Source organism: Schistocerca gregaria, chromosome 3, assembly GCF_023897955.1.
Source record: "Schistocerca gregaria isolate iqSchGreg1 chromosome 3, iqSchGreg1.2, whole genome shotgun sequence".
In the NCBI taxonomy this organism is placed as follows: Eukaryota; Metazoa; Arthropoda; class Insecta; order Orthoptera; family Acrididae; genus Schistocerca; species Schistocerca gregaria.
In genome coordinates, this window is record NC_064922.1 from 9,216,807 (window position 1) to 9,288,895 (window position 72,089).

General features: G+C 45.3%; 1 protein-coding gene and 3 non-coding genes across 4 annotated transcripts; all 4 read right to left on the reverse strand.

Annotated features, from left to right (window-relative positions):
• Window positions 1-20,720: 20,720 nt before the first annotated feature.
• On the reverse strand, window positions 20,721-20,793 carry Trnak-cuu (transfer RNA lysine (anticodon CUU)). The gene has a single exon. It is a non-coding gene; the product is annotated as a tRNA-Lys (tRNA).
• Window positions 20,794-30,088: 9,295 nt separating this feature from the next.
• On the reverse strand, window positions 30,089-30,161 carry Trnak-cuu (transfer RNA lysine (anticodon CUU)). The gene has a single exon. It is a non-coding gene; the product is annotated as a tRNA-Lys (tRNA).
• Window positions 30,162-32,210: 2,049 nt separating this feature from the next.
• On the reverse strand, window positions 32,211-39,248 carry LOC126354107 (MAP kinase-activated protein kinase 2-like). Its single transcript, XM_050003500.1, has 2 exons — window positions 39,158-39,248; window positions 32,211-34,368 (listed from the first exon to the last, which is right to left on the reverse strand). The coding sequence occupies exons 1-2, from the start codon at window positions 39,246-39,248 to the stop codon at window positions 33,347-33,349; spliced, it is 1,113 nt and encodes a 370-aa protein (XP_049859457.1). The 3' UTR covers window positions 32,211-33,346.
• A 12,717-nt stretch (window positions 39,249-51,965) lies between these two features.
• On the reverse strand, window positions 51,966-52,038 carry Trnak-cuu (transfer RNA lysine (anticodon CUU)). The gene has a single exon. It is a non-coding gene; the product is annotated as a tRNA-Lys (tRNA).
• Window positions 52,039-72,089: the final 20,051 nt, after the last annotated feature.

Below are 72,089 nucleotides of genomic sequence, written 5' to 3' on the forward strand. Positions count from 1 at the left end.
TGACGCGATCGAACGCTTTTTGGAAATCAAGAAAAAGCAAAGCCCCTGGGATATTAGCGGCAGCCGCCACCGAGATTACATCGCGACATTCGAGAACGGAAGTCAGTATCGTGCGTCCAGGCACACAGCTTTGGTGGGCGGCAATAATGGTATCGAGCAGCTTAGAGAGACGAATATTAATTGCTCGAGCGACAAGTTTATAATCAAAGTTAAGGAGAGTAATAGGACGGAGGGAATCAATTGCAGGTCGACCTGTGGATTTCGGGAGGAGGACCATTCTGCCTTCCTGAAAAGGAGCAGGAAGTGAGACTCCCCGCATCACTTCATTTACCATTGACGTTAAGGTGTCACCAATGAGCGGCCAAAATTGAACATAGACCTCGTTAGGAATACCATCTAATCCAGGCGACTTTCGGGACTGCGATTCTGCAACAACATCATATATGTCATCCTTCTGAAAGGGACGCAGAAAGGCGTCGTTTAACTGAGGAGTGACGACGCGAGGCAGCAAGGAGGTAAAGTCGTCAAGAGAGGTTTCCGCCGGGACATGAGTATCGTACAGATCAGTAAAATAGGTGTAAACGAGGTCAGAAATGTCACGGTGAGAGGTGAACACGCGGCCGTCAGCGGTTGTGAGGGAGGCAAGGCACCCACATTTCCGGCGGAGTAGATGGTAGAGTGACGTCAGTTCCTCTTGTAGAAGGGAACGTGGTTGAGACCTCGTCCGCAGGCCCTCCATTTGAATGCGTTTGAGCTGCAGCAATTTGGCTTTGATGCGCTGTATATCAGTAACCCGTAGGGGAGCATGCGTAGCACTATCGTACAGTTGACGTAAGACAGAATAGTAAAATTCTTGCGTTCGTCGATCTTCTGCCACCTTCGCAGCCCCAAAACGCATGAGAGCCCTACGGATGTGTGGTTTTGCATACAGCGTCCACCATGCCACGATAGACGGGTACCGGTCCATAGTACGAGAACAACGAGTCCAAATGTCCTCCAGGACGATACCAAGGGAGGTATCTTGCAAATACGCGATATTGAGCATCCAAGGACGACGAAACAATTTTACCGGTTGTCGCTCGTAATTAAACGTAACGGCTACAGCGCAATGATCAGTAAAACAGGCTGGTATCACATCAACAGCCAGAAGTTGCCCACACAAGGAATCGGAAAGGTAAAAGCGATCGAGGCGACTGCTAGACGTGGGAGTAAAGTAGGTATGTCGCACAAGTGTAGGATAGCGAGAAACCCACACGTCACGCAGGTGCAAGGAGCGCACAAGGTCGTTGAGTTCTTTACTGAAATTAAAATTAGGAGACTGATCTACCGGCCGTTGAACACAATTGAAGTCCCCACCTAAAATTATCTTTGTCGGTGATTTACGAAGCAGGTAAATGACTTCTTCTTTATAGAAACTCGAACGTGCGGTAGTACAACCCGAACCAGAAGGGGCATAAAGAAGGAGTAAACTGAGATCATAAAACGTGCACCCGATCCCCCTTCCACTGTCGAGTACTTCGAAATTTATCAACGGAATGCCTTCTCTATAAAACAAGGCAGTGCCCGTAGAAAGTTCGGAAGCGACATTAAAAAACGTCGAGAACCCAGGAATGGAAAACTGGTCGAATAGGACTTCCTGTAAAAAAACAACATCTGCCCCAGACTGATAGATAAACTGTCGCAAAGCGGCGAGCCGAAGCTCAGAACATATTCTGTTAATATTCAGAGTAAGAAATGTATATGCTTGCATGGAACTTCAACCCAGAAAGAAGAACAAAGATCGGTAGAGAGCCGTCAGCTGACGGAGCAGCATACAAGTAATCATACCAGAAACAAGCGCTGAACCACAGAGAGAAAAACTACGAAACAGAACCCTCATCTTCCCACTGCTTTTTCTTCGGCCGTGACGCGGCTCTCTGTGGCTGTTTACGGATTCGACTGCGGCTCCGCGGTGCCGACGCTGTAGCGTTCGGCTGCGTGGGAGCATCATGTAGACATTCCGTGTCAGATTGCGGGAGAGAGGCCTCTACATCCCACTCGTCCGCAGACATGGGTTCACGGTGGGACAGTTGGTGAATAACAACGGGATCCACTGGCTCTGGAGAATCAATCAGTTGTTTTATGGGAGGAGGCTGTGACCCAGAGGGGGCGACAGAAATTCCAGAAGGGGGATGCGAAACAGAGTCAATAGGAGAAGTGTCAGAGAGAACCGGAGAAGACACGTGGCAACCAGAAGCAGATTCCGTCACAGGCGTCTCCGAAGAGGCTGCCGCGGCAGCAGGAACAACGTCAGATAAGGTGTCAGGGAGCTTCTGCAAAGGCGTGATATCACCTGTGGCGTCCTCATCCATGATTTCCGACTGAGAAAGAGAGTCCTTTACCGGAGGCCCATCGGAAGGGCGAGCCAATAAGGAAGATTCATCAGCCGCATCATCCTGTGTTCGCCGACGCTTGTTGTGAGAAATCTGCGCGGGCACATCGGAATTAAGGGCAGCAACATCCCTACTCAAGGACAACGGGGGAAAATCACGGCCGTTGTCGGGTAACGGATCACTGCGTCCCTCAGTAACAGTGAGCGATTCAGTCCGAGATCTTTGCGGGAGAAGATCAGCTAAAGTCAATTTTTTACGCTGTTCGTATGTAGGTTTTAATACCACCACACGCCGTGGACAATTAGTACGGAAATGACCAGTTTCATTACAATAATAACATGTTCCTTCCTGGCCACTGTACGTGATATGGACCCTATAACCACATACCTGTAGGTGAGAAGGAATAGGTTTTTTGACCACCTTTTCCACCGACCGAATACCACTATTTACCTGTAAGCGGTGCTGAGCAGACCAGCGTTCCTTTCGAATATGGCGTACGTCCCCATAAGGAAGCAAAACGGACTTCAGAAAACAGTCGTCAACCTCGGGCGGAAGGTTAAATACCCGAACATTCGTATATATCACTTCTGCATTTGCCAAGAGAACCATACTAGTGGAACCATCACGGTGCGTAAAGGGTACCTGAGAACCATGACGAGAAAGTAGCCTATCAACCTGGAGCGGGTCAAGAAACTTAACAAAAAACACATATTATTCGCTGTCGAAATATGCGGTATGCACCTGATCAGTAGTGACCTTAACTGTATCGACTAACCAGTCATGTATCTCCAAAGAACCGGGCTGGACGTGACGCGTGGATTTGTCAAAGGTAAAACTGACTGTACCTGTACGCGGAACATTCGTGGAAACCATGGTGGACATCACGGCGAGAGACGACGCCGCGACAGGAAGGGCTGCACGAACACCAAACACCAGCCGACAACCAGCGATGCGACGCGCACGGAGGCCAACACGGCACTAAACTGACAGGACGAAAACACGCTGCGCTACGGTAGAGGCGGAACTAAGAGCACAACCTAGTCGCCCGACGCGCGAAGCGAGAATTACCACTGAGCTAAAGAGGCGCGGCCTAGCGGTACTTTTGCGTACTTCGTCCTTACAGTCGTCTACATCATCAGACTTCAGCTGACAACACTTCATATTACCGGCTAATATTTGCACCTATGGCGACCCATTACTGCTTGGCTACACATCTGACACGTAACCGATGTGCGCTCCAAACAACTACACTTGCATTTCAGAACATGTCTTTCACGCATGTCTACAAAATCACCTTCACCTTGAAATACAGTTTCCTTGCGACTGACAGACGTAGGCAAAGTTTAAAGTTGCTATTTCCATTACATCACGTTAATCAGAAAAACGGTAATTTACATCTGCAGCGGAACAAAATTCCGTTCCGCCCAGCGTGGGGCTCGAACCCACGATCCTGGGATTAAGAGTCTCACGCTGTACTGACTGAGCTATCCGGCTGCCTCAGTGAACACCTGCCGGGTAGCACGTCACACAGTACTCGTTTGGGTTGGGTGGTCCCATACAGAATCTCTCCATGCTGCCTAATGTTTTCCTAACGTCACACTCGTCACGTACTTCACTTTTATTTCATAATCATTTCTGAGAGGTAAAGGAATTGCATGACAACATGCAGAGCTAGTGGCGTCAAAATTAACACACATACTTGATGTGACTCAAAAGCCGAACGAGTTACTTTCCGACGCTGTTTCAGATGTGCAAGTGCCAGTCAAAACTCGCCGTGACGCCACTCTGTGACCATTTCGCTAGTTGTTGTGTGTGTTTCAAGCTCAAGGGCATCTCCAAGCAAAAAATGGTCGACAGCAACATTCAGACGGTTTCGTACTGCTCAATTTCTACATTCAAACGGTATGATTCTTTTTCAGAACTGGAAAAACACGAGCGTGACAGCATTCGAACCTGTAATCTTCAGATCCGAAGTCCGATGCCTGATCCATTAGGCCACACGGTCACTGACGACCAACTATAACTTGTATACGACTCATCTCGAAACGCTCACACCCCTGAGGAATTGTGTTTTCGTTCTACAGGGCCGCTGATCCTGGCTCTTTCCCACCCATTCGTTACATTGAACCTTTTACGAGACCGACCAAATATAGACTGGGAAACAAGACCACACACTTTGTGCATTCTGAATCGAAGGCAGGGCGTCCCTCGCCGCATTTGCTACGATGGCCATTTGCTACTTCTGCAGAAGAGGCGGCGGCAACGGCGACGACCGCGAGAGGCTCTGAGATATGTCAGAAACACATCTATAAAATGTAATTCAGACTGCCTCGTCCCACCTTATGCTCTACCTTTTTTTTTCTTTATTGTTATTTTAAACCTATACATAGGTAGGCCAGCTGCGGCGTAACTAAGCCGCTCTTCGGCCACAGACATGAACATAGCACAAGCAGTAATGGACACACAGAGACATGGAGGTTAGATAACAGTAGACAAAACAGAGTAAAATAACAGAAGCCGTTCACTGTGGAGCAGTCAAGTTAAAAGTGATTCACACAGCACATAACGGAGAGATACAAAGTAGCACACGTGAACGATGGAGCACGGAACAAGAGACACGGATGCACTAACGGGACGACAAAACACATAAGCACTGCGGTGACAATCTCCGGCGCTTGGTGATGTACTTGTCACACGAGTAAGGCAGGGGACCTGCCAAAGGGAAGGGGCGAGGGTAGGAGGGAATGGGGGAGGGGTTGATGCCAATGGGGAGAGGATGGGAGAGGGAGGGGTGGTGTGCGGAAGCCCAGGGAGAGGGGGAGGGGAGGGAAGGAGGGAGGGAGAGAAGGGAGAGAGGGTGCCCACAGGATAAGGAGAGGAGAGGGAAGGCAAAGCTCAAAGTTGGTAGGAGGGGTAGATGGAGGGGAGGAGGGCATCATCCGGGTGGGGGGGTTGGCGGAAGCCACCTTGGGAGAGGGTGTGGAGAGTGTGAAGATGGAGAGCAGGTGGGATACAGGAGTACAGGCGCGGCAGCGGGTTGGGGTGGGAGAGGTTGGGAGAGACAAGCGGGTTGGGAGGATCAAGCTTGCGGGAGGTGTAGAGGATCCGTATCCGTTTGAGGAAAAGGAGGAGGTGTGGGAAGGGGATGAGGTCATAGAGGATCCGCGTGGGGGATGGGAGGCGGATGCGATAGGCGAGGCGAAGTGCATGGCGTTCAAGGATTTGAAGGGATTGCTAAAAGGTAGGAGGGGCGGAGATCCAGGCGGGATGGGCATAACAAAGGATAGGACGGATGAGGGATTTATAGGTGTGGAGGACGGTGGACGGGTCCAGACCCCATGTGCGGCCAGAGAGGAGCTTGAGGAGGCGGAGTCGGGAGCGTGCCTTGGCTTGGATTGTCCGGAGATGAGGGGTCCAGGAGAGGCGACGATCAAGGGTGACGCCAAGGTACTTGAGGGTTGGGGTGAGGTTAATAGGACGGCCATAAATGGTAAGATAGAAATCAAGGAGACGGAAGGAAGGGGTGGTTTTGCCTACGATGATTGCCTGGGTCTTGGAAGGATTGACCTTGAGCAACCACTGGTTACACCAAGAGGTGAACCGGTCAAGATGGGATTGGAGAAGGTGCTGGGAGCGTTGCAGGGTGGGGGCGAGGGCTAGGAAGGCGGTGTCATCGGCGTATTGCAGAAGGTGTAGGGGGGGTGCAGGCGGAGGCATGTCCGCAGTATAAAGAAGGTAAAGAAGAGGGGAAAGGACGGAGCCTTGGGGCACACCGGCGGAGGGGTAGAAGGTGTAGGAATCCGTGTTGTGGATGGTAACATAGGAAGGACGGTGGGAAATGAAGGAGGCGACCAGACGGACGTAGTTTATGGGAAGGGCAAAGGTTTGGAGCTTGAAGAGGAGACCAGAATGCCATACTCGGTCATATGCGCGTTCAAGGTCGAGGGAGAGGAAGATGGCAGAGCGACGGGAGTTGTTCTGAGAGGAGGTGAGTGAGGTGAAGAAGAAGGTCATCGGCAGAGAAGGATGGCCGAAAGCCACATTGGGTGGAGGGAAGGAAGCGGTGCTGGTGGAGGTGCTGGTGGATGCGGCGGGTAAGAATGGATTCCAGGACCTTGCTGAAGACCGAGGTAAGGCTTATAGGACGGCAGGAGGAGACAGCGGAAGGTGGTTTATCAGGTTTGCGGAACATTAGGATCTGGGAGGTTTTCCACAGGTCGGGGTAGAAGCCGGTGGACAAGACCACATTGTACAGTCTGGCCAGGGTGGAGAGGAAGGAGGCGGGAGCTTCATGGAGGTGACGGTAAGTAACACGGTCGTGACCAGGAGCGGTGTTGCGTTTGGTGCGGAGTATAGCTAGGATGTCTTGAGTAGTGATAGGGGTATTGAGTTCGGTGTGTGTAATGTTGTCCAAGTATTGGAAGCCAGGAGCGAGTGGAGGGACAGAGGTGTCAGTTCGATCGTGGACATCGGGGAAGAGGGAATAATCGAACTGGGGATCGTCAGGGACGGTAAAGATATCCGTGAGGTAGGAGGCAAAATGGTTGGCCTTACTAAGGTTGTCAGGAAAGGGACGATCATTATGGAGGAGAGGATAGTAAGGGGGGGGGGGGGTTTAGATCCGGTAAGGCGGCGGAAGGCAGACCAGTACTTGGACGAGTTAAGAGGTAGGGTAGCACTAAGTCGGGTGCATGTCTGTCGCCTGTCCCGGCGTTTCTTAGCCGCGAGCAAGTTCCGGATGTGTCTCTGGAGTTGCCGGTGGCGTCGTAGCGTGTACCGGTCACGCGTGTGAAGGAAGGCACTGTAAAGACGACGGGATTCTCGAAGGAGGAGAACGGCCTGTGGGGGTAAAGTGGGACGGTGTGGGTGGATAGCGACGGTAGGGATGTGGGCCTCCACAGCCTCAGACAAGGTCTGCTGGAGAAAGGACGCGGCATGGGTGATGTCATCAGGTTGGTGGTAGGTGAGGTGGTGGCTATCGACTCGGGCAGTAAGGGTATCCCAGTAGGCATTTCAGTCGGCACGGGAGTAATCATGGACATACTTGGGGGGTGGGTGAAGGCGAGGGTCGGGACGGGGGCGGCGACCGTCAGATATGGTAAGGAGGACAGGGAGATGGTCACTGCCAATAGGATCAAGGACGTCCACCGCTATGCGGCCAAGGAGGTTGGGGGAGGCCAGGACAACATCGGGAGTGGTATTGGATTCAGGGCGGGTGTGTTGGGGAAGAGGAAGGACATCTCCAAGGAGGGTGGCGAGGAACCGATGCCACCGCCGTAGCTGGGCAGCGGAGCGACTATGGATGTTAAGGTCGGCGGCAATCACGTAGGAGGAGAAGGTACGGTCGATGTGGGAAAGGAAGTCGAAAGGAATAGGGACAGTGGATCGGACATAAATGGTGGCACAGGTAATGGTGAGGCCGGGGAAGAAGAGGCTGAGGATCAGATGTTCTGTGGGGTCAGGAAGGAGGGGTTGGAGCCGAACAGGGATCTGGCGGTGGTGGCCAATGGCGACTCCACCACTATGCTGTACCGCTTTGGCCAATGCTTTATCTGCGCCATTCGCCTTAATGACATCTGAGAGTAATTCTTAATAAAACGGCTGTCGCTAATTGTTCGTCATCACAGATACTGTTTGCTATACGGCCACGACGCGCAACTGATTTCCAGAATTCGTCTTCCTCCTGTGAGGATGGAACTTACGACACCTGGTTTACTAGACCAGTGCTCTACCACTGAGCTAAAGAGGCGCGGCCTAGCGGTACTCTTGCGTACTTCGTCCTTATGGTCGTCTGCATCATCAGACTTCAGCTGACAACACTTCATATTACCGGCTAATATTTGCAGCTATGGCGACCCATTACTGCTTGGCTACACATCTGACACGTAACCGATGTGCTCTCCAAACAACAACACTTGCATTTCAGAACATGTCTTTCACTCATGTCTACAAAATCACCTTCACCTTCAAATACAGTTTCATTGCGATTAACAGACGTAGACAAAGTTTAAAGTTGCTATTTCCATTACATCACGTTAATCAGAAAAACGGTAATTTACATCTGCAGCGGAACAAAATTCCGTTCCGCCCAGCGTGGGGCTCGAACCCACGATCCTGGGATTAAGAGTCTCACGCTCTACCGACTTTTTTTTAGGTTTTTCTTTATTCATATTTTTTTAAAACACTGTTTTTTTCGTTTTTCCTTTGTAATGACCCAGGGCAGGTAGGTGGAGGCGCGTTGGGCAGGGGTCGTATCCCGAGGCCTGGCCATGACGTCTCCTCCTCCCTGCACCGAAGCACAGTGTCACCAATACGTTGTAATTGTCTTTGGTTCGGAGTCTTATGATACTTATATGTGAACACGGGACTTATGAAGCGTTGTCTATCCAAACAGTTATTTTGCCTTCCTCCCAAGTTTGTACCTAAGATCTAGCGAGAATGTCTTCCTTGTCATGAAGTTAGCTCAATATGCCCCTATACCGGTTCCATTAATGATTCAGGCACAGGAGCGATCAATAGAAATCAAAACTTAACCAACTCCCTGCTTTTCGAAAACAATAGTAAGCATATTCGCAAAGTCCCTCTTAAGGTGTGGGAAAGACTTTTGCGTCCAGTACTCATGAAGCATGTAACCAGTAAACGAAATAAAATCGGTAATACCATGATGATCAACCACTGCAAAAATGTAACGGCCAAGAAGCCACATAACGGTGTTGTTCTTGGTCCGGGGATAAAAAACCGTGTCCGGCCAGCAGAGAATATCAGTCTTTAATGCCGATTCGGAGCTCCTGGTGAGTAAAGCCAATTGTCGGCGCAGCCAGTGCCACATGCGATGACGGTCAGCGCCGGTAAATCGGTGTTGAAGTGTATCAACACAACCACACGTTTGACAAAGCGGTGAGACACATAAACCTATACAATGAAGGCGCTCGTTCGTAGGAATCAGTTGATTAACTACCTTATACCATAGGGAGGCAACAGTTGCTGAATGAACGGGTAAGCTAATATTCGTCCATATGTTACGCCAATTAAAACTGGGATAATGCAAAACAATCGGGTTGGAAGAAGAAGACCGGTGCCATTTGTCAAGCAGGGTTAGCGTAGTAATAACAGGACGACGTTGTAAGTGGAGATCTAGGTAACTAATCTCAATGTAGAAGTCCCGAACATGCCGTAGCTTCGCATTTAGAGGCCCAACGTTAATGGGCGGTGACAAGCTCGCAGGACGAATGGCATGGAATAATCGCGAAGTAACAGTCGGGGACTCAGATAATAAAAGATGGAGGGTTCGCTTAACATAAAGGGCAGCAGCCTTGACACGGACATCGGTGAACGACAAGCCTCCCTCAAGACGCGGCTTCGTAAGAACATCACAACGTAATTTAAAAATATGCCCCCGCCAAATATATCCGTTAATAAGCTGGACCATTTTTGCACCCTGCATTCGGGGAAGCGGAAACAACTGAGCAACGTAATATACTTTACATAAAACATAAGTGTCTAATACACGCTTTTTTTGCAGTAGCGGTATCGAACGCCATGAGTGTTCTAATAAAACACCTTTCAGCTTGGAAATGGCCACTTGCCAATTTTTTGCAGCCATCCGAAGAGGACAACGTTCAAGATAGATACCTAAATGTGTATGGTGTTCAACAGCTGTAACCCACGGAACAACCACACGTTCAAAGCCCCGCAAATTCAGGAGCTTGCTTTTACGGGGATTGATACGAGAACCTGAGGCCGCAGAAAATTTATCGAGTTCCATTTTCAACTGCGGCACTTCTGCGGTGGAACGAAGCAAAACAACCAAATCATCAGCATAAGCTGTTGCCGTCTCGGTAACCCCAGAGATCGTAAGACCACGAAGTGTCGAGTTGAGACGTGTGAGGAGTGGTTGAAGGGAGAGAGCATAAAGGGTCATGGATAAAGGACTACCTTGCGGCAAGCCACGTTGAATATCAATGACCTTTGTTAGCTGGCCATTAATGTCAATCTTAGCAGAAATGCCAGTCGTCATATTCTTAAGTACCAGCAGCGCCTGTTCATTAAAACCGAGCCGGCGCAGCAGAAGCTCTAAAAACGAATGGGACACACGATCAAAGGTCTTACTAAAATCAACAAATAAAAGCGCACAGGAAATATTGGTGACAGCGACAATCGACACGACATCACGATACCCCGCCAGAGACGTCAATATGGGGCGCCCTGGAAAGCAGCTTTGACAAGGAGGTATCACAGGTGTAAGCAAAAGGGATAGACGTGCATTAACAGCACTAGCGGCCGTCTTATAGTCAAAATTTAAAAGGGTTAAAGGACGAAAGTCACTAGCTGTCTTCAAACCAGCAGATTTAGGTATCAGGACAACCGTACCTCTCTTGAAATCGGCTGGAATTGTGCCACCATTCAAGATTTCACTCACAATATCTGTAAAAACAGGCCCTATAATAGGCCAAAAGCGAACAAAAAACTCCTTAGGTAGGCCATCAGGACCAGGAGATTTGTGAGATGCTGAACAAGCAATGAAAGCTGAAATTTCGTCTGCAGTAAAAGGAGCTAAAAATTTCGCATTATGGTCCTCTGTTAAAACTGATGGGATAGCAGTTAAAATCTCGTCAACATCAATCGGATCAGAATCAGCCGCAGTATATGAGGTCTCATAGTAACAGGTAATTTCATGGGTTATTTGATTCTGTAAGGTAAGCCGGCGACCATCAGCTGCCATAAGGCCGTCAATCAATACACGTCGACGGTTCTTGTGGTGACGAAACAGATGGTACATAGAAGTCATTTCATGTGCTAACGTGGACGGTGGTTTAGATTTAATCTTCAATCCTTCCATCTGAAGCCGCTTAATACTAAGAAGCTTGGCCTTAATTTTCCGAATCTCAGAAAGGTGGGCACATGTCATTGTAGAATTATCATAAAGTTCGCGAAGCACCGAATAGTAATACTCAAAAGTCAGTTTCAGATCTCGCGCTCTATTATAACTGTAGGACATTAAAGTGCGACGTAGTTTTGGCTTCAGACAGTGGATCCACCAGTGAAGCTTAGACGGATAGTATCGCAGAGAACGTAAACAAATGTCCCACGCCGTCTGTATTAGAGGTTCGATGTCAGGGTCATCGAGCAAGGAGACATTTAATTCCCACAGCGGCCTATAAAGTTTAAGAGGTTGACGCTCCAAATTAATTATAACAGCAAGGGCACAATGATCCGTAAAACTGGCTGGAATAACATCTACATCTAAAACAGAAACACTAAGGGTATCAGAAATATACAATCGGTCAAGTCGACTACTTGAGGTGGCAGTAAAAAATGTAAATTTAACTAAAGTGGGGTGTTTAACCTCCCACGCATCGCGTAGTTGTAATTGACGTACAAGAGAATGTAGCTCGAAACAATAATTAAAATGAGGGGATTGGTCTTTAGCTTGTAATACACAATTAAAATCGCCCCCCAATATCAAGGTCGCAGGATTTTTTCGTAAAAGGTAAATCAGATCCTCTTTATAAAAACGAGACCTTCCCTGCCGCTTGCTAGAACCAGAGGGGGCGTAAATGTTAACCAAGGTAGTGTCAAATAACCGACAACCAATGCCCCGTCCCGAGTCTAAAAGCTCAATTTCGGTAACGGGGATACCGTCACGAATTAGGAAAGCAGTACCTGCAGAAAACTCAGGTGCAAAATTTATAATAGTGCGAAAACCAGGAACAAACAGGTGTGCAACGGAGACTTCCTGCAGGAAAACAATATCAGCTGCAGAGTCATAAATAAACTGCTGCAGAGACGCTAACTTCAGAGCAGATTGAATGCCATTTATATTTAAGGTAATAAACGTGTACGCCTGCAACATCAACCAAAAAATGGGAAATGAACCCAAATTACACCATACTAGAAGCAACTACATCCATATCATCAACATCAGACATGGCAGAGGGTGATTGTCCAGAATCAACGGAATCAGAGTCGTCCTTCGCATGCTTATGTTTCTTCCGCACCGCGTGGAGATTGGGGGGCACTTTCACCCTACGACGTATCTGATGCACACCAGATTCAAGAGCAGGCGGAGTGGGGGGTTCGAGATCAGGCACGTCAACCAAAGCGTCCGAAAGATTAGCAGGGCGAGAGGAGTCAGAAGGAGGAGCCATCAAGGGGAAAACTGCATCAGGAACATCAGCACCGGTTTCAGAATGTGTAGGTATTGGAAGTGTAGGAGGTGGTAAGATAGGTTTGGAGTCTGCTGATGCGGAGCGCGCAGTTCTAGGAGCGGTTTTCCGACAAACAGCCGTCTCCACCGAAGTGTCGTCAACATGTTGTGATGCCTGTGGCGGTGGGGATGTCAACAACACCTCGACCGAATGTTGTGGCTCTTGCGCCGACGGCATGGCAGCAAGTTTGACGTCATCAGGCAAAGCAGGAGACACAGTGGGAACAGAATCCGAAACAGGCATGGGAGATTCTGGAATTCTCTCATAAGATTCGCAAACCGGCTGCGAAACAGCAGCTTCGTTATCAGTGCTACCGGTATCACTAGCACGACGGCGTTTGTTGTTGTAAACAGACGGAATCGGTATAGGAGCAGCCGATACGTCTGGGCGAGTGGGTAGCGGAGGAAAACCTGCATCAGGGGAGGGTGACACCTGTTGTGAAGAAGCTACTGCAGGAGGCAGATAGGAAACAGTGGAGGAAGCTGCTGGCAAAAGATCGGCAACCGTTAATTTGCGGCGTTGTGCTAGGCCATTTTTAAGCACAAATACCCGCTTAGGGCAATTAGCTCGAACATGACCATGTTCATTACATAGGAAACATGTACCAAGCTGCCCCTCGTAAGTAAGATGTACACGATAACCACATACAACCAGATGGGACCGTATATTAGACTTAATATGCATTTCAACTGATCTGACACCATTATAACATTGCAGCTTATGTTGTGCAGACCAACGTTCATTTCGAATTGACCGAACAGTACCATAACCAAGCAAAGCTTCCTTAAGACAGCTGTTGTCAACTTCAGGGGGTAAATTATAAACCCGAACTGTGGTATACGTAATTTCAGCATTTGAGACAGTAACACTGCTAACGGAACCGTCCCTATGACGGAACGACACTTGCTCACCATGTTTAAGTAATATCTTATCCAGCAAAACCGGGTTCAACAATTTCACAAAAAAGCAGTATAATTCTGTATCAAAGTACGCCGTATGTACCTGGTCCGATGTAATGCCAATCGTGTCCACAATCCATTCGTGAATTTCCAACGATGTCGGTTGGACATTCCTGGTAGACTTGTTAAACTGAAAACTGAGAGTACATTTCCGCGGAAACAACCGGGAAGCCATAATAGTTAATTAATGCGGCAAAACCCGCAATACAACGCAAGACACAAAACAAACACTAAGGCAAAGAAACAACTAAAAACAGAAGACAAAGAAACGTCACACACAGAAGGTAAATATTCACAACCCGAGGGTAGCGGCGGATCGAATACACAGCACGTCCGATCGCTGTCGCGTCTCAAGCGGAACTCCTCTGAGCAAGCCGGCTGCCTTGGTGAATAACTGCCGGCTAGCACGTCACACAGTACTCGTTTGGGTTGGGTGGTCCCATACAGAATCTCTCCATGCTGCCTAATGTTTTCCTAACGTCACACACGTCACGTACTTCACTTTTATTTCATAATCATTTCTGAGAGGTAAAGGAATTGCATGACAACATGCAGAGCTAGTGGCGTCAAAATTAACACACATACTTGATGTGACTCAAAAGCCGAACGAGTTACTTTCCGACGTTGTTTTAGATGTGCAAGTGCCAGTCAAAACTCGCGGTGACGGCACTCTGCCGACCATTTCGCTAGTTAACACCGGTCTTGTTGTGTGTGTTTCAAGCTCAAGAGCATCTCCAAGCAAAAAATGGTCGACAGCAACATTCAGACGGTTTCGTACTGCTCAATTGCTACATTAAAACGGGATGTTTCTTTTTCAGAACTGGAAAAACACGAGCGTGACAGCATTCGAACCTGTAATCTTCAGATCCGAAGTCCGATGCCTGATCCATTTTTTTTTTTTTTTTTTACATGTGATTATACTGCAATATACACCGAGCATTTATGAGACACTTATTGGGGGGCAAACGGAACATGAATGGATAAAAGAAGAGGCATTTCCTTCATCTTGCACGTAGATTCATACTTCACTTCTTCATTACCCCTAAAATAGTACATTTAGTGTTAGACTGTGCGCTTTAACCAACACCTATTCGTTCGAATAAAATGATCAACATGTTTCCCTACATTTTCCTGTGGTCTGCATATTGCTGAATGTTGCTGTACTCCATTTGCATAAAAAGCTTGAATTTTGTTTCGTCGTCACCACCTATTTTATTGATAATGTAATCTACAAACTGTCCCATTAACCAGTGTATTGCATTATTTTTGGTTTTCGGGTAATATTTAGTTTCAGGTCTGAAAAGCACCATAGGAGTAATGGAATTGGGTGACGTTCGTTGCAGTAGTGCAAGACTTTTCCTGAGCCAATGCCAATTGTTGAGATTTCCAGCACACGTAAATCTATGAATCACAGTGTCAACTAGTTTACATTTCTGACATAAGTGGGTTTCAGCTTTCCCAATTTTATAAAGCCGCTCGTTGGTGCTGACAATATTATTGACGGCTTTGTACCATGCCGTTACCACATCTGAATTGAGCCCGTTAAAACTAATATTCTCCCAAATTGCATCCCAGTTGTAACTCATATATTTCGATGCAATTTTATTTTGTCCTTCATATTGTTGTCTTTGTCTCATGATATCTCTGGCTGTAATGTGCAGTGAAGTTCTGAGTTTCTCGTTAACATAGCTCAATTCTGTGTACAAGATCCTAACGTATCGCAGTAGGGGGTTAATTTTTTGTACGTCTGCCGGTGGTTGAAGGCTTTCTGGTTGGACCCATTTAAACAATTGTGTAGTAATACTGCCGGGGTTGGCGTGAAATATGTTTAAAGACCTTTTTATGAAAAGCGCAGAAGCTTTATTGCGTATGTCCACCAGTCCGAGGCCTCCATTTCTAGGATGTAAAGTCGCAGGTTAACCCTGAAGATTTCCCCCTTCCATAAGAAATTTGCAACCCTCGACATTATTTTCTGAGCTATCAACTTCGGCAAGGGAAAAACTTGTGCCATATAGAATGCCTTTGAGAGAATGCATAAGTTAATGAACCTGACCCTCTGAACCTGGTTCATAAGTCGTTGTGAGTTCTCAATAAGTCCCCCTTGAATCTTTGTTAAAACCTCTTTCCAATTGAGGGCTGTCATCCTCATTGGACATGCCGTCAGGATTGTCCCCAGGGTTTTATGTGTGGTAACTGACTTCGCCCAATCGATTTGTATTCGTTCAAGACCCCGCATTCCCAGGATTGTACTTTTATTTTCGTTTGTTGTCGCACCCGATGCGTGGCAGTAGTTTTGAAGAATGGCCCCTAGTCGAATTGCATCATCTTGCCCTCTTATGACGACACCATCATCGTCAGCATAGGCTCTCACTACAGTTTTCCTGCCAGTTATAGTTATGCCCTTTAACCTTTCATGAACACTTCTTAAAAAGGGCTCTAACGACACAACAAACAAAAACATAGATAATGGACTTCCCTGTGGGATGCCGCGGTTTATTTGAATTTGCCGCGTCAGCTGACAGTTGACAGCTAATTTAGCGTTCAGACCAGTAGCAACGTTTTTTATAACATTAACTGTTTTGTGGACGAGTCCCATTTTTGTCAGTACCTCAAATAGGAAGCGGTGATTCACCGAGTCGAAAGGCTTAGTAAAATCTATAAAAAGTAAAGCACATTTGATATTGGAAACCGACGCTAAGGCGATGATGTCTCTATATTCAGAAATCGTATTAAAAATACTTCTATTTGCTGCACGTGACCGCTGTTGACTAATTAATTTGTCGGTCAGAGGGGAAAGTCTCTTTTTTAAAATCCTGCATACTATTTTGTAGTCAGAGTTTAAAAGTGAAATAGGGCGGTAATTGTTTAAACTTTTCGTCCCTTTGTTTTTCGGTAGAAGTACAATTTTGCTGTCTTTAAAATCTGCAGGTACCGTCTGCTCGTTAAAAATCTCATTGACAATGCATGTAAACGTGTCACCAATTAAAAACCAGAACTTTCTGTAAAATTCTACAGGGAGTCCGTCCGGTCCAGCAGATTTATTCACCGGGGACTTGGTTATTGTCTCACGAACCTCTTCGTTACTGACTTCAGAAAGGATTTCGTCGTTTTCAGAACTTGTCAATTGTGGGGATAAAACACTGAGAAACTCTTGCAGAGACCCCTCGTGAGGTGGGCTGGAGGAATATAATGCATAGTAGTACTGGTATACTGCATTTAGAATCTCCTTCTGAGACGTCAGTGTCGTCCCATTGGGGGTTTTAAGTTCACTAATAACAGTGCGTCGCCTATTCTTTGCATGCCGAAGCAGATGATATAAGGATGTTGTTTCATCATCTACCACCGACTTCGCCTTTGACTTCAGTTTTAAACCTTCCATCTGTTGTCTTTTAATGGCGAGTAATTTCGCTTTGGTGTGTCTGATGTCTTGTAATCTAATGGTTGACACGTTTGCCTGTTCATAGAGGCCTCGCAACAAACTGTAATAAAATTCCATACTGTTGTTTAACTCCCACGCTCTTTCTCTGCTGTATCTGATACACACTTTTCTCAGCCTCGGCTTTGCAACCTTAATCCACCAGTCTAATACTGTGGGGTGCCTCTCGATCGATCGCACACATAAGGTCCACGCATCCGATACCGCGTCTGCCAAATCTTGCTCTTTTAAGAGAGAGACATTTAGATGCCACTGGTTCCTAAAAATCTGAATCGGCTGTGGAGCTAAATCAATGCACGCCTTCATACTGCAGTGTTCACTAAAATATACAGGTACGATTTCTGAATTTAGTAGACATCTTTCCAAGTTTTGGGACACATAGATTCTGTCTATTCTACTGCGCGAAGTCTGTGTTATATACGTATATTCAACCTTCGTTGGATATTTTAGTTCCCATGCGTCCTTTAGTTTTAGGTCGGTTACTAGGCGTTTAAGTTCTAAAGAACCGTTAAAATGTGGTTGTTGATCTTTACGATTTAAAACACAGTTAAAATCACCGCCCATTATAAAACTGTTTGGGTTTCGACGTAATAAATATATAAGTTCCTCTTTATAAAATGCTGCCCTGTCCTGTCTATTACTATTTCCTGAAGGCGCGTATAAGTTAATCAATGTGGTACCTAAAACGTTAATACTAATTGCCCTTCCAGATTCCAACCGCTCCACTTGAGATACGGGAATCCCTTCCCTGAGCAGAACCGCTGTTCCTGTATGTGTGTCACAAGATACGTTAACAATTGCGGTGTATCCTGGTATTACAAATTCCGTCGTTACAACCTCCTGTAGCAAAGCGATATCGGTTCCAGAGTCATACAAAAATTCCTTGAGAGCAGCTAGCTTTAATGAGGTTCGAATTTTATTTATATTGATCGTTGTGATAGAGTATGCTCGCATCTCTAACTTGCTATTGGCCACGGACAAAGTTGGTCAAAAAAAAAAAAAAAAAAATTGTTGTACTTTTGGTATGCTGAAATCCGGTTTAGAACTACAGTCATTCAGAACTTGGTAGCAGTCCTAGTAACACGGTCGCTAAACGTTAGTTTGTCTGCCATTGTCATCCCGCACCTTAGTACTGAGGGGCTGTTCGACATTGAGTGTGTCAGGAGGCTCATCTGGAGCACCTTCTCTGACAATTTCATATCGTATATTTTTCTGTGATTTTACGTCCGACTTGTCCGCTTTTTGTTTGGCTTGGGTGCGAGAAACAGTAAGATTCGGTTGTGGTTTTAGCGTACGGCGGTGGACGCCCTGAAAACCCTGACCTGATTTTGTTGTGGCAACACTCGACGCGGCCGCTTCAGCAGCAGTGTCTAGAGAGACCTGCTGTTTACATGCTACCTTCGGTTGTTGTGACGCTTGCGACGGTGTTTGCTTATTTTCCGGTTCAGGAGTAAACACTTTCACTTGTTTACACTCTGGTGCCGGTTGCTGTGGTGTTGCGGTGTCGCGGTGTTGTTGTTCTACCGCTTCCGCGAACTTCCCGTCGGTAAACAGCTGATTATCGCTGTTTACAGCTGGGCAAGTTGTCACTGCTTGGGGGACTTCTACTTTCTCGCTGTCGGCAGCTGCCGCATTTTCTGGCAGTGAGCGAGATGTATCAGAAACTGCAATTAAATCTACTTGCATTCCGTCTTGGGGCACATGCAGATTTTCATCGCCAGCTTTCTGTTTACGTACAGCAGTAGATTGTCGGGAGGTGTCATCATCAGAATGATCATCTGTATGTTCAAGTGGTCGTTTCTTGGTTAGTACGTCTAACTCACGGGCAGAGGAATCACAATTGAAGCGTGTTACCAGGGGTGGAAAATCACTGCCATCAACAGCAATAGTTCCAGTACTAGGTACAGGATCCGAACCCTCACCCTGATTGGCTGTGTTATCGGTTGCCAAAACTTCGCTCAAGGTCATCTTGCGGCGTTGGACTAAATTTGTTTTTAGTACAAAGACACGACGGGGACAGTCCTGCCTTAAATGACCCGATTCATTGCATATATGGCACGTAGGGGTTTGACCAGTATAAATCACGTGTGCTTTATGCCCGTCAACAGTTATATGAGATGGGATATTCGTCTTTACTTCCATCTCTACCGAACGAATACCATTGAAGCTCTGAATTTTAAATTGCTTCGACCAACGTTCGTTAACTATATCCTTTACCTCACGATATTGAGACAGGGCAACCTTGATTTTCTCATTATCTATCTCGATAGGTAAATTTAACACCCGCACAGATCTATAAAGAGCATCAGCTCTCCTGATAGCCACTTTACTTGTAGTGCCGTCTCTATGCAAAAATTCGACATGATACCCAAATTTTCCAATAATTTTATCGACCGAAACGGGATCCAAAAACTTTACGAAAACACAGTAGTTGTCAGTATCTAGCTGAGTGGTATGCACCATATCAGAATTTATGCCAAGTACCTGATCAAGCCAATCATGAATTTCCAGAGCAGTCGGCTGAACACGTCATGTTTCCTTAGCGAAGGCAAAAACCAGCGTATTCTTCCTCACAGTCGTAGCCATGGTATGCAGTAAACAAGGGGAGATCCCGGTAATTACCGAAAACTCCACAAACGACAAATAATCGTCGGTAGAAAACACAAAAACAGAACACAGGAGGCAGAAAAAATACGAGTTACACACGAAGAAAATCACAAAACTCAAAAACACCGAAAAGCAAAGGTAAACACTGGCGAAACACTGACTACACGCAGCAACCGTGACACGTCCGTACGCGTCGGCAGCTAGAGCCAGAATGCGAGGCCACACGGTCACTGACGACCAACTATAACTTGTATACGACTCATCTCGAAACGCTCACATCCCTGAGGAATTGTGTTTTCGTTCTACACAGCCGCAGTTCCTTGCTCTTTCCCACACATTCGTTACATTCAACCTTTTACGAGACCGGCCAAATATAGACTGGGAAACAAGACAACACACTTTGTGCATTCGGAATCGAAGGCAGGGCGTCCCTCGCCACATTTGCTACGATGGCCATTTGCTACTTTTGCAGAAGAGGCGGCGACGACGACGACGACGACGACGACCGATCGAGAGGCTCTGAGATATGTGAGAAACACAGCTATAAAAAGTAATTCAGACTGCCTCGTCCCACCTTATGCTGTACCGCTTTGGCAAATGCTTTATCTGGCCATTCACCTTAATCACATCTGAGAGTAATTCTTAATAAAACGCCTGTCGCTAATTGTTCGTCATCACAGATACTGTTTGCTATACGGCCACGACGCGCAACTGATTTCCAAAATTCGTCTTCGTCCTGTGAGGATGGAACTTACGACTCTTGGTTTACTAGACCAGTGATCTGCCACTGAGCTAAAGAGTCGCGTCCTAGCGGTACTCTTGCGTATTCCGTCCTTATGGTCGTCTGCATCATCAGACTTCAGCTGACAACACTTCATATTACCGGCTAATATTTGCAGCTATGGCGACCCATTACTGCTTGGCTACACATTTGGCAGGCAACCGATGTGCTCTCCAAACAACAACACTTGCTTTTCAGAACATGTATTTCACTCATGTCTACAAAATCACCTTCACCTTCAAATACAGTTTCCTTGCGACTGACAGAAGTAGGCAAAGTTTAAAGTTGCTATTTCCATTACATCACGTTAATCAGAAAAACGGTAATTTACATCTGTAGCGGAACAAAATTCCGTTTCGCCCAGCGTGGGGCTCGAACCCACGATCCTGGGATTAAGAATCTGACGCTCTACCGACTGAGCTAGCCGGCTGCCTCGGTGAATACGTGCCGGGTGCAAGTCACACAGTACTCGTTTGGGTTGGTTGGTCCCATACAGAAACTCTCCATGCTGCCTAATGTTTTCCTAACGTCACACTCGTCACGTACTTCACTTTTATTTCATAATAATTTCTGAGAGGTAAAGGAATTGCATGACAACATGCAGAGCTAGTGGCGTCAAAATTAACACACATACTTGATGTGACTCAAAAGCCGAACGAGTTACTTTCCGACGTTGTTGTAGATGTGCAAGTGTCAGTCAAAACTCGCGGTGACGGCACTCTGCCGACCATTTCGCTAGTTAACACCGGTCTTGTTGTGTGTGTTTCAAGCTCAAGAGCATCTCCAAGCAAAAAATGGTCGACAGTGACATTCAGACGGTTTCGTACTGCTCAATTGCTACATTAACACGGTATGTTTCTTTTTCAGAACTGGAAAAACACGAGCGTGACAGCATTCGAACCTGTAATCTTCAGATCGGAAATCCGATGCCTGATCCATTAGGCCACACGGTCACTGACGACCAACTAAAACTAGTATACGAGTCATCTCGAAACGCTCACACCCCTGAGGAATTGTGTTTTCGTTCTACAGAGCCGCTGATCCTGGCTCTTTCACACCCATTCGTTACATTCAACCTTTTACGAGACCGACCAAATATAGACTGGGAAACAAGACCACATACTTTGTGCATTCGGAATCGAAGGCAGGGCGTCCCTCGCCGCATTTGCTGCGATGGCCATTTGCTGCTTCTGCAGAAGAGGAAGCGGCGACGACGACGACGACGACGACGACGACGACGACGACGACAGGCTCTGAGATATGTGAGAAATACATCTATAAAATGTAATTCAGACTGCCTCGTCCCACCTTATGCTGTACCGCTTTGGCAAATGCTTTATTTGCGCCATTCGCCTTAATCACATCTGAGAGTAAATCTTAATAAAACGCCTGTCGCTAATTGTTCGTCATCACACATACTGTTTTTCTATACGGCCACGACGCGCAACTGATTTCCAAAATACGTCTTCCTCAAGTGAGGATGGATCTTACGACCCCTGGATTACTAGACCAGTGCTCTACCACCTTTTTTTTTTTTTCCGCCGAGACTCGAAGTCGGGACGTTTGCCTTTCGCGGGCAAGTGCTCTACCAACTTTTTTTTTTTTTTTTTTTTTTTTTACTTTGGCATACATTCTTTCAAGTGGAGAAGAGGAGAAGATAACTGTATTGTAGTCGATATACATTACTTACGCATCCCACAGAGTGCCTCAACCCTTCCGCCTGTCAGGGAATAACCAATAATAAAAACACGCCTAGGGTCACTGGGAAGTGTCAGCAGACATTTTTTCTCCAACAAACGTTGTTCCCCTACATATAAGGGACACGAAGATATAAAGGAAATAAGAATGATGGAAATCTGAAAGTGAGCAAAGAAAATAACAAAATTCGGGTATATATGATGAAATGAGCATTTGGAGTCATTGGCTGGGAGGCCACTTACGGGGCAGGTCCGACCACCTTGGTGCAGGTCTTATTACATTCGACGCCACATTGGGTGACTTGCGCGCCGGATGGGGATGAAATGATGATGAAGACTTCACAACACCTAATCCCCGAGCGGAAAAAATCCCCAACCCAGTCGGAAATCGAACCCGGGCCCCTAGGACGACAATCCGTCACGCAGAGCACTTTTTTTTTTCTTTCATCCCATCGTGCTGACCACTTTTTTTTTATCATACAGAAGGTTTTATTGAAGAGTGAAGCAAAAGTTAATTTTTTTCAGAAATTAATTTTAACGTTCATCATACTAAACACAAAATCTTTGCTATCAAATCATAGGAAAAAGAGAGACACCTGCAGTTATCACACTTAATGAAAACAAACCAAATAAGACAAAAACGATTTTGTTTCAGTTTTTCAAATATTTCTCACAAAGCAGAGAATGCATAAAAAAAACAAGGCAGCCATGCGCAAAAAGTTGCCAATAAAGTGAACTAAAAAGGGCCATCTTGCTCGCCGCGGTCACATTGCTAGGCGGGCGGCCAGGAACGGGCGGTCGTCATTACATTGGACATCACCAGCCACCAATCGTTGGAGCGCCCGGGGCCGCTGCACACAGTCAGAGACTGTTTCTGTTACCATAGGGGAATCGTGGAAAGATCACATCTACAAGTTAATGTCTTCTCACACCCGGCACACCCCAGCTGGGTGGTGGGTCCATGAATGACGAACCCAAATATTTCGCAAAAATGTTCCGGTAATCCTGTCTGTTCGTTAAGACCAGAAACTCGTCGATCATATAGTATCATAAATCGAGGACGTCTTTGTCTCCATCGCGGTATATGTAGTGTATCGCCATTCCTCGTACCCAATTAACCGCATTCATCCGGGCCATAGGGAAATAGACAGCGTCGGGATGAAAGAGTTCTTGGGGTAAAATCGAAACGTAGGGGCGGCGGAGCAGGAAAGCCAGGATCTGGCGGATCAGTTTCCAGCACTCACGCGCGGGGCCACAGTTCAGTCTATGTTCGTCCGTGTCTAACGTCGTGCAACGGGGGCACACAGGGTCGTCAATTAGGTGAATGGCATGCAGCCGTTGTCGGGTTGGAAGTTTCTCGTTAACGACCACATACCACGTCGACCGCACGAAAGTAGACAGGAACGGCGCGTGGATGGCTCGCCATACCCGTGGCCAGTCGACCGTAGGGTGGCGCCGTACAATGTCGTTATCCGGAGTCCAGTGCTGGAGAGCACTATAATAAGTCTTCGCTGTCGGATTCCGTGTCTCCGATATAACCCGCAACACATAGCTATGCTCTACGAAAAACGTTCTAATATGTGACAGCGAGGGCGATAAATGTCCAACTGGTACCGGTGGGTACAGCGTACGTGGGGCCACTTCTTCAATCAGTAGGCCGGGGAGACTGGCTGTTGGTGAAAGCCAGAGTCGCCTCATGGAACGGAGATACAGTGCCAGCGCTCTGTGCTTGACGTGAGTGAGTCCAACACCGCCTTTGTCGAAGGGTAAAGTAAGCGTAACAAAACGGATCTTGAAAACTGCACCATCGTTCACCACGTATCCAAACACTGCCTGTATCCTGGAAGCCATCGTGTCCGTTATCGGCAGTACATGGGCGTAATGGTTAAGGTGAGAAGCCATGTACACATTGACGTATTGGGCGCGTTGCAAAATGTTCAATGATCTGAATTTATTGAGACGAGCCTCTAAACGGAGTCGTCGTAAGACCATACGATACGTAAAGGCCGCCGTGCGTTGTATTTGTCGATGGAGTGATATCCCTAAACACTTGAGCATCGGGACCTCTGTCAGAGGTACGGTCAGACCTGCAGGCATTCCTCGTCCTACCTCCATGTAGCGTGATTTCCGAAGGTTGAGCACACTGCCTGCCACCGCCCCATACTGGTGGAGCCAGGAAAACGCCGTGTGTAATTCGTCACCAGACCGTGCTAAGAACATCACATCGTCGGCGTATGCACCACATCGAAAGGTTACGGAACGGAGGGTAAGTCCTTCTAAGCGTCGCCGTAGTCCGTGAAGAGCTGGTTCGAGGGCAACGGCGAAGAGCATGGCAGAAAGAGGACAACCCTGGCGGACGGACCTGTTGACACGGACGGGGGCGGACCGACAGCCGTTGATCATAATCCTCGTGACAGCCCCATGGATCAATCGAAGCACAACAGACGTCGTCAGACGCGGGACACCGATGTGTTCCATAACAGCACGCAGGAAACCATGGTTAACGCGGTCGAAAGCATGGTCGAAGTCCAGCGCAACAAGAGCGCCTTGGAGGCGGCAAGTTTGCATGAGCGCCACCACGTCTCTATAGGTGCTTAAAGTCGTAAACACATTAGTGTCGCCCCCGAGGCAGGTTTGATCAGTGTGAATGGCCGCCATTACCGTAGGTTTGAGCCTCTCACGGAGCAAGCGTGTCAACAGCTTATAGTCAGTGTTTAGCATTGTCAACGGGCGAAAATCAAGAGGGCGACGGCCTCAGCCGGGTTTGGGCACAGGGATCAAGAGACCCTCAGTAAAGTTAGATGGTACCTGAAAATCGGCGTCCAGGAGTTCACTGTACATCCTGACCCACATTGGGCCCATGAGATCAAAGAACCGCTTGTAAAATTCAAGAGGGAGGCCGTCAGTGCCAGGCGTTTTGTTGGGAGAGCCACGCAACAGAGCCTCTCGCAGTTCTTCCAAAATCACCGCCGACAAGAGCGTAGCATCATCTTGTAGGTTCCGAGAGACTGGTAGGTCAGATAGGACTTCCCTGGCCCCTACATTCATCTACATCTACATGTCTACATCTACATCTACATGACTACTCTGCAATTCACATTTAAGTGCTTGGCAGAGGGTTCATCGAACCACAATCATACTATCTCTCTACTATTCCACTCCCGAACAGCGAGCGGGAAAAACGAACACGTAAACCTTTCTGTTCGAGCTCTGATTTCTCTTATTTTATTTTGATGATCATTCCTACCTATGTAGGTTGGGCTCAACAAAATATTTTCGCATTCGGAAGAGAAAGTTGGTGACTGAAATTTCGTAAAAAGGTCTCGCCGCGACGAAAAACGTCTATGCTGTAATGACTTCCATCCCAACTCGTGTATCATATCTGCCACACTCTCTCCCCTATAACGCGATAATAAAAAACGAGCTGCCCTTCTTTGCACCCTCTCGATGTCCTCCGTCAATCCCACCTGGTAAGGATCCCACACCGCGCAGCAATATTCTAACAGAGGACGAACGAGTGTAGTGTAAGCTGTCTCTTTAGTGGACTTGTTGCATCTTCTAAGTGTCCTGCCAATGAAACGCAACCTTTGGCTCGCCTTCCCGACAATATTATCTATGTGGTCCTTCCAACTGAAGTTGTTTGTAATTTTAACACCCAGGTACTTAGTTGAATTGACAGCCTTGAGAATTGTACTATTTATCGAGTAATCGAATTCCAACGGATTTCTTTTGGAACTCATGTGGATCATCTCACACTTTTCGTTATTTAGCGTCAACTGCCACCTGACACACCATACAGCAATCTTTTCTAAATCGCTTTGCAGCTGATACTGGTCTTCGGATGACCTTACTAGACGGTAAATTACAGCATCATCTGCGAACAACCTAAGAGAACTGCTCAGATTGTCACCCAGGTCATTTATATAGATCAGGAACAGTAGAGGTCCCAGGACGCTTCCCTGGGGAACACCTGATATCACTTCAGTTTTACTCGATGATTTGCCGTCTATTACTACGAACTGCGACCTTCCTGACAGGAAATCACGAATCCAGTCGCACAACTGAGACGATACCCCATAGCTCCGCAGCTTGATTAGAAGTCGCTTGTGAGGAACGGTGTCAAAAGCTTTCCGGAAATCTAGAAATACGGAATCAACTTGAGATCCCCTGTCGATAGCGGCCATTACTTCGTGCGAATAAAGAGCTAGCTGCGTTGCACAAGAGCGATGTTTTCTGAAGCCATGCTGATTACGTGTCAATAGATCGTTCCCTTCGAGGTGATTCATAATGTTTGAATACAGTATATGCTCCAAAACCCTACTGCAAACCGACGTCAATGATATAGGTCTGTAGTTAAATGGATTACTCCTACTACTCTTCTTGAACACTGGTGCGACCTGCGCAATTTTCCAATCTGTAGGTACAGATCTATCGGTGAGCGAGCGGTTGTATATGAGTGCTAAGTAGGGAGCTATAGTATCAGCGTAATCTGAAAGGAACCTAATCGGTATACAATCTGGACCTGAAGACTTGCCCGTATCAAGCGATTTGAGTTGCTTCGCAACCCCTAAGGTATCTACTTCTAAGAAACTCATGCTAGCAGATGTTCCTGTTTCAAATTCTGGAATATTCCATTCGTCTTCCCTGGTGAAGGAATTTCGGAAAACTGCGTTCAATAACTCCGCTTTAGCGGCGCAGTCGTCGATAACAGTACCATCGGCACTGCGCAGCGAAGGTATTGACTGCGTCTTGCCGCTTGTGTACTTTACATACGACCAGAATTTCTTCGGATTTTCTACCAAATTTCGAGACAATGTTTCGTTGTGGAACCTATTAAAGGCATCTCGCATCGAAGTACGTGCCAAATTTCGCGCGTCTGTAAATTTTAGCCCATCTTCAGGATTTCGCGTTCTTCTGAACTTCGCATGCTTTTTCCGTTGCCTCTGCAACAACGTTCGGGACTCCCTCTCGTAAAGAAGTTTATATGACTGTGTGAACGCTCGGACGATATCCATTTGTGCGTCAACGCGTCGCCCATCCTCCGTCTCAACCTCGGTAATGAGCTGCCTCTTGCGTCTTCGGCGTTCTTGAATAATATGGTGGAGGGAAGGTCGTTCACCACGAACGTCATCAGTCGTCCTCGTTCGCACCCGCACACCCGCAAGACGTACGGCGTTGATACGAAGCAATTGTGCCTTGACGTGTTGTACTGCTGATTGTCGCTCTGGCGACGGCGGTTGTACAGCCAGTTCGCGGAGCGCAGTATAGTAAAAGCCAGTAGTCGCAGTATACCAGCGCGCTCGGTCGCGTCCATAGCTGACTAATGTTCGGCACAGTGCGGGTTTTGCACACCGTAACCACCATTGAAGTACAGAACGGTAGGCGGGTAAACGCCGGTGGCAATTGCTCCATGTGGACTCGACTGCGCGTCTGCAATTTATCTCATCAAGAAGGGCCACATTGAGGCGCCACGGACACCTACTTCGGCGGACGCGCTGGCGGGGAAGGGTGAGAGTACACACATATGCGAGGTGATCCGTGAACGCTGCCGGCCACATCTCAGCGTCGACAACGGCCGATCGTAGGCCGCGGGTGACGTAGACTCGATCCAAACGGCTCGCGGAGTGACCAGTAAAGTAGGTGTGTGCTCGACGGTCGCCGTGTTGGATGATCCAGGTGTCCAACAAGGCCAAGTCCTGTACAAGTGCCAGGAGTGCCGGGCAAGTGGTATAGTGTGGCTCCTGGTCGGATGGGCGGAGCACACAATTAAAATCGCCGCCTACTACCAAGTGGTCGGTATTGCCCTGGAAGAGCGGGGCTATATCTTCGGCAAAAAAGGTGCGCCGTTCTCTCCTTTTGCCGGTGCCTGAAGGAGCATATAAGTTCACCAGACGTACTGTACCAATCGTGAGTGCGACCCCCCGGGCCGACGGTAAATAGGAGACATCAGTGGCCATTATCCCTTTCCGCAGTAGAATCGCCGTACCTCCGCCGCCCACATCTGCAGGCATAGTGTAGGCGTCATATCCGTAGTCATCGAGACAGAGTCCTGATCGGACTTCTTGAAGGAAAACAACGTCCAGATCCGCAGCGCGTAACGTATCCTTCAGCATACGGGTCTTGACATCAGATGTAATGCCATTGACGTTGATCGTGGCGAGGCGGTATGCCTGGTCCATCAAGTCTCGGGAGGTGACCATGGTATGACAGGAGGGCAGTAGTCGTGACGTGGAGCGCCGGTCTTGCGAAGTGCTAGGCAGCAACGAGAGGTGCTCATGCCGCCCTAGGCGTCTGTCGCCGGCCGCGCAGACGCTGCCATCGGCATCGGTGCATCGTCTTGATCCTGAAACGCATCCTGCAACTCCATCTCCTGCGCCCAGTCGCCCAGGGACGTTGACACCACTGGATCTCGAGAGGCAGACGGAGGCAAGGGTGCATCCCCGGTGTCGGAGCTGCGGTGATCTGCCGCATCCCCATGTGGTCCAGACCCAGCGGTAGTGGGAGAAGACGTCGAACCGTGTGAGACGGTACGGTCGCCTGTGTCGGCGCGGTGGAGCGGTTGAGGCACCTCGTCATCCAGCGGTGTCGCCTCGGGCTGTTCTATGTCGTCGGTTGTCTTGCGCCGCTTCTTATGACGCTTGGGTGATTTCTGCTTACGCTGCCGCGCCTCTGTTTCCGACGTAGGGCAAGGGGAGGACGCTGCATCCTGTGCTTCAACTTCCATCGCACCGTCGGCGAGCCGTTGTGACGGTGCGCCGGGGTCCGACGAAAGGACATCAGTAGCATCGGCACTGAAAGACGCTTGGGGCTCCGTGGAAGCTACTGCAGGGTCCTCCAAAGCTCGCACCAATACAGTGGGGTCGTCATATACAGCTGGCGTCTCCCGTCTCGCCGCCGCAACATACGTAATCGGCAGAGAGGTCGGTGTCGACGGACGAATCTGGTCGGTCCAGGGTGTCTGCACGAGACGGCGTTGCAGGCATTCGGTACGCATGTGTCCCGTCTGGCCACAACCGGAGCAGGTTCTCGGCTGACCGTCGTAAATAATTATTGCCCTGCAACCAGCGATCGTGAGATACGAAGGAATATGGCGATGCAGGTCAATACGGACTTGTCGCATCCCGTTAAGGACAGGGTAGGTGTCGAAGGTCTTCCATTTTTCGGCCGTGTGGCCGAGAACTGTTCCATAGGGTCGAAGAGCAAGGGTGACCAAATCCGCTGGAACTTCAAAAGGGAGCTCAAACACGCGCACATTTTGGATTCCCAATCCAGCACGTTCAAGCGTCACCACACCCACGTTTCCGTCTGAGTGGCAGAACCGATAACCTGCCGTCGAGCGTCTGAGAAGTTTGTCACATGCTTCGTCGTCAGTGAACTTAAGATATACGACGCTGGAGACAATAGATAAGTGGATACCGATCAGCTCGTTAGGATCAACATGTACCACATCGCGTAAAAAACGCTCTACTTCGTGGGCCTTGGGTCGAGAGTACGTAGTGTCGAACTGCAGCTTGATCGTGGCTTTCCGATACGAAAGAGCCATCGTGTGTCAGGAACGTGACGGCAATACGTAACACTAGCGGGCCGGCGCGGTAAACAACAACACACCCGGAAACGCGACACGGAGCGGCCGGGACGTACCGCACCGCTCCACAGCCAAAGGCCGACTGTCCACTGAGCTAAAGAGGCGCGGCCTAGCGGTACCCTTGCGTACTTCGGCCTTACGGTCGTCTGCATCATCAAACTTCAGCTGACAACACTTCATGTTACCGGCTAATATTTGCAGCTATGGCGACCCATTACTGCTTGGCTACACATCTGACATGTAACCGATGAGCTCTCCAAACAACAACACTTGCATTTCAGAACATGTCTTTCATACATGTCTACAATATCACGTTTCTCCATCAAATACAGTTTCCTTGCGACTGACAGAGACGTAGGCAAAGTTTACAGTTGCTATTTCCACTACATCACGTTAATCAGAAAAACGGTAAATTACATCTGCAGCGGAACAAAATTCCGTTTCGCCCAGCGTGGGACTCGAACCCACGAACCTGGGATTAAGAGTCTCACGCTCTTCCGACTGAGCTAGCCGGCTGCCTCGGTGAAATACTGCCGGGTAGCACGTCACACAGTACTCGTTTGGGTTGGGTGGTCCCATATAGAATCTCTCCATGCTGCCTAATATTTTCCTGACGTCACTCTCGTCACGTACATCATTTTTATTTCATAATCATTTCTGAGAGGTAAAGGAATTGCATGACAACATGCAGAGCTAGTGGCGTTAAAATTAACACACATACTTGATGCGACTCAAAAGCCGAACGAGTTACTTTCCGACGTTGTTTTAGATGTGCAAGTGCCAGTCAAAACTCGCGGTGACGGCACTCTGCTGACCATTTCGCTAGTTAACACCGGTCTTGTTGTGTGTGTTTCAAGCTCAAGAGCATCTCCAAGCAAATAATGGTCAACAGCGACATTCAGACGGTTTCGTACTGCTCAAATGCTACATTAACACGGTATGTTTCTTTTTCAGAACTCGAAAAAAAAAAAACGAGCGTGACAGCATTCGAACCTGTAATCTTCAGATCCGAAGTCCGACGCCTGGTACATTAGGCCACACGGTCACTGACGACCAACTATAACTTGTATACGACTCATATTGAAACGCTCAAACCCCTGAGGAATTATGTTTTCGTTCTACACAGCCGCTGCCCTTTGGTGTTTTCCACCCATTCGTTGCATTCAACCTCTTACGAGACCGACCAAATATATACTGGGAAACAAGACCGCACACTTTGTGCATTCGAAATCAAAGGCAGGGCGTGCCTCGCCGCTTTTGCTACGATGGCCATTTGCTACTTCTGCAGAAGAGGCGGCGACGACGACGACGACAGCGAGAGGCTCTGAGATATGTGAGAAATACATCTATAAAATGTAATTCAGACTGCCTCGTCCCAACTTATGCTGTACCGCTTTGGCAAATGCTTTATCTGCGCCATTCGCCTTAATCACATCTGAGAGTAATTCTTAATAAAACGCCTGCCGGTAATTGTTCGTCATCACAGATACTGTTTGCTATACGGCCATGACGAGCAACTGATTTCCAAAATTCGTCTTCGTCTTCTGTGGATGGAACTTACGACCCCTGGTTTACTAGACCATTGCTCTAACACTGAGCTAAAGAGGCGCGGCCTAGCGCTACTCTCGCGTACTTCTGCCTTACGGTCGACTGCATCATCAGACTTCAGCTGACAACACTTCATATTACCGACTAATATTTGCAGCTATGGCGACCCATTACTGCTTGGCTACAATTCTGACACGTTACCGATGTGCTCTCCAAACAACAACACTTGCACTTCAGAACATGTCTTTCACACATGTCTACAAAATCACCGTCACCTTCAAATACAGATTCCTTGCGACTGAAAGAGACGTAGGCAAAGTTTAAAGTTGCTATTTCCATTACATCAAGTTAATCAGAAAAACGGTAAGTTACATCAGCAGTGGAACAAAATTCCTCTCCGCCCAGCGTAGGGCTAGAACCCACAACCCTGGGATTAAGATTCTCACGCTCTACCGACTAAGCTAGCCGGCTGCCTCGGTGAATTCATGCCGGGTACCACGTCACAGAGTACACGTTTTCGTTGGGAGGTCCCATACAGAATCTCTCCATGCTGCCTAATATTTTCCTAACGTCACACTCGTCACGTACTTCACTTTTATTTCATAATCATTTCTGAGAGGCAAAAGAATTGCATGACAACATGCGGAACTAGTGGCGTCAAAATTATCACACATACTTGATGTGACTCAAAAGCCGTCGAGTTTCTTTCCGACGTTGTTTTAGATGTGCAAGTGCCAGTCAAAACTCGCGGTGACGGACCATTTCGCTAGTTAACACCAGTCTTGTTGTGTGTGTTTCAAGCTCAAGAGCAACTCCAAGCAAAAAATGGTCAACAGCAACATTCAGACGGTTTCGTACTGCTCAATTGCTACATTAAAACGGTATGTTCCTTTTTCAGAACTGGAAAAACACGAGCGTGATAGCATTCGAAGCTGTAATCTTCAGATCCGAAGTCCGACGCCTGATCCATTTTTTTTTTCATAATACTAATTTCCGACAAAAATACAAAAATCAGCATTTATCATACACAAGTGGTGCATACAGGTTTTATTCATCTACACATTTTTGTCTACACAATGCAGCAGTAATATGTTGTCAGTTAACCGGTTGATGTCTTGTCTGCAATCTACTGAAAATTGTTTTTAACAACACAATCAACTCTCCAGTATCAATGGGAGAGAACCATGTTCTAAAGCACTTACAAATGAAAATAAACAAGTGAAATATTACTTTGAGCAGGACAAAATGCACTTTTAATTGTTTCTTCTATTTTCTGATACTACCTGTTTCATTTACAAATCTTCTGCACATATTTTTTCCTAAGAACTATCTGTATATAGCCATAGGTACGCAGCTCCATGGCATGAGCCTAAATTTTCTTTTAACTGGCTTTTTTAAGGCACGAAAGTGTTACAAAACACACACAGATTATACATCAAAATGCACAGCACTCAGTTTCCTAAGAATGATATCGCTACCACCCAAATGCGAACCTCATCACTTCATATTGCTTAAGTTATCTCCAATTCTGGTACAACAAATACTGATGATCAAGAACTCAAGTCAGTGTGTATTCATTTATGGGGTCATATTTACATAGCTAAGAATTGAAACATGTCAATCCAACCATAGAAATATTTGTCGATACAGGCAAACTCTTCCTTTGGCTGATGTGTTGATCTTAAGATCTGCATGGAAGTATACCGAGATTTTCTTACAAAACTAAAGTAAATGAAATTCACAGCTGAACGTAAGTGCATAAATACTGTTTTGAAAAATTAAGTAGCTAAAATATGCCAACAGTTCAAAGAGGAGATTAAGCACACTGTCAAAAAATTATCAATGATTTACTGTATAGAAACAGTATCATACAACCCATACAAAACTCTCGTTTTCACTGTATTTTTAGCTCAGATGTAAGAATTTGTACTACCAAACTCTGCACTTTCTGTTACTCAAAGTTAATACTCCCCTATGAAATTCCAAAAAACTTAACACACACAGACACACATACAGTTTCACAAATCACTTTACCACAAAACTAAGCCCAGTACAGAGTCTTATATAACCCCTCATCAATGTTCTATTGTGGCACACTTCACTTTGTTAACAGCACCATTCAATATAGCAAATATTTCAGACACTGTTCAAAATTATTGCTGGTGAATACCACCAGCATCTCCTGCAACACGTTTACGACGTTTATTGAGAAGAGGGTTGTTCGAATTATCTAAATTTTTTATGTGAACCTGGTCATAGTCAACTCTCATAGTTGCTAATGAGCGTGTCATTTCTTCTTGAACTTCTGGCCAGATACCTTCCCCTTCTCGCAGCATTCTACCAGTATGTAAAGGAGTCTGTGGTACTTCTGTATATTGAGCAATCCATTTATTCTGCATCACTTGATCTATTGTAAGGCGGTGGGTCGGTTCGATACACAGCATACCACGGATAAGATCTTTTGCGTCTTGTGAAACATTCTGCCACTCAGGGTTTGGAAAATCATACTGCCCTGTTCGTATACGTTTTTTCATACCTGGTGATATTGCCAGGCCATGGTTACTGTAAAAGGGTGGGAAACCACATAACAGAATATACATTATAACACCCAATGACCAGATGTCACAGCTCTTGTCATACTTTTCTGGTCCAAGTACCTCAGGTGCAACGTAATATGGTGTGTAGCATGGTGTTTGCAGGGTATCCTTCGAAAAGGTTTCTTTAGCAAACCCAAAGTCAGTCAGTTTTAATATACCTGTATGATCTGGCTTTGTATAAAGCAAATTTTCTGGCTTCAGATCTCTGTGAGCTATGTTCATATCATGAAGATGTTTGACAGCTAGGCAGATTTCTCGCATTATTTCTGCTGCTTCCCTTTCAGTGAAGGCTCCATCTTGCCTGTCTTGTATTCGCTGGAACAGTTCACCACCTTCCATGCACTCCATAACAACAAGAAGGCACTTGTTTCCACTGTAACTGTTCTCATAAACATCAATTATATGCACAATATGCCGGCAGTTGCTGGCCCTCCAATGCAAATCGACCTCCCGCCTTGCCTTCGTATTGTCATGCAGCACCTTCAAAGCATACTTTTCCCTCGTTCTCTTGTTGTAACACTGGACGACCTTCCCATTAATACCAAGACCTAACACAAATCCATTAGGCCACACGGCCACTGACGACCAACTACAACTTGTATACGACTCATCTCGAAACGCTCACACCCCTGAGGAATTGTGTTTTCGTTCTACACAGCCGCTGCCCCTTGCTCTTTCCCACCCATTCGTTACAGTCAACCTCTTACGAGACCGACCAAATGTATACTGGGAAACAAGACCACACACTTTGTGCATTCGGAATCGAAGGCAGGGCGTCCCTCGCCGCATTTGCTACTTCTGCAGAAGCGGCGACGACGACGAAGGCGACGACGACGACGACGATGCCCGCGAGAGGCTCTGAGATACGGGAGAAATACATCTATAAAATGTAATTTAGACTGCCTCGTCCCACCTTATGCTGTACCGCTTTGGCAAATGCTTTATCTGCGCCATTCGCCTTAATCACATGTGTTTGCTATACGGCCACGACGCGAAACTGATTTCCAAAATTCGTCTTCCTCCTCTGAGGATGGAACTTACGACCCCTGGTTTACTACACCAGTGCTCTACCACTGAGCTAAAGAGGCTCGGCCTAGCGGTACTCTTGCGTACTTCGGCCTTACGGTCGTCTGCATCATCAGACGTCAGCTGACAACACTCATATTACCGGCTAATATTTGCAGCTATGGCGACCCATTACTGCTTGGCTACACATCTGACACGTAACCGATGTGCTCTCCAAACAACAACACTTGCATTTCAGTACATGTCTTTCACACATGTCTACAAAGTCACCTTTACCTTCAAATACAGTTTTCTTGCGATTGACAGAGACGTAGGCAAAGTTTAAAGTTGCTATTTCCATTACATCACGTTAATCAGAAAAACGGTAATTTACATCTGCAGCGGAACAAAATTCCGTTACGCCCAGCGTGGGGCTCGAACCCGCGACCCTGAGATTAAGAATATCATGCTCTACCGACTGTTTGCTATATGGCCACGACGCGCAACCTATTTCCAAAATTAGTTCTTCCTCCTTTGATGATGGAACTGACGACCCTTGGTTTGCTAGACCAGTGCTCTACCACTTCCTTTTTTTTTTTTTTTTTTTTTTTTTTACTTTCGTTTTTGTGTGCCATTGTTTCAAGGTTAGGGGTGACAGTCAGATTCAGGCTGCGGAAACAAAGCGGGCAGGGGTCGAAACCCGAGGCCTGGCCACGATGATTCCACCGTCCTGTTTCCGAATGGCACCTGTACAACGGCGTCGTACTTTCCCCTACTGTCTCGGTTCTTGGTCTTACTTTTGTTTTTCTTGTTCGCCCTAAAGGTCCACGTAAACTTCAGTCCAGGTGTAGAGAATAATTTTACATAAAGGCGGCAAAACCAGCTACAGTATAAAAGAAATCGGCTCACACAGGCGACCTTAGCCAACACCCTCCCTTTCAAATGTCAGGCTAAGCATATTTGCAAAATCTTTACGGAGTCCTGGCAAGCGCAATCGGTTCCAGTAAGCAGTAAGGATGTACTGCCGAAACGTTAGGTGTTCATCCTCTTCATGACAACTATTGAGAAAATGTACCAAGTGTCCAAGCAACTACATAACGGTATTGAGCTTCGTTCGCGGATAAAAGGAAGAATCGGGCCGTACGATGATGAAAATGGTATAAACGGTTTCGGCAGTCCTAGTGACAAAAGCCAGTTGTTTCCTGAGCCAAAGCCAATTAGCAAGGTGCCCACTGCAGGTGAATCGATGCTCAAGTGTGTCCAGGAGACCACACCGAGTGCAGTTATCCGTGTCAGAAAGACCAATACGGTGCAGTCGTACGTTGGTGGGGACCAAACCATTAACTACCCTACACCACGTGGACGCCACAGCCATTGAGTGGATCGGCAGACTAACATTCTTCCAGATGTTCCTCCAGGACACTGATGGAGACGCCAGTTCGATTGGATTGGGACCAGCCAGCCCCTCACAACGGGCAATCAAGCTCTTGGTCGTTGGCACCGGTCGTCGCAAGAAGACGTCACCGAGGTAACTAACCGCAATATAAAATTCCCGGACGCGTTTCAACTTAAAATTGAGGCGACTGACGTCGACAGGTGGAGCACGGCTCTTCGGACGCACAACAGTAAAAAGTCTGGATGTAATTGAAGTCACTTCTTGCGTAACAATTATAGTCGTACGGCGGACGTACAAGGCAGATGCCTTGCGAGTAATGTCAGTGAGGCCCAAGCCTCCGGAGATACGCGGTTTCGTCATAACCTCGTAACGCAACTTGAATAGATGACCCTTCCATATAAACCTGCTAGACAATTGGCGCAACCTGTTCGCCACCATAATGGGAAGTGGGAACAGCTGAGCAACATAATAGGCTTTACATAACACGTACGTGTCTAAAATTCTGACTTTTTGCAAAATGGTAGCCGAGCGCTGCTCATGGACCATCAGAGCCCCCTGTATCTTCTCGGTGACAGATTTCCAATTATGAGCCGCCATTTTTATGGGACACCGATCAATGCTAATCGCCAATGACGTATGGCGATCGACAAAAGTGGCCCAAGGGACATCAGCATCGCGAAACCCTCGAATATCAGGGAACTTACATTTACCCTCATTGAGACGCGCTCCAGAGACACAACAGTATGCATCAACGACTCTTTTCAACAATGTGATATCATCACGTTGACGGAGGAGAACAACGACATCGTCCGCGTACGCCTTAACAGTGAGCTTCCCACCAGAGAGGGTCATACCCTGAAGCTTGAAAGCAAGAGTCCGAAGCAGCGGCTCCAGGGACAATATGAATAGAGACATAGAGAGCGGACTACCCTGAGGTACCCCTCGGCGGATAGCAATGGGCGGCGTCAGCTGCCCATTGACTGACACCAGAGCAGTTATTCCCCTATACAAATTACCAAGAACACCACGTGATGAAGCGTTAAAACCTATTGTATCTAAAACACGATTTAAAAACACATGACTGACGTGATCAAAAGCCTTGTAAAAATCGAGGAAAGCAAAGGCACAATGAACGTTTGTAACCGCCGCAACCGAGACAACATCCCGATATTCGGCTACTGGGGTCAGAATAGATCTACCAGGAAAACAACATTGATGTGCCCCAATCACAGACCGCAGCAGAGAAGATAATCGACTATTGAACGCTCTAGCAGCTGTCTTGTAATCAAAGTTCAGCAATGTGAGCGGACGAAGATTGGCAGCAGATAAACGACCAGTGGACTTCGGAATTAAAACAATTTTCCCTACTTTAAAATCGGCTGGCACATCCATCCCCCTGACAATCTCATTTAAAATCTGCGTAAAAGTGCAACCCAAAAGAGGCCAAAAACGTAGATAAAATTCTTTAGGCAGGCCGTCTGGACCCGGCGATTTACCGGACGGAGAGCGAGCAATAAAATCGAAAATATCATCTACCTGGAACTCCCGGAGAAAGTCGCCGTTCGCGTCAGGCGTGATGGTCGCAGGAAGATCCTCAAGGACATCATCAGAAAGTGACGCACCAGAATCATCGGCAGAATAGAGACTAGCGTAATACTGATGAAGAGCACGCGTCATATCCTCCTGTGCAATAAGCTGTCGTCCATCATCCACCATAAGAGAAGAGATGAAGGTGCGACGACGTCGAGTCTGATGCCGCAGCAGGTGGTACAAAGAAGTCAGTTCACCTTCAACAAGAGAGTGAGGTTTCGACTTTACTCGCAGACCATCCAACTGTCGTCGTTTGAGGGTCAAGAGCTTTGCTTTAATACGACGAACATCATGGATCCGCAGAGGAGAAGGACCCGCCGCGTCATACAGTTCACGCAGGACAGAGTAGTAAAATTCATACGTGTTCTTAAAATCACGCGCCCTTGCGGCACAGTAAAAAATCAAAGACTGACGAATCTTGGGCTTGGCAAACGCAGTCCACCAAACGAGCAAGGAGGGGTAACGCGGGACAGAGCGAAGACATCGCTCCCACACGGCACTTACAACGTCATCAATGGCACTGTCGGCAAGGTGGGAAACATTTAACATCCACTGGGAACGATAAAGTTTTGCTGGTTGGTGACTAAGATTTACAGTTGCAGTAAAAGCACAATGGTTAGAAAAACCAGTAGGAATAACATCGACAGAAAGAATGTTATCACATAAAAAATCAGAGAAGTAGAATCTGTCGAGTCTACTGCATGAGGACGCGGTTAAATACGTAAATTTCACCAGGGTTGGATATTTGTGTTCCCAAACATCACGCAGGTGCATCGTACGAACCAAGTCATGTAAATCTCGGCAATAATTAAAATTGGGAGACTGGTCTTCAGGGCGTAAAACACAATTAAAATCGCCTCCGAGCAGGAGACTCCGAGGACTCTTGCGCAAAAGATAAATAAGCTCTTCCTTATAAAAGCGCGATCGAGCCACAGTGCGACCCGAACCAGAGGGGGCATACAAAACAACTAGGCAGAGATCAAAAAGACGACAACCAATCCCACGGCCAGAGTCAAGGAATTCAATGTCAGTAACAGGAATACCTTCTCGAAAGAAAAGAGCAGTTCCTGTTGAATTTTCCGGTGCGACATTAAAAACAGTTTGAAATCCAGGTAGAGAGAGATCAGAAAACAATACTTCCTGCAAAAATACTACGTCCGCACAGGAGTCGTAGAGAAACTGCCGCAAAGAGGCAATGCGAACGTCGGACTCAATACGGTTAACATTTAAGGTAAGGAAGGTATATGCTTGAACCATGGAGAGAAAAGCGAGACAAGAAGTCACCTACACCGACGCATCAAACATCACAGTCCATAGCAGGGGGACGGAGGCATCCGAGGGAGGGGGACTGCTACCCCCTTCCGCGGATCCCTTACGTTTCGATCTTTTACGAACAGCATTGACGTTCGGCTGAACGCGCAACTTGCGTCGGCTGACGGGCAAGGAAGCGGCAGCCGCCGGTGACATAGGAGGGTCAAGTTCTGTATCCGACACCACCCGCGCCGGTCCACAGTCAGGGTCCGGGGTCGCGGGGGAAACATCCGACGAAACGGACTGGTCTACACCAATACTAGCTTCCGGCAAACATGGACTACACGGAGGCGAAACGTGAGCAGGAAGCTTCGAAGCTGCTAAGTTGGAAGGAAGCGGAGCAGCTCCGCTGGCAGAGGTATGGGGCAGTGAAGCAGGAAGTTGTTGCGGCTCAACTTGTTGTGACAAAGAAGTCGGTTCCGAAGGCGGCGCCAACAGGCCCGACCGACGAGCCGACTCGAGAGAAGCCGCGTCGGAAGCCGGAGGGGCGTCAGCAGCCGCTACCGGAACAGCTACTTCAGGGGAACAGGGAGCATCTACACTACTCTGTGGCTCGGAGGATGTCGGTCTCTCGGATTGGGGCATTTCGGGGAGATCCTCATCCGTACTATTTCCATCTTGTGCGCGACGCCGTTTATTATTCAAAAGCGGCACACCCACCTGAGGAACAGACGGAACAACATCAGATTTGGCACGCAAAGGAGGAAATTCTGTGTCAGGGGCGTGCAAAACCTGCGGCGGGGCGCTACAACCACTGGACTGTTCGACACCAAGAGCAGAACCACCGGCAACGAGGTCAGCGACCGTTAACTTGCGACGCTGTTCGAGAGAATTTTTTAACACAAAAACCCTCCGCGGACAGTCGGTACGCACGTGGCCACTCTCATTACACAAGAAACAGGTGCCAACCTGACCACTGTATGTTACATGGACACGATATCCACCGTTCTTCAGGTGCGAGGGAATATTCTGCTGCACGTGCATTTCGACGGAACGAATACCACTGTAACACTGCAGACGATGTTGGCTGGACCAGCGTTCAAGGCGAATACTCTTAACATCACCATACTTGAGTAAACCCTCCTTAAGATACACATTATCCACCTCCGGCGGAAGGTTGTAAACACGAACACTGATGTACGTAATGGAAGCATTTGAAAGCAGTACGGTACTGACAGAATCATCCCGATGCCGAAAGAGAACCTGATGACCAAATTTGGAAATAATTTTATCAACCTAAAGGGGTCCATAAATTTAACAAAGAAAACACAAGAGTTCTGTATCAAAATATGCACCTGATCCGAATTAATGCCAAAGGTATCTACTAACCAATCATGAATCTCAAGGGAACTAGGTTGCACATGGTGGGTGGACTTGTCAAAAGCAAAACTAACTGTAGCCTGACGAGAAATAACCTGAGACGACATTTTCAAAAACTACGCGGTCTAAACCGCTACACAAAAACACTGAAATACACACAGAAAGTAGCACAAGGAACGAAACAAAGACGGAGAAAAACTTACAGAAGGTACAACACTACACGTAAACAACGATATCCCACTATACGTAACGCTACGGCGGAGCGGAAGACTAGGCATGTCCACACTGCACGGCGTCTGAAGCGGAACTGGTTTACTGCTTGGCTACACATCCGACACGTAACCGATGTGCTCTCCAAACAACAACACTTGCATTTCAGAACATGTCTTTCACACATGTCTACAAAATCACATTCACCTTCAAATACAGTTTCCTTGCGACTGACAGAGACGTAGGCAAAGTTTAAAGTTGCTATTTACATTACATCACGTGAATCAGAAAAACGGTAATTTACATCTGCAGCGGAACAAAATTCCGTTCCGCGCAGAGTAGGGCTCGAACCCACGACCCTGGGCTTAAGAGTCTCACGCTCTACCGACTGAGCTGGCTGGCTGCCTCCGTTAATACCTGCCGGGTAGCACGTCACACAGTACTCGTTTGGGTTGGGTGGTCCCATACAGAATCTCTCCATAATGCCTAATGTTTTCCTAACGTCACACTCGTCACGTGCTTCACTTTTATTTCATAATCATTTCTGAGAGGCAAAAGAATTGCATGACAACATGCAGAGCTAGTGACGTTGTTTTAGATGTGCAAGTGCCAGTCAAAACTCGCGGTGACGGCACTCTGCCGACCATTTCCCTAGTTAACACCGGCCTTGTTGTGTGTGTTTCAAGCTCAAGAGCAACTCCAAGCAAAAAATGGTCAACAGCAACATTCAGACGGTTTCGTACTGCTCAATTGCTACATTAAAACGGTATGTTTATTTTTCAGAACTGGAAAGACACGAGCGTGACAGCATTAGAACCTGTAATCTTCAGATCCGAAGTCCGACGCCTGATCCATTACGCCACACGGTCACTGACGACCAACTATAACTTGTATAGGACTCATCTCGAAACGCTCACACCAATGAGGAATTGTGTTTTTGTTCTACACAGCCGCTGCCCCTTGCTCTTTCCCACCTATTCGTTACATTGAACCTCTTACGAGACCGACCAAATATAGACTGGGGAACAAGACCGCACATTTGTGCATTCGGAATCGAAGGCAGGGCGTCCTTCGCCGCATTTGCTACGATGGCCATTTGCTACTTCTGCAGAAGCGTCGGCGGCAACGACGACGACGACGACGACGACGACCGCGAGAGGCTCTGAGATATGTGAGAAATACATCTATAAAATGTAATTCAGACTGCCTCGTCCCACCTTATGCTGTGCCGCTTTGGCAAATGGTTTATCTGTCTGGCGTGGGACCTGTCGTCTCGCGGTGCGTTTTTTGGCGTGGGCCAGTCCGCACCGGCGCACCGTAAGGCACAGAGGTTCGCACTGGGGCGTATCGCTTCCAGTCGGACGTGCCCACAGGGGAAGTGATGCGTCATATATAGCCTCTCCTTCTCAAGTGGCTCTTTCCGCCTTCAATTGGTGCCGGACGTTAAGCTCGGCATTTCTCGGGCTTGCCCAGGTGTGCCTTGCGACAAAAGGAAGAGCTGCGACCCAACCCGATGCGAATGCGAAGGGTGCGTGGCACAGGGGGAGCTGTGTCGAGGGAGGAACATCTGTCCCTTTCTGTTCGCAGGGCCCAGACCAGCAGGAGCTCTGCATGGCGGCGACTTCGTTCGTCGGCGTGGGATCGCGGCGCGAGTCGGCAAGGGCGCTTCGCCGCGCCCCTGGGTAACCGGGGCGTGTTCTGCCAAACCCAGGAGGTGGTGACACCGCCTGGGCCAGGTTAACTGGGTCCAGACAGCCGAACGTCTGGGGGACCGGCCCGCCACCTGAGGAGGAGTGGGTCCTTGGCCGAAAGGTGGAAACTCGGGCTAGTAGGCGGCGAAGGGCGAGAGGTGCATCCGCCTCTCCGGAGTGCGTGGTGCAGTTGCCGAGGAGCGTCGCGTGAAATCGCCGATGACGGAGCCTTCGATGGGGACCAGTGCGCTGGCAACGGCGCGCTGAACCCGGCAGTTCGAGAGGGCCCTTGACCTTGGGGCGAGGTCGGTGGGCGAGCTGCAAGAAGTCCCCCCCCCCCCCCCCCCCCCCATGCCAGAGGAGCTGGTCTGGGGTAAGAGACGGGCTCCCACCTTTTTAATATCACTCGTAAATCATGGCGACGACAGATACGAGTGATTCGAGTGCGCCTCAACGTGCTTCTACTGCGCCTGATCCCTCTCCTCAGGACGAGCTGGGACAGGTCGAGAATGAGACAGTAATGCAAAGGCTTGCCAGAATAACTACGCTCATGGAGCAATCTGTAAAAAATGGCAAGATCAGCCAAGCCGGAATGTCAGCCATTAAAAATGAATTGGCAGCTTGGGCCATCGTCCATGCAACACTAGAAGGAAGGCTAGAAGAACTAGTACAAGAAAACAACAGACTAAGAAAGCAGCCAGTGAAAACTTGGGCGGCAGTGGCAGCGCAAGCTCCCACCAAGCCCAACACCACCAGAGAGACAATAGACGAGGTAACTAAGAGGCCAGATACGGCAGTCTTTTTGAGAACACTTCCTGGACAAGACACAAGCATAAAGAAAATACAGGAGTTATTCACGAAAACCGTGGACCCTGTGAAGGAAAAAATAAAGATAAAGAGAATCAAACCGAGTAGGAATTCAGTCATCGTAGAAGTTGCCTCGGAAGAGGATAAAGAAAAGCTGTTGAAGAACCAAAAGCTGAACTCAGTGGTGAAATGTGAGCCACCAAGAAAAAGAAATCCTCTCGTCATACTTTATGACGTGCCATCTATTATGACGAACGAAGAGGTGTCAGAGACAATCAGGGCACAAAATTTTGAGCACTTAAGCGTTGAAGAATTTAGTAATTGTTTCAAACTTAGATTTAAAACGGGTCCACGAGGTCGTGATGTTGTACATAATGTCGCTAAAGTGACAGCACAGATGTGGAAGAATATCACAACAATGGGCAGGATCTATGTTGGCTTCCATGCCATCAACACCAGAGACTATGTCGTGGTACCTCGTTGCCACAACTGTGGTGACCTGGACCACATTCTCAGGCTGTGCACCAGGGAGCCGGCGTGCACCAAGTGCGGAGAAAGAGGCCATAATCGCAAGGACTGTAAAGGTACACAAATCTGCATACCATGCAAAAGCAGAGGCAAAAGCAAGTGCCAGTCAAAACTCGCGGTGAGGGCACTCTGCCGACCATTTCGCTAGTTAACACCGGTCTTGTTGTGTGTGTTTCAAGCTCAAGACCATCTCCAAGCAGAAAATGGTCAACAGCAACATTCAGACGGTTTCGTACTGCTTGTAACATTACAGGACATATTAGGACATATTGAAGTATTCGATACTGTAGACTTTTAGGGGATGTATATACAGATTTGCAAAATGTAAAGGGAAACTTTGGTGATGTTTAAATATTGTACTGTGTCAATATTAGGACATTTTACACAGAAAGAACAAAAATAGAATTAATGTAAATATATATTAGTGTTAGTAACCTATTTTCATTCAATTTTGTATTTATATTTCATTTTGCAAAAGAAAGACTCACTGTTTGCTGTAGCTCTGATTAATTGTATAAATTATCAGTTGTGAGCTAAATTATTTCGTATAATATGGACAAGATACTTTTAAAAACTCACCAGCTAAAGAGAAAGTCTGTAAATGAACGTTTAATGCACACTTCTGGAACTTTCTATGGAGAAATTCTCTATTATGATCGCAAAAAATACGAAAACTTGTGAAAACTGTTTCATAACCTAATTTCGAAAGACGATTTGTATCAAGAAATATTTGCTAAAGAGATTTATTTACGTTTTGAAACACGATTTAAATCATTTTACATATAAATAGTTGTTCTAAATCACTCAAGAAATATCCAGAATCAAATGTCAAGATATTTCTGGAAACATCGGTACAAATCTGGTGAAGGTTATCCAGAAGTTGGTAGAAATATGTTATAAAATCTATTTGGAAATCATGCTTGTAAGAATATATGTACTGATCCTTTTACTTACTTTAGTCTGTACTAAATTTCTGTAATGTCTAATTCAGTTTTAAGTCGTGAATTGCTATCGTATTGTGAACAAAACATTGTCAAAGACCCTCATTGTTTGGAAAGATATTAATACACGTAGGAGTTGTCAGTTGCCAGTTCGCATATGCAGTGTGGTTAGCTCTGAGAGTCAGTTGTTGAGTCTGTGAAGTCTGTCAGTTCTGTTTGTAAATAAACGTCTGTAATGAAGAATTAGTTGTTGTCGTCAATATGAACTCAAGAACTTTTTGCACGAAGCAGACACATCCTAATGCAACGTTTTAATTTGGTGTTGAGGAGCTGGGATGTTATAATTTGGTGGAGGAAGCAGAGGATATGACGACTACCCAGTGATTCTTCAAAATAAAATACGTCTCTTTTGGGATCACAAGAAGAAAATACGTGTGTTTTTTGACCACAAGAAGAGGATATACGACGGACCAGTCATTCTTCAGAAGTAAATACGTCGATTCTGGGGTCACAATTAGAGGAGTGAATCAACCGAGCGAAACCATCCTGGAACGGAAGAAATTTCGCAAAACACGGACACCAACGACCGCCGACGGACACTAAGATAAGTACCTGCTTCCTAAAATAATGGAAAAAGACGCAGATTTCAGTATTGACAGCGGTTTAGCGAGTACACCTATTAGGGAAAGTGCTTCTGACAGTGTAGGAATGTTGGAAAAGTTAAAACAAATGTTTTCAGAGTTAAACTCGAAGTTGGATAACACAAATTTGAACATGGACGATTCTCGTGCCGAATTACGTCAACAAATTGAACAGACACAACAACAGATGGACAGGTCGGTTTCGAAGGCTGTGTGTGATTTAAAATCAGAAATAAATTCAAATACAGAACAGATTGCTCACACTAATCAGGTTCTCGAAGAATGGCGAATTACTTTTGAGTCAAACCAAAAGGAACTTAGTTGTCGTGTGGACACGGTTGATAGCAAAATTTCTGTCCTTGAAACTGATTTAAGTAACGAAATTTCAAATAACCAGTCAAAACTTAAAAAAGTTGTTGATTTTGTAAATGAGGAAAATTCTCAATTGAGAAATGAATTTGACCACACAAAACGATTCTTTGAAAGCGAAATTGAATCTTTCAAATCTGATTCTGACAAAAAGGTCACAGAAATTTGTAGTAGAGTAGGTAATGTCGAAAAAACTGTTGACAGAAAATTTGTACAAATACAAGAAACTATGTTGCAAAAAGGTTTTAGTAATAGTTGTAATGGGGTATGGGGAAATTTTCCCATTAAAACTTATCCCGGTGACAAGAATATACACTCAAAAGACTTCATGCAATTCTGCAAGGAGCAGTTCACGTCCATAATGACAGATAGTGTTAAGATAAAGTTTGTAAAGAAATTACTTGATGGTGAGGCGCTTTCGTGGGCCAATCAGAATTGTTCCGCAGAAATGTCCTTTGAAGATTTCGAAAAATGTTTTCTAACCAAATTTTGGTCTGAAACTGAGCAAGCTCGAATCAAAAGTGAATTCTTGAATGGTCCTAGTTACAGAGAATCTGATGGATCAATGAAAGCCTATTGTGAGAAACAGTTGCAAAAATTAGTGCATCTGGATAAGCCATTTGATGAGCTAACTCAAATTGATGCACTAAAACGGAGACTTCCGAAAAGAGTACAATGGGGTTTAGTATATGGTGCAGATGAGTCCATAGAACAATTCTTGAAATATGTGGACAGACTTGATAGAGCCTTTGAACAAAACAACAGATTTAACGACTTTGTAGGTTCATCACACAGAGGGTGGGAACCGAACTGTGGAAATAATAACAATAATAGTGAACGAAGAAACTTTAACAACAACAGGGATAATTATAATAGCAATGACAGAAGAAATTTTGGTAGGAATGATCAGCACTTTAATTCAAACAGAGAATGGGAAAATCGAAACAGGTCCTGGGGTAATGACATGAGAGTAGGTAACCCGAGGCAGGGAAACGACAGACATAGGCCTTTAAACGACTAAATGCTCCACTGGGAGTCTGTCAGTTTGAGGCAAGGAATTTTCAAAATCAGGCTAATTTCACCCAGAACAGACAGCACTATAATCAGAGACCTAACCAGTATAGAAAGTATGCTTATGATCGATCTGTAGATAGAGGTAATGAAAAAATTTTAATTTGACAGGATATTTTGGAATGTCATCAGAGAAAATACTAGAAACAACTGTAATAGGAAACAGGCTACCTTTGATGAAGTAGGCTTAGAAGATGATATAACTGCAAATTTATATAATCAAGAAGAAGCACCTAATGCTGAAATGAAAGGTAAGGATAACTTTGATAATTTTGGATTGTACAAACTTATGTGTGGTGATATTTTAGATGTAAGTTGTCATAATGGTGTTCGTACTGAAGTTCTGGAAAGTCTGATATTCATGTGGATGTGGTTGGTGAAGATGGTGTTGTGAGTAATGTTGGTGATACTAGTAGTGTTTGTAGTGTAAGCTCAGGCAATGATGATGATAATGTTGGTGTTAAGGTCAATGGTGATTATGTACTAGAAGATTTTTATGGTGAATTGGATGGAATAGTTTATGTTAAAGTTAAGGAGGATGTCATAAGCAATAGTGTTGAGAATAGTTGTGCCAGGAACTCTAACTACATTCCACATGAGAATCAGATTGTGCCAGTTCAGCTTAGTAATACATCAGGAGACAGGGGGGTTGATTGTGCTGATGCATCTGAGATTATTTTGAAATCTGTTTGGGACAAATTTAAAGATTACAATGATGACAATGATGTTAAGATCAAATTAAGGGAAATTTGTGAATCAGTTTCTGCTTAACAGAGGTATGATGAGATAGCAGAAGATCTTTTGTATGAAGAACAGGAAGAAAGGGAAAACACCACTATTGGTAGTCCATACATAAAAATTAAAGCTGCAGGTTGGGAAGGGTATTGTTTGATTGACACAGGGAGTCCAATTAGTGCCATTTAAAGCAAATTAAGAGATATAATTAAGCATGATCCTGACTTTGTTGAATTACCAGTTGTTGGAAAAAAAAATTAGAGGCATTACCGGCAAACTGAGCAAAATTGTTAATAGACAGGTGTTGTTGTCCTTCAGTATAAATGATGTACAGTTTACTAAAGGATGTCTTGTAATAAGTGACCTAAATGATAATGTACTGTTGGGTATGGACTGGATATTAAAAGCTAATGTAGCATTTGATTGGGAAAAGAGTTTGTTTACCTTTATTGATCCTAACACGAGAGTATGTTCCAGTACTGACATGTCGATTCAAAACTGTGCTGATAATGTAATTGAAATTAGGGACTTTACATTTTCTAAAGACAGTGGTTATTGTGTAGAGGAAATTACTGAGGATTATGATGATGGAGAATATGGGGATATAGTTCAAGAAAAATTACGGGAATCAGATAATTTGAACCAAGAACAGAAGGTAGAGTTAGAAAGATTATTGTGGAATTACTGTGATGTTTTTGATGATAGACCTGGCAGAGTAAAGAATTATCAATGTAAACTCAGATTAAAACAACATGAGCCATTCTTTATAAAACCTTATAGTGTACCCATTGCAAAGAGAAAAGATGTAGAAAAGGAACTTCAAAAGATGGAAGAGTGGGCATCATTGAGAGAAGTAAGAGCCAATACAATAATCCTTTGGTAGTGGTTGCAAATGTGATGGCAGTGTCAGGCTTGTTCTAGATTCAAGACACCTAAATAAGTATCTGGAAAGAGAGACCGATCATCCCGAGAATATAGACGAATTACTTCATAAATTTGAAAGAATGAAATACATGACCAGCTTGGATCTCACATCAGGATTTCACCAAGTAGAATTAGAAAATGATTCCAGAAAGTATACTGCCTTTTTTGTATAGGGGGAGATGTTACTAGTATTGTGTGGTACCATTTGGGCTGAATGTCTCAGTAGCCGAATTCATTAGAGCACTTGACTTTGTTTTGGGAAAAGATCTTTTATCAAAATTAACTGTGTATGTAGATGACATTTTGATCACTGGAGAAACTTGGGAAGAACATGTTAATACTTTGAGGGAGGTTTGCAATAGATTAAGGAAAGGGGGAATGTCACTTAAATTATCTAAATGTAAGTTTGGTATGAAAAAATTGAAGTTTCTGGGGCCCGGTATTTCTGAGGAAGGTATTTTGCCAGATCCTGAAAAATTCGAGGCAATTGCAAAATTCCCAATTCCAAAAACCAAGAAACAACTAAAGTTATTTTTCGGAATGTGCGGTTACTACAGAAAGTTCATTAGTACCCAAGCTCTAAATGCTCCAGGTCTTAACAGATTGCTGAAGAAAAACGCAATGTGGGTTTGGGATCAGATATGTGAAGCCTACTCAATTTAAAATTGAAGACTTGGTTCTTGTTAAAACACAAGACAAGTCTAAAGCCATCAGTGGTGAATTAAAAAAGTTTTTTGACATATACATTGGACCTTTCAAGATTCAGGACAATCCTAATCCGAATGCTTACCGTCTAGTCTACCCAAATTCTGGCAGACTGTTTGGCCTATGAAACGTGACCGAACTGAAATTGTATTAAAAAAATGTGAAAAAGTATTTTAGGTAATAGATGTTTATAGACTTTTATATGTAATCATACTAGGATATTTTTGTATACTTTGTTATGTTGTATTTATCTGATTCCTCAGGGGAGCATACATTCTTTGTGTGCTAAGTGTTTGGCGAGCACTAGGTCCCCTAGCTACGCAATTGTCATATTTCATTTTCGTATTCTGGCATTGCATCTTACACTTATTCTGTGATCCTGTATAATCAATTTTCTCCATCTGTCAGTCTATCCTCTCTTAGCTTTAAGAAATTATTTAGAGTACATTTTCTTGAGTAATTAGACTTTAGAGAATTCAAATTTCTGTGTCCTTAAAAACCGGTCCACCGACTATTAAATGCTTTTGCTAATGTTTAACTGGGTTTGACCACTGTATGCTGTATATTCATAGCGGACTGTCCTATTGCAGCCTGTGATAGCCTGCAGTGTATATGGAATCCATACGGACTGTGAAGATGAGACTGAAATACAGTGTGTGGCATTGAGGTATACCGACCTTTAAGGAAGAAGATCACTGACCTTCAAGAAAGAAGATCACCGGTCTTCAAGAAAGAAGACACCAAAGATATGTGTAAAACTTTTCTGTTTTGTAATGTAAGGACATCAACCCTTCCGTGTTTCACGTGTAAGTGCTGATGGGGGGGTTGTGTAACATTACAGGACATATTGGGACATATTGAAGTATTCGATACTGTAGACTTTTAGGGGATGTCGATACAGATACGCAACATTTAAAGGGAAACTTTGGTGATGTTTAAATATTGTACTGTGTCAATATTAGGACATTTTACACAGAAAGAACAAAAATAGAATTAATGTAAATATATATTAGTGTTAGTAACCTATTTTCATTCAATTTTGTAATTATATTTCATTTTGTAAAAGAAAGACTCACTGTTTGCTGTAGCTCTGATTAATTGTATAAATTATCAGTTGTGAGCTAAATTATTTCGTATAATATGGACAAGATACTTTTAAAAACTCACCAGCTAAAGAGAAAGTCTGTTAATGAACGTTTAATGCACACTTCTGGAACTTTCTATGGAGAAATTCTCTATTATGATCGCAAAAAATACGAAAACTTGCGAAAACTGTTTCATAACCTAATTTCGAAAGACGATTTGTATCAAGAAATATTTGCTAAAAAGATTTATTTACGTTTTGAAACACGATTTAAATCATTTTACATATAAATAGTTGTTCTAAATCACTCAAGAAATATCCAGAATCAAATGTCAAGATATTTCTGGAAACATCGGTACAAATCTGGTGAAGGTTATCCAGAAGTTGGTAGAAATATGTTATAAAATCTATTTGGAAATCATGCTTGTAAGAATATATGTACTGATCCTTTTACTTACTTTAGTCTGTACTAAATTTCTGTAATGTCTAATTCAGTTTTAAGTCGTGAATTGCTATCGTATTGTGAACAAAACATTGTCAAAGACCCTCATTGTTTGGAAAGATATTAATACACCTAGGAGTTGTCAGTTGCCAGTTCGGATATGAAGTGCGGTTAGCTCTGAGAGTCAGTTGTTGAGTCTGTGAAGCCTGTCAGTTCTGTTTGTAAATAAACGTCTGTATGAAGAATTACTTGTTGTCGTCAATATGAACTCAGGACCTTTTTGCACGAAGCAGACACCTCCTAATGCAACGTTTTAATTTGGTATTGAAGAGCTGGGATGTTATATGCTCAATTGCTACATTAAAACGATATGTTTCTTTTTCAGAACTGGAAAAACACGACCTTGTTGGGAATCGAACCTGCAATCTTCGGAGCGAAGCCCGACGCCTTATCCATTAGGCCACACGGTCACTGACCACCAAGCATAACTTATATGCGACTCATCTCGAAACGCTCACACCCCCTGAGGAATTGTGTTTTCGTTCTACACAGCCGCTGCCCCTTGCTCTTTCCCACCCATTCGTTACATTCAACCTCTTACGAGACCGACCGAATATAGACTGGGAAACAAGACCACACACTTTGTGCATTCGGAATCGAAGGCAGGGCGTGCCTCGCCGCATTTTATACGATGGCCATTTGCTACTGCTCCCGAAGCGGCGACGACGACGACGACGACGACGACGACGACGACGACGACGACGACGACGACGACGACCGCCGGAGGCTCTGAGATTTGTGAGACATACATCTATAAAATGTAATTCAGACCGCCTCGTCCCACCTTATGCTGTACCGCTTTGGCAAATGCTTTATCTGCGCCATTCGCCTTAATCACATCTGAGAGTAATTCTTAATAAACCGCCTGTCGCTAATTGTTCGTCATCACAGATACTGTTTGCTATACGGCCACGACGCGCAACTGATTTCCAAAAATCGTCTTCCTCCTGTTAGGATGGAACTCACGACCCCCAGTATACTAGACCAGTGCTCTACCACTGAACTAAAGAGGCGCGGGCTAGCGGTAGTTTTGCGTACTTCGTCTGTACGGTCGTTTGAATCATCAGACTTCAGCTGACAACACTTCATATTACCGACTAATATTTGCAGCTATGGCGACCCATTACTGCTTGGCTACACATCTGACACGTAACCGGTGTTCTCTCCAAACAACACCACTTCAGAACATGACCTTCGCACATGTCTACAAAATCACCTTCACCTTCAAATTCAGTTTTCTTGCGACTGATGGAGACGTAGGCAAATTTTTAAGTTGCTAGTTCCATTAAATCACGTTAATAAGAAAAACGGTAATTTACATCTGCAGGAGAAAAAAATTCCGTTCCGCCCAGTGTAGGGCACGAACCTACGACCCTGAGATTAAGAGTCTCATGCTCTACCGACTGAGCTAGCCGGGCTGCGTGCGTGAAAACCTGCCAGGTAGCACGTCACACAGTATTCGTTTGGGTTGGGTGGTCCCATACACAATCTCTCCATGCTGCCTAATGTTTTCCTAACGCCACACTCGTCACGTACTTCACTTTTATTTCATAATCATTTCTGAGAGGTAAAGGAATTGTATGACAACCTGCAGAGCTAGTGGCGTCAAAATTAACACACATACTTGATGTGACTCAAAAGCCGAACGAGTTACTTTCCGACGTTGTTTCAGATGTGCAAGTGCCAGTCAAAACTCGCGGTGAGGGCACTCTGCCGACCATTTCGCTAGTTAACACCGGTCTTGTTGTGTGTGTTTCAGGCTCAAGACCATCTCCAAGCACAAAATGGTCAACAGCAACATTCAGACGGTTTCGTACTGCTCAATTGCTACATTAAAACAGTATGTTTCTTTTTCAGAACTGGAAAAACAAGCCGGGACAGGAATCGAACCTGCAATCTTCGTATCCGAAGTCCGACGCCTTATCCATTAGGCCACACATTTTTTTTTTTGACGAGGATGGTATTTTTTTTTTTACAATTGGTGAGTGGTCAGTTCCGTGCAGGTGGAGACAAAGCGGGCAGAGGTCGAATCCCGAGGCCTGTCCACGATGGCTCCCCCCGCCTATCCCTGAGTCACTTCTTCAAGCAGACAATTTTTATACATATATTTTTTAGTTATATTATTAATATTTTTATAGTTGTTTCTCCTCTGCTCCGAGGTATATACTGCTGACACATTTGGAAAGGAACATTTCTTCTTTGTCGTGTGTCAGTTGTGTGTTTTGATCCATATCGAACTTCTTTGCTCTTCCGTTAGAGGTGTGAAATTGACCCGAATAAGCAAACAAGTATAAGGAGACTAATGAAAAGAAGTAAACTGACCAGGTATAACAGAAAGTGTAACTTAAGAAAAATAGAATAAAACAGAATAGATTTCCTCTTGATTGCCTTCAATCATCCAATGTGGTCATCCTATGCCATGTTTTTCAAAGGTGATGTCCATCATGTTTCCAAATAATTTTTTACTGTTAGTGACACATTTAATCTTCCAGTATGCCAGCTCCATGTAGGTCAGAAAACTAATATAATCGTCTTCTCCACGAACATTAACGATGTAGTTGACGTAGTGCCCTAGGATCCACATTACTGTATTGTTTTTCGTGGCTGGATAAAACTTTTTGTCGGGACGCAGTAGCATATCCAGCTGCAGATTGTCTTCCGCGCTCCTTGACAGTACCGCAATCTTTTTCTTGACCCATCGCCAATTCAGTGCATGGCCCCCGCAGGTAAACCGATGGATCAGAGAATCGACGAGTCCACAACAGAGGCAGAGATTTGTGTCACTTAACCCAGTTGCATGTAGTTTTTCATTAGTGGCAATTGTGTTATTTACCACCCTGTACCAAGTTGAAGCAACATCCGAAGAGTGTACTTTCAAGCTGATGTTGGCCCACACCGTTTTCCAGTCAGTAGTCGGATACTTCCGTTCTATTGTATTTGTGGTCGCCGGCTTTCCCACTCACGTTGCAAGTCGCCAGTTGACAGTGGTCGGCGCCGTAGAACACCCACATCTGTATAACTAACATGAAGGAAAAATTCCCTGATGTGTTTCAATTTGTAATGGATTCTTCCGACGTCAATAGGAGGTCGCACACTCGCTGGACGCTCTGTGAGGTACAACTTTTGAGTAACAGTGCAGTGGCTGTCATGCAGTAAAGTCGTGGTCCGCTTGACGTACAAGGCCATTGCCTTCCCGGCGATGTTAACCAACTCAAGCCCACCAGTAGTTCTCGACTTGGCTAGTGTATCGGAGGACAATTTAAATATGTTTCCCTTCCAGATGTATTGATTGGCAACCTGCATTATCTTTCTGGCCTGAAGCTTGGGAATGGGAAAAAACTGTGCAACATAATATGCCTTGGAGAAGACGTAGGTATTGAGAATCCTAATTTGTTCTATAATGTTCACAGCACGCCAGCGACATTCGACAATGGTACCCTGTATCAGATGCGTCACTGACTTCCAATTGGAGGCCACCATTTTCAGAGGGCACCTATTCAAGGTGATTCCTAGTAGTTTGTGAGATTCCACAAGATGCGCCCACGGTATAGTTAAGCTCTCAAAACCCTTGAGATCGAGCACTTTACATTTCTGGTCACTTAGTTGTGCTCCAGACACTGCACTATACTGGTCGATCGCCCGTTTAATACGGACCACCTCGTCGTCACTGCGTAACAGAACGGCAACATCGTCAGCGTATGCACGGACGATGAATGTGTGACCTGACATTGACACACCTGACAAATGGTGATAAAGAGACCGAAGGAAGGGTTCCAGTGACAGCACAAAAAGTGACATAGAGAGTGGACTGCCCTGGGGGACACCCCGCTGAATGGATATTGGTTGCGTCAGCTGTCCATTGACTTGTATCCTCGCCGATATGCCAGATGTCAAATTGCGAAGGACTTTTAACACCCCTTCCTCCAGTCCTATTTTGTCCAGTATGTGAAAAAGATAGCGGTGGTTCACATGATCAAAGGCTTTATGAAAGTCTAGAAATAGCAGGGCACAATTCAGGTTGGTGACTGAGGCAATGGAGATTAGGTCCCTAATTTCAGACATCGCAGACATGGCATTCCGTCCTGGCACGCAGGCCTGGTGCAGCCAGACAACTTTGTGAAGGAGCGGAGACATTCGGGTGTTAACAGCTCTGGCTATAGTTTTGTAGTCAAAATTAAGCAGGGTGAGCGGGCGCAGATTATCAAATCGCTTACACCCTTTGCGTTTGGGAACAAGGACAATTTTACCCTCCTTCATCGCACTAGGAACAGTGCGATTTCATTTAAAATTTCTGTAAATGTAACACCAATTACATCCCAATACCGAAGGTAAAACTCCTTGGGAAGGCCGTCCAGTCCTGTGGCTTTGTTAGCGGGCGACTTAACAATAAGTTCTAAAGTCTCCTCGACACTAAACGGATCCAGAAAGTCACGATTATCATCCGCAGTAACGGACGTGTCCATGAATTGGAGTACAGTAGCAGTCAAGCCATCATTGGTTGGGTAGTCCGAGTACAGGCCGTGATAATACCTCTGAATTGCCGTGACTATGTCAGGTTGCCGAGTGAGAATTTCCCCGTTATCAGTTGCCAGTTCGTCTATAAATAAGCGTCTACGGTTGGTCTGATGCTTAATAAGATGGTACATGGAAGTTGTCTCAGATTGAACCAAAGAGTTGACTTTGGACTTGATTTTTAACCCTTCTAGTTGTTTACGTTTGATACTGAGCATCTTAGCCTTGATTTGCTTTATTTGAGCCATGTAAATATTATTGACGCCAGATTTGTCGTAGAGCTCCCTTAAAATTGAATAATAAAATTCCATGGTCGTCTTTGCATCCCTTGATTGCGTATTACAGTACGAAATTAAATACCGTCGCAATTTTGGTTTAGCAAAGGACGTCCACCACTCTACTTTCATACGGTACCTATTGACAGAGCGAAGACAAAATGTCCAAGTTCGTGTGACAAGTTCCTCGAGATCGGCGTCCTGAAGGTGGGAAATGTTCAACATCCAGTGACCTCTGAATCGTTTGGTGGGTTGTCTGTCCAGTTGTATGACGGTGGCGTAGGCGCAGTGATCGCTACATGGGACGGGAATGACCTCTGAATCAACAACATGTTCTCCGAGCTGAGAAGACACATATATTCTGTCGAGGCGGCTACTCGAGATGGAAGTGCAGTATGTAAATTTCACAAGGGTAGGGTGAAGGAGTTCCCACGTATCCTGGAGATTCATCCGTAAAACCAGATCATGAAGCTCCTTGCAATAGTTAAAAAATTTGGCCTCTGATCTTTTTGATGCACAACACAGTTAAAATCTCCGCCTAATACAAGGACAGTCGGATTTTTACGAAGTAAGTAAATTAGTTCGTCTTTAAAGAACTCGGTCCTTGCGAACCTGTGGTCACTCCCTGAGGGCGCGTATAGGTTCACGAGCGTGACGCCGAATATTTTGCAGCATATGCCACGCCCTGACTCCAGTGTTTCAACGTCCGAGACGGGGATGCCCTCACGCACGAGAATGGCTGTACCAGTGCTAAGTTCGAAAGCAACATTGGTAATACAGTGGAAACCGGGAATGACCAGATCTGAAAGAAGGAATTCCTGCAATAGAAGTACATCAGCGGCAGACTCATATACGAACTGCCTAAAGACTGCAAGTTTCAAATCAGACGTGATCCTGTTTACATTAACACTCAGGAACTTGTACGCTTGTGCCATGCAGTTTACGGAGCTACTTTAAATTAACGTGATCATCGTCTCCGGCAAACCAGTCCATTCGTGAAACAGCTGGTGGAGAGTGGCCATCACCATCGTTTGCATCCGAGAGGGCTTGCAGTTTGTGTTTGCTGCGTGGTACATTCAAGTTCGGTTGGAATTTCTTTTTGTTCCTCCCGCCACTGGCGACTTTTTCCGCAGAAAGCGGCATCGGAGAATCTACACAGGTCTCCTGTGCAGGTTGCCCTGCGACAGCAACGTGCAGTTGCGTGTCGCCGGATAACCCTTCCGGAGACGCGCTAAGTTCTTGTTTAGCCACACGTTGGGATTGTGTGGAAACACTCTCTCGGTCAAGTTGTTGACAAGCAAGGCTGAGATCTCGCTCTGTGTTGACACACTCGTCAGCGTGTTTTTTGTCAGTGTCGCATTGCTGTGATACGACTTGTGAACTTGGGCACACCCCGCCGACGTAACTGTGGGCAAAGTGCTGAGGTTCAATATCGGTCGGTTGGAGAGCCGACGCGACAGACGCGGACGGTAAGCAACAACCAACCTGGGGCGTAGCACTACCGTCAGCGGGCGAAGAAGTATCAACTTCAACGCTTGATTCTGGTAGAGCGTCATGCGAAAGCTCAGTGTCCCCTGCCGGTTGTTTGATATCAAGTGTGGCAGGTGTGACCGGTACGGAGACGCCTTCATCGGAACTACTACTGTCGCACGTTCGACGTCTCTTGGACGCTACCGCAGTGACGGGACGGGTGAGAGGGTTCTGATCCCCGCCCGTCGCAAGAGGAATAGCAAGAAACTCTTCTTCAAAAGGTTTTTCATGTACAGTCACAGTATCACTGGAGGGGGACGGCCCAGTACTTGTTAATTGGGTACCTGTCACTAAATCAGCTAAAGTGAGTCTCTTACGTTGCTGGAAAGTAGGCTTTAAGACGGTCACCCTTTTAGGGCAATTTTGCCGTAAATGACCACTTTCATTGCAGATATAACACGTAGAAGCTTGTCCGGAATAGGTAACCTGCACCTTATAACCACAAACAAATACATGCGATGGGATGTTGACTTTGACTTGCATCTCAACCGATCTGATACCAGAAAAACATTGCAACTTATGTTGCCTGGACCACTTTTCAAGTCGAATGTTACGCACTTCGCCATATTTAGTGAGCACATCTTGTAAGAAACAGTTTTCTACTTCAGGGGGCAGGTTGTAAATACGCACGTTGGAGATCTCGACATCAGCGTTAGTAATTTTGACAGTACTCACAGTGCCGTCGCGATGCCGGAAATCGACGCCGCCGCCATGTTTCTGCAAAAGACGTTCCAGTAAGAGGGGATTCAGAAGCTTCACGAAAAAGCAGTATAGATCCAGGTCGTTGTAGGCAGTGTGAACTTGATCAGTGGTTATGCCTATTGTATCGACGAACCATTCATGAACATCCAGTGAACTTGGCTGAACTGATCGTGTAGCCTTGTCAAACTCAAACTGCAGGGTATTTTTCCTTGGAATCGTGGGAACCATCGTGCAAATTAACCCAAATGGGCTAACTTCATACAGAAAATACTTCAAACAACGACGCGAACACACAACCACTCACAATCACGTGAATTAGAAAGCACAAATACAACGTAAACAAGCAAGGGACACTGAGCGCTCCAAACGTCCGCACGCTGTCGCGTCGCAAGCGGTAATGTCTGAGCTATGCCCACGCCCCCGTGGACTAATGGTGCTACATACAGCCATATCAACGTCACAGACCCTTGCACTCCCATTATTCCTCAGATAAACACTACTCTCTATGTATCAGTGAGGGTGTCTTTCAGGTTTCGTGAATTCTGTATCGGATCGTAGTTGGCCACAATGAAAGTGGCACGCATAACGTCGAAAATAGAGTTCGGACACCGCTCTGAGTAAGACGATCGTGTTGTCCACTCTCTAGACTTCAATGACGTTAAGCCGTGATACCTAAGACAGATCTGCACTCGATGACACCTCGATAACAGCCGGTCCCCACACTTACATCTTGCTCTCCTTATGTGAGTATACATCATATCAGTCTGTGACGCTGGTTTTGCAACTTCTATCGTGCCTTTAGGTTCGCCGCGACCAACACTTATCATGCACTGACCACAAAACATTGAGACGCCGGGGCTTGATCCCGGGACCTTTCACACGCTAAGCGAACGATCTGCCAACTGAGCTACGGCTGCACACACAACCAAGCTTGGCTATTCTCCATTCTTTGCGACTCTGATGTGCACGGACACGATTGTTGGTTGGTTTGTAGCGGCGAAGGTACCAGAGTACAAAGGCGCGGACACGTTCATATACACAAGAGTTCCAAGTAGTTTCGATGCTCTGGTATTACGAATGCAAATTCAGTCTGTTTTTAACGTCTTAAATTGAAAGGGTGGTCACAAATTGGTCCATTTCACTTCTTGTCGACAATCACACAGCACCTGAGGAAACAAGCACATCTTGAGCCCCATTGTGCACTCCATTGTTCATGCCAACTCAGTGCCTCACTCTTTGCTACTGTGTACCACTCTTGTCCTCCAACTGCAAAACACTGGGCCACAACAAGTTTCCGCGTCTCCATTGCACTGATCGTAATACGAAACCCTCCCCAAACTTGGCACTCAACCATGCAGCCGACTTTTCCGACTTTACACGACGCTCATCTGGAGGCATTCTGTAATCTGTGGACCTGCAGAGTGTTGATGAAACACAGAATTTGCATCTTGATTGAATACAACAAGCATCATGCGGACTTTTCTCCATCTGAGTAATGTCTCAATCTGTCTACGCTATGATCGTTCGCTCGTAGACCAGTAGTAGTTTTCGAAGCACATCTGGAGCCATTCTGTTATCTGTAGACCCTCAGATTGTAGATGAAACACATAAATTGCTTCGGGACTGAATACAACAGGCACCATCCGGACTTTTCTATAAGGGAGTAAGGTTTAAAATTGTCTACGCTTTGATCGTTCCCTGGAAGACCAGTAGTAGTTTCCGAAGCACATCTGGAGGCATTCTTTAATCTGTGGACCTTCAGAGTGTTGATGAAACACAGAAATTGCAACTGGATTGAATACAACAGTTACCATGCGGAATTTTCTTCTTGGGAGTAATGTCTCAAAATGTCTACGTTTTGATCGTTCAATAGAAGACCAGTAGCAGTTTCCGAAACACGTCTGGAGGCATTCTGTAATCTCTGGACCTTCAGAGTGTTGATGAAACACAGAAATTGCATCGGGATTGATTACAACAGGCACCCTGGGGACTTTTCTCCATGGGAGAAATGTATCAAACTGTCTTCGCTTTGATTATTCCCCAGAAGACGGTAGTGGTGTCCGAAGCACATGTGGTGGCGTTCTGTTATCTGTGGACCTACAGAGTGTTGATGAAACATAGAAATTGCATCGGAACTGAATACAACAGGCCCCCTATGCGGACTTTTCTCCATGGGAGTAATGTCTCAATATTTCTACGGTTTGATCGTTCCATGGAAGATCAGTAGTAGTATTCGAAGCACAATTGGAGGCATTCTGTAATCTGAGTACCTTCCGAGTGTTGATGAAGCACAGAAGTTCCATCAGGATTGAATACAACAGGCACCATGCGGACTTATCGCCAAGAGAGTAATGTCTCAAACTGACTATGCTTTGATCGTTCCCTGGAAGACCATTAGTAGCTTCCGAAGCACATCTGGATTCTTTCTGTAATCTGTGGACCTTCAGAGTGTTGATGAAAGACAAAACATGCATCGGGATTGAATTCAACAGGCGCATGGGGTCTTTTCTCCATGGGATTAATGTCTCAAACTGTCTACGCTTCGATCGTTCCCTGGAAGACCAGTAGCAGTTTCCGAAGCATATCTGGAGGCATTCAATAATCTGTGGACCTTCAGAGTGTTGATGAGACACAGAATCGGGATCGAATGCAACAGTCTCCAAGCGGACCTTCCTACATAGGCGTAATGTCTTAAAATGTCTTCGCTTAGATCTTTTCCTGGAAGACCACTAGTAGTTTCCGAAGCAGATGTTAATTCGTTCTCTTATCTGTATAAATTCAGAGTGTTAATGAAACATAGAAATTGCATCGGGATTGAATACTACAGGCACCATGCGGACTTTTCACCATGGGAGTAATGTCTCAAACTGTCAACGATTTAATCGTTCCATGGAAGACCAGTAGTAGTTTCCGAAGGACATCTGGAGGCATTGTGTGATCGGTGGTCCTTCATAGTGTTGATGAAAAAGAGAAATGGCATCGGGATTGAATACAACTGGCACGATGCGGACTTTCACCCTTGGTGTAATGTCACAAACTGTCTACGGTTTGATCGTTCCCTGAAAGACCAGTAGAAGTTTCTGAAGCACATCTGGAGGCGTTGTGTAATCTGTGGTGTTGCAGAGTGTTGATGAAACACAAAAATTATATCGGGATTGAATACAACAGGCACCATGCGGTCTTTTCTCCATGGGAGTAATGTCTCAAACTGTATACACTGTAATCGTTTCCTGGATGACGGGTAGTAGTTTCCGTAGCATATCTGGGGGCATTCTTCAATCTATGGACATTCAGAGTGTTGATGAAAGACAGAAAATACATCGGGATTGAATACAACAGGCACCATGCGGACTTTTCTCCATGCGAGTAATGTCTCCAACTGTCTATGCTTTGATCGATTCCTGGAAAACCAGTAGTAGTTTCCGAAGCACATCTGTAGGCATTCAGTATTCTGTGGACCTTCAGAGTGTTGATAAAACACAGAAATTGAATCGGGATAAAATACAACTGGCACCATGCGGAACTTTCCCCATGGGAGTAATGTCTCAAACTATCTTCGCTTTGATCTTTTCCTGGAAGACCAATAGTAGTTTCCGAAGCAGATATGGAGGCGTACTGTTCTCTGTGGACTTTCAGAGTGTTGATGAAACATAGAAATTACATCAGGAAGGAATACAACAGGCACCATGCGGACTTTTCTCCATGGGAGTAATGTCTCAAATTGTCTACGTTTAGATCGTTACCAGGAAGGCCAGTAGTAGTTTCCGAACCACATCTGGAGGCATTCTGTAATCTGTGGACATTCAGAGTGTTGATGAAAGACAGAAATTACATCGGGATTGAATACAACAGGCAACATGCGGACTTTTTCCCATGAGAGTAATGTCTCAATCTGTCTATCCTTTGCCCGTTCGCTGGAAGACCAGTACTAGTTTCCGAAGCAGATCTGGAGGCGTTGTGTAATCTGTGGTCCTTCAGAGTGTTGATGAAACACAGAACCTGCATCGGGATTGAATACAACAAGCACCATGCGGACTTTTCTCCATGGGAGTAATGTCTCAAACTGTCTACGCTTTATCGTTCCCTGGAAGACCAGTAGTAGTTTCCGTAGCACATCTGGAGACGTTGTGTAAACTGTGGTCCTTCAGAGAGTTGATGAGACACAGAAATTGCATCGGGATTGATTGCAACAGGCACCATGAAGACTTTTCTCCGTGGGAGTAATGTCTCAAACTGTCTACGCTTTATCGTTCCCTAGAAGACCAGTAGTAGTTTCCGTAGTACATCTGGAGACGTTGTGTAAACTGTGGTCCTTCAGAGAGTTGATGAGACACAGAAATTGCTTCCGGATTGATTACAACAGGCACCATGCGGTGTTTTCTCCATGGGAGTAATGTCTCAAACTGACTATGCTTTGATCGATTCCTGGAAGACCAGTATTAGTTTCCGAAGCACATCTGGAGGCATTCAGTAATCTGTGGACCCTCCAAGTGTTGATGAAACACAGAAATTGCATCGGGATTGAATACAACAGGCACCATGCGGATTTTTCTATTAGGGAGTAACGTCTGAAACCGTCTACACTGTAATCGTTTCCTGGAAGACCAGTAGTAGTTACCGAAGCACATCTGGGGGCATTCTGTAATATGTGGACATTCAGAGTGTTGATGAAACACAGAAATTGCATCGGGATTGATTACAACATACACCATGCGGACTTTTCTCTATGGGAGTAAAGTCTCAATTTCTATACGCTTTAATCGTTCCCTGGTAGACCAGTAGTAGTTTATGAAGCACATCTGAATTCATTCTGTAATCTGTAGACCTTCAGAGTGTTGATGAAACACAGAAATTGCATCGGGATTGAATACAACATACACCATGCAGACTTTTCTCCATGGGAGTAAAGTCTCAAACTGTCTACGGTTTGATCGTCCCTGGTAGACCAGTATTAGTTTCTGAAGCACATCTGAAGGCATTCTGTATTCTTTGGACCTTCAGAGTGTTAATGAAACACAGAAATTGCTTCCGGATTGATTACAACAGGCACCATGCGGACTTTTCTGGATGGGAGTAATGTCTCAAACTGACTACGCTTTGATCGATTCCTGGAAGACCAGTATTAGTTTCCGAAGCACATCTGGAGGCATTCTTTAATCTGTGGACCTTCAGAGTGTTGATAAAACACAGAAATTGAAACGGGATTGATTACAACAGGCACCATGCGGACCTTTCTCCATGGGAGTAATGTGTCAAACTGTCTACGCTTTGATCGATTCCTGGAAGACCAGTATTAGTTTCCGAAGCACATCTGGAGGCATTTAGTAATCTGTGGACCTTCAGAGTGTTGATAAAACACAGAAATTTAATCGGTATTGTATACAACAGGCACCATGCGGACTTTTCTCCATGGGAGTAATGTCTCAAACTGTCTACGCTTTGATTGTTCACTGGAAGACCAGTAGTATTCTTCGAGCACATCTGGAGGCATTCTCGAATCTGTAGACCCTCTAAGTGTTGATGAAACACAGAAATTGCATCGTAATTGAATACAACAGGCACCATGCGAATTTTTCTATTAGGGAGTAAGGTCTAAATTTGTCTACGAATTGATCGTTCATTGCAAGACCAGTAGTAGTTTCCGAAGCACATCTGGAAGGATTCTGTAATCTGTGGACCTTCAGTGTGTTAATGAAACGCAGATATTGCATCGGGATTAAATGCAAGAGACATCATAAGGACTCTTCTCCATGGGTGTGATGTCCTAAACTGTCTTCGCTTTGATCGTTCCCTGGAAGACCAGAAATTGTTTCCGAAGCACATGTGGAGGCGTTCTGTAATCTGTGGACCTACAGAGTGTTCATGAAACACAGAAATTGCATCGGGATTGAATACGACTGGCACCATGCGGAATTTTCTCCTTGCGAGTAATGTCTCAAACTGTCTACGCTTTAATCGACCCTTGGAAGACCAGCATTAGTTTCCGAAGCACATCTAGAGGCATTCTGTAATTTATGGTCCTTCAGTGTGTGAATGAAACACTGAAATTGCATCGGAAATTGAATACAATAGGCACCATGCGGACTTTTATCCATGGGGGTAATGTCTCAAGCTGTCTACGATTTTATCGTTCAATGGAAGAGCAGTAGTAGTCTCCGAAGCACATCTGGAGGCACTCTGTAATCTGTGGACCTTCAGATTGTTGATGAAACACAGATATTGCATCGGAATTGAATACAACAGGCACCATGCGGATTTTTCTCCATGGGAGTAACGTCTCAAACTGTCTACGATTTGATCGTTCCCTTGAAGGCCAGTAGTATTTTTCGAGCACATCTGGAGGCATTCGGTAATTTGTGGACCCTCAGAGTGTTGATGAAACACAGAAATTGTATCGGGATTGAATACAACAGGCACCATGCGGACTTTTCTATAAGGGAGTAAGGTCTCAAATTGTTTACGCTTTGATCGTTCCCTGGAAGACCAGTAGTATTTTCCGAAACACATCCGGAGGCAGTCTGTAATCTTTGGACTTTCAAAGTGTTAATGAGACACAGAAATTGCTTCGGGATTGATTACAACAGGCACCATGTGGACTTTTCTGGCAGGGAGTAATGTCTCAAACTGACAACGCTTTGATCGTTTCGTGGAAGACCAGTAGTAGTTTCCGAAACACATCTGGAGGCATTCTGTAATCTGTGGACCTTAAGAGTGTTGATGATACTCAGAAATTGAATCGGGATTGAATACAACAAACACCATGCGGACTTTTCTCTATGAGGTAAAGTTTCAAACAGTCTACGCTTTGATCTTTCCCTGGTAGACCAGTTGTAGTTTCCGAAGCACATCTGGAGGCATTCTGTAATCTGTGTGCCTTCAGAGTGTTGATGAAACACATAAATTTAATCGGTATTAAATTCAACTTTTACCATGCGGACCTTTCCTCATGGAAGTAATGTCTCTAACTGTCTACGCTTTGATCGATTCCTGGAAGGCCAGTAGGAGTTTCCGAAGCACATCTGGAGAAATTCTGTAATTTGTGGTCCTGCAGTGTGTTGATGAAACACTGAAATTGAATCGGAAATTGAATTCAATAGGCACCATGCGGACTTTTCTCCATGGGGGCAATGTCTCAAACTGTCTACGACTTTATCGTTCAATGGAAGAACAGTAGTAGTCTCCGAAGCACATCTGGAGGCATTCTGTAATCTGTGGACCATCAGAGTGTTGATGAAACACTAAAATTGCATCGGGAGTGATTACAACAGGCACCATGCGGACTTTTCTCCATGGGAGTAATGTCTCAAACTGTCAACGCTTTGATCGTTCCCTGGAAGACCAGTAGTAGTTTGCGAAGCACATTTCGAGGCGATCTGTAATTTGTGGTTCTTCAGCGCGTTAATGAAACACTGAAATTGCATCTGAAATTGAATACAACAGGCATCATGCGGACTTTTCTCCATGGGATTAATGTCTCAAACTGTCTCCGTTTTGATCGTTCCCTGGAAGGCAGGTAGTAGTTTCCGAAGCACATCTGGATGCATTCTGTAATCTGTGGACCTTCAGAGTGTTGATGAAACACAGATATTGCATCGGAATTGAATACAACAGGCACCATGCAGATTTTTCTCCATGGGAGTAACGTCTCAAACTGTCTACTATTTGATCGTTCCCTTGAAGACCAGTAATATTCTTCGAGCACATCTGGAGGCATTCTGTAATTTGTGGACCCTCAGAGTGTTGATGAAACACAGAAATCGCATCGGGATTGAATACAACAGGCACCATGCGGACTTTTCTATAAGGGAGTAAGGTCTCAAATTGTTTACGCTTTGATCGTTCCCTGGAAGACCAGTAGTAGTTTCCGAAACACATCCGGAGGCAGTCTGTAATCTTTGGACTTTCAAAGTGTTAATGAGACACAGAAATTGCTTTGGGATTGATTACAACAGGCCCCATGCGGACTTTTCTCCATGGGAGTAATGTCTCAAACCGTCTACGCTTTGATCGATTCCTGGAAGACCAATAGTAGTTTCCGAAGCACATCTGGAGGCATCCTGTAATCTGTGGACCTTCAGAGTGTTGATGAATTACAGAAATTGCATCGGGATTGAATACAACATACACCATGCAGACTTTTCTCCATGGGAGTAAAGTCTCAAACTGTCTACGGTTTGATCGTTGCCTGGTAGACCTGTAGTGGTTTCCGAAGCACATCTGGAGGCATTCTGTAATCGTTGGACATTCAGAGTGTTAATGAAATACAGAAATTGCTTCGGGATTGATTACAACAGGCACCATGTGGACTTTTCTAGGTGGAAGCAATGTCTCAAACTGACAACGCTTTGATCGATTCGTGGAAGACCAGTAGTAGTTTCCGAAGCACATCTGGAGGCATTCAGTAATGTGTGGACCATCAGAGTGTTGATAAAACACAGAAATTGCAACGGGAGTGATTACAACAGGCGCCATGCGGACCTTTCTCCAAGTGAGTAATGTCTCAAACTGTCTACGCTTTGATCGTTCCCTGGTAGACCAGTAGTAGTTTCCGAAGCACATCTGGAGGCATTCTGTAATCTGTGTGCCTTCAGAGTGTTGATGAAGCATAGAAATTGCATCGGAACTGAATACAACAGGCCCCTATGCGGACTTTTCTCCATGGGAGTAATGTCTCAAAATTTCTACGGTTTGATCGTTCCATAGAAGATCAGTAGTAGTATTCGATGCACAATTGGAGGCATTCTGTAATCTGAGGACCTTCCGAGTGTTGATGAAGCACAGAAGTTCCATCAGGATTGAATACAACAGGCACCATGCGGACTTATCGCCAAGAGAGTAATGTCTCAAATTGTCTACGTTTTGATCGTTACCAGGAAGGCCAGTAGTAGTTTCCGAAGCACATCTGGATTGTTTCTGTAATCTGTGGACCTGCAGAGTGTTGATGAAAGACAAAACATGCATCGGGATTGAATTCAACAGGCGCATGGGGTCTTTTCTCCATGGGAGTAATGTCTCAAACTGTCTTCACTTTGATCGTTCCCTGGAAGAACGGTAGTAGTTTCCGAAGCACATGTCGGGGCGTTCTGACATCTGTGGACCTTCAGAGTGTTGATGAAACATAGAAATTGCATCGGGATTGAACACAACAGGCACCATGTCTACTTTTCTAAATGGGAGTAATGTCTCAAACTGTCTACGCTTCGATCTTTCCCTGGAAGACCAGTAGCAGTTTCCGAAGCATATCTGGAGGCATTCAGTAATCTGTGGACCTTCAGAGTGTTTATGAAACACAGAATCGGGATCGAATGCAACAGTCTCCAAGCGGACCTTTTTCCATAGGCGTAATGTCTTAAAATGTCTTCGCTTTGATCTTTTCCTGGTAGACCACTAGTAGTTTCCGAAGCAGATGTTAATTCGTTCTCTTATCTGTATAAATTCAGAGTGTTGATGAAACATAGAAATTGCATCGGGATTGAATACTACAGGCACCATGCGGACTTTTCACCATGGGAGTAATGTCTCAAACTGGCAACGATTTAATCGTTCCATGGAAGACCAGTAGTAGTTTCCGAAGTACATCTGGAGGCATTGTGTGATCTGTGGTCCTTCATAGTGTTGATGAAAAAGAGAAATGGCATCGGGATTGAATACAAATGGCACGATGCGGACTTTCACCCTTGGTGTAATGTCACAAACTGTCTACGGTTTGATCGTTCCCTGAAAGACCAGTAGAAGTTTCTGAAGCACATCTGGAGGCGTTGTGTAATCTGTGGTGTTGCAGAGTGTTGATGAAACACAAAAATTATATCGGGATTGAATACAACAGGCACCATGCGGTCTTTTCTCCATGGGAGTAATGTCTCAAACTGTATACACTGTAATCGTTTCCTGGATGACGCGTAGTAGTTTCCGTAGCATATCTGGGGGCATTCTTTAATCTATGGACATTCAGAGTGTTGATGAAAGACAGAAAATACATCGGGATTGAATACAACAGGCACCATGCGGACTTTTCTCCATGCGAGTAATGTCTCCAACTGTCTATGCTTTGATCGATTCCTGGAAAACCAGTAGTAGTTTCCGAAGCACATCTGTAGGCATTCAGTATTCTGTGGACCTTCAGAGTGTTGATAAAACACAGAAATTGAATCGGGATTAAATACAACTGGCACCATGCGGAACTTTCCCCATGGGAGTAATGTCTCAAACTATCTTCGCTTTGATCTTTTCCTGGAAGACCAATAGTAGTTTCCGAAGCAGATATGGAGGCGTACTGTTCTCTGTGGACCTTCAGAGTGTTGACGAAACATAGAAATTACATCGGGAAGGAATACAACAGGCACCATGCGGACTTTTCTCCATGGGAGTAATGTCTCAAATTGTCTACGTTTTGATCGTTACCAGGAAGGCCAGTAGTAGTTTCCGAACCACATCTGGAGGCATTCTGTAATCTGTGGACATTCAGAGTGTTGATGAAAGACAGAAATTACATCGGGATTGAATACAACAGGCACCATGCGGACTTTCTTCCATGAGAGTAATGTCTCAATCTGTCTATCCTTTGCCCGTTCGCTGGAAGACCAGTACTAGTTTCCGAAGCAGATCTGGAGGCGTTGTGTAATCTGTGGTCCTTCAGAGTGTTGATGAAACACAGAACCTGCATCGGGATTGAATACAATAAGCACCATGCGGACTTTTCTCCATGGGAGTAATGTCTCAAGCTGTCTACGCTTTATCGTTCCCTGGAAGACCAGTAGTAGTTTCCGTAGCACATCTGGAGACGTTGTGTAAACTGTGGTCCTTCAGAGAGTTGATGAGACACAGAAATTGCATTGGGATTGATTGCAACAGGCACCATGAAGACTTTTCTCCGTGGGAGTAATGTCTCAAACTGTCTACGCTTTATCGTTCCCTAGAAGACCAGTAGTAGTTTCCGTAGTACATCTGGAGGCGTTGTGTAAACTGTGGTCCTTCAGAGAGTTGATGAGACACAGATATTGCTTCGGGATTGATTACAACAGGCACCATGCGGTGTTTTCTCCATGGGAGTAATGTCTCAAACTGACTATGCTTTGATCGATTCCTGGAAGACCAGTATTAGTTTCCGAAGCACATCTGGAGGCATTCTGTAGTCTTTGGACCTTCAGAGTGTAAATGAAACACAGAAATTGCTTCCGGATTGATTACAACAGGCACCATGCGGACTTTTCTGGATGGGAGTAATGTCTCAAACTGACTACGCTTTGATCGATTCGTGAAAGACCAGTAGTAGTTTCCGAAGCACATCTGGAGGCATTCAGTAATCTGTGGACCATCAGAGTGTTGATAAAACACAGAAATTTAATCGGTATTGTATACAACAGGCACCATGCGGACTTTTCTCCATGGTAGTAATGTCTCGAACTGTCTACGCTTTGATTGTTCCCTGGAAGACCAGTAGTATTCTTCGAGCACATCTGGAGGCATTCTCGAATCTGTAGACCCTCTAAGTGTTGATGAAACACAGAAATTGCATCGTAATTGAATACAACAGGCACCATGCAAATTTTTCTATTAGGGAGTAGGGTCTCAATTTGTCTACGAATTGATCGTTCATTGGAAGACCAGTAGTAGTTTCCGAAGCACATCTGGAAGGATTCTGTAATCTGTGGACCTTCAGTGTGTTAATGAAACACAGATATTGCATCGGGATTAAATGCAAGAGACATCATAAGGACTCTTCTCCATGGAAGTGATGTCCTAAACTATCTTCGCTTTGATCGTTCCCTGGAAGACCAGAAATTGTTTCCGAAGCACATGTGGAGGCGATCTGTAATCTGTGGACCTACAGAGTGTTCATGAAACACAGAAATTGCATCGGGATTGAATACGACTGGCACCATGCGGAATTTTCTCCTTGCGAGTAATGTCTCAAACTGTCTACGCTTTAATCGACTCCTGAAAGACCAGCATTAGTTTCCGAAGCACATCTAGAGGCATTCTGTAATTTGTGGTCCTTCAGTGTGTGAATGAAACACTGAAATTGCATCGGAAATTGAATACAATAGGCACCATGCGGACTTTTATCCATGGGGGTAATGTCTCAAGCTGTCTACGATTTTATCGTTCAATGGAAGAACAGTAGTAGTCTCCGAAGCACATCTGGAGGCACTCTGTAATCTGTGACCTTCAGATTGTTGATGAAACACAGATATTGCATCGGAATTGAATACAACAGGCACCATGCGGATTTTTCTCCATGGGAGTAACGTCTCAAACTGTCTAAGATTTGATCGTTCCCTTGAAGACCAGTAGTATTCTTCGAGCACATCTGGAGGCATTCGGTAATTTGTGGACCCTCAGAGTGTTGATGAAACACAGAAATTGCATCGGGATTGAATACAACAGGCACCATGCGGACTTTTCTATAAGGGAGTAAGGTCTCAAATTGTTTACGCTTTGATCGTTCCCTGGAAGACCAGTAGTAGTTTCCGAAGCACATCTGGAGGCATTCTGTTGAAGCAAAGCAAGCGCTGTATCATGTATAAGATACAGAGGCGAGCGAGTGCACGGGACTTACCCTAGTTCACTGCTAGTAGCGTCACGTCATCGTAACGCGCCTGCATATAGTATTGCACCACATTTAACATAAAAGTAAAAATTAAGATTTGTGTGTAAAACTTTGTTAAAGTATAGTTCTATGTAATAATGTTTCAGGTAACAAATCTTAATGTTATAAAATTAGTAGTTTACGTAAAATTCACGTTTTGAAAGAAAAATAGGAGGCGCTAAATAATGACGCTAGGAAGCCAAAATTTGGTGAGAAGGTGCAGTAAGAAGTCATTAATGAGTGGTGGTGGTTTCCAAAACCATAAAACTAAAATTGACTCCAGAATCCGCGTTTTTCGGAAAAATCAGAGGCGCGAAATAATAGAGCTACAATATTGAAAATTGGTAGGATGCTTCAGTTCACCCTAATAATAATAATGGAAATACCACAATCAGTTACCTCTTCTAGTTTTTTAGTAATTTAGTAAAAAGTACTTTTGTGAGTAAAATGTACATAAGCATTATAGATTAAGTACTTTAAATTTTAATGATAAAACAAATTCTTTAAGACCAATGATCAGATAGGACAATTAACAAAGCTACACCAAGTTTTAGTCTTGTAGCATAATTAACAGCTGATACAAGTCTTGATAAAGCTATGGTTCAGAGGTAACAATCTACCATTAGTTCCATTGTAAAAATTCTAGAGAGTAAAGTTTTAATTTTAGCGGGCTGAGATTTTCTACGTGCTTCTGTACTGCTCAGATGTATGTATACAAAAATTGAGAAGTTTGTAAAGCTATTATTAAATGTGATATTTAAGATTATGTGCCTGAGATAGCGATCATTTGGAGGCTGCAGGCATCTGCATAGGAACGGAAAGAACAGATGCTCTCTTGGCGGTACGCGCCGGAGCTATATAAAAAGAGCGGCAGAGGCAGTAGTACGCTCACTCCGCATTAGACCAACGCCTAGTCCACGCGAGCTTAACGTCCGATCGCGCCTCGCCTCGGAAGACGTCATAGCGGGCTGTGACATGCGCGTACTTAGCAATGTAAACGGACATTGAAAATCGCGAGGACTGTACACCGTCCTGGATCGTTTAGACTTCGGTAACAAACTGTTATTGTGCCGTCCGTGTGAAGTATAATTCCGCGTGGCAAGTGGTGACTAACTCCACTTTTAAGGCGAGCATTAATCTTTTTTTTTAACATTATTGCGAACTATTAATAGAGCACCGTTAGTTAGAGTAATGAACTATTCGGGAGGAACTTGCTGTAGAAGTCGCCTCTGAACTATTAAACGATTGGCTGAATTAACAATATTTAATGTCTTTAGCATTTTCAGAAGTTTCGAGTAATTTGTGTGAGCCTTTAAGATAATAAAATCTTGTTTGGAACTTTAAATTTTATTGAAGCAGCCCTAATCTCGTGAAGAACTATGGATATTTTTCGTTTAGCTGGGCTGTACAGGAATGTGGCCGTGCAGACTGGGAACTAAGGTCAGTAAGTTTCCCTTCGCTTTCTGACTGGCCACCAAATTAGTTGCCAGGCTCGCGTGATTTAAGGTGGCAATGTTCAACTTTCATTCAACATTAAACAACGACTTCTTCGCCGTCCCACATATGTTGCATCGGCAATAGTCTGTTACGTGAAATGAACATTCAAACAACTCATTCGACAACTTCTTCGCCGCCCCACACTGTGATCTGTGGACCATCAGAGTGTTGATGAATTACAGAAATTGCATCGGGATTGAATACAACATACACCATGCAGACTTTTCTCCGTGGGAGTAAAGTCTCAAACTGTCTACGGTTTGATCGTTCCCTCTTAGACCTGTAGTAGTTTCCGAAGCACATCTGGAGGCATTCTGTAATCTTTGGACATTCAGAGTGTTAATGAAATACAGAAATTGCTTCG

Excerpts from the sequence above, each read along its gene's own strand:
- LOC126354107 (XM_050003500.1), bottom strand. The coding sequence starts at position 39,248 with ATGTCACCGGCGGCTGCCGCTTCCTTGCCCGTCAGCCGACGCAAGTTG. Across the intron at positions 34,369-39,157 it reads TGTTCGTAAAAGATCGAAAC|TGGCCGTGTGGCCTAATGGA; the intron begins GTAAGGGATCCG and ends GTTGGTCGTCAG.